At 42.5% G+C, this 65783-nt stretch overlaps 2 protein-coding genes across 11 annotated transcripts; both read right to left on the bottom strand.

Annotated features, from left to right (window-relative positions):
- Positions 1-11778: 11778 nt before the first annotated feature.
- Positions 11779-38341, bottom strand: LOC110506441 (CTD small phosphatase-like protein 2-B). Of its 5 annotated transcripts, none has more exons than XM_090222221.1 (14): positions 37734-38341; positions 34047-34120; positions 26900-27090; positions 23728-23866; positions 23424-23588; positions 22923-23156; positions 22711-22804; positions 17516-17627; positions 17196-17282; positions 16923-16985; positions 16727-16806; positions 16320-16446; positions 14829-14924; positions 11779-14569 (listed from the first exon to the last, which is right to left on the bottom strand). In XM_090222221.1, the coding sequence occupies exons 3-14, from the start codon at positions 27065-27067 to the stop codon at positions 14504-14506; spliced, it is 1431 nt and encodes a 476-aa protein (XP_090078347.1). In that variant the 5' UTR covers positions 27068-27090; positions 34047-34120; positions 37734-38341; the 3' UTR covers positions 11779-14503. The 5 variants fall into 5 exon arrangements, 4 of the variants coding, with proteins under 4 accessions (XP_090078347.1, XP_090078349.1, XP_021441723.1 ...); XM_090222223.1 differs by having other exon boundaries at positions 22923-23132; positions 37734-37944; XR_016492241.1 differs by lacking the exon at positions 34047-34120 and having other exon boundaries at positions 17442-17627; positions 37734-38013.
- Positions 38342-39339: 998 nt separating this feature from the next.
- Positions 39340-56258, bottom strand: LOC110506439 (protein GOLM2). 6 transcript variants are annotated; one of them, XM_021586043.3, is made up of 10 exons: positions 54731-56258; positions 45650-45704; positions 45210-45312; positions 44952-45042; positions 44596-44701; positions 44399-44482; positions 43997-44293; positions 42628-42774; positions 41627-41794; positions 39340-40775 (listed from the first exon to the last, which is right to left on the bottom strand). In XM_021586043.3, the coding sequence occupies exons 1-10, from the start codon at positions 55055-55057 to the stop codon at positions 40699-40701; spliced, it is 1455 nt and encodes a 484-aa protein (XP_021441718.1). In that variant the 5' UTR covers positions 55058-56258; the 3' UTR covers positions 39340-40698. The 6 variants fall into 6 exon arrangements, with proteins under 6 accessions (XP_021441718.1, XP_021441720.1, XP_021441719.1 ...); XM_021586045.3 differs by having other exon boundaries at positions 41708-41794; XM_021586044.3 differs by having other exon boundaries at positions 44399-44479; positions 54731-56235.
- Between the last annotated feature and the right edge of the window lie 9525 nt (positions 56259-65783).

The following is a 65783-nucleotide window of genomic DNA, read 5'->3' as shown; positions in this document are numbered from 1 at the left end:
GCTGTGTGTGTTCAGAACATAGAACAGCCTATTTAAACAGTCAGGGCAAGGGTTGTACAACAGGCCGACCTCTCCACTGACGGTTAATTATTTAACATCTAATCAAGACCGTGTCATACACACCTCTGCATGACAGAGATGAGACCTACATTTCGTAACATGCTGACACTCAGAAATCGTTTTCAAATCTCTACATTTCATTGGGTGAATAAAATCACTAAGTATTTAGGGATAGATGTTCCTATACTGATATGCATGAATTGTATCCCCTTGAAAACAACTTGCAGGTCACAGGTATTGCTGGAGCAGAGAGGGCATGAGTCAGCTCATAGACGTTACCTGCTGAGTGTTCCAGGCTCGTCTTCCTGCCAAGGTCCTGTTGGTCAACAGCCGACTAGCCCTGGTCAGCACACTGAGTAGAGGGGTGCTGGGGAGCAGGGGCTCCACCTTATCCAACCAGCCAGTCACCTCTGGTGAGCCCTGGACAAAGGTCATCACAACACAGACAGAGTATAGTGACTAAACACCAATTCAAAGATAAACACGTAGATATAAAGTGGATTTCAATGGTGACTAAATAGGCTTCTGACAAACACTATCGGTACACACAATATGTTGGTGGAATGTAAATACAGTGCCTTGCGAAAGTATTCGGCCCCCTTGAACTTTGCGATCTTTTGCCACATTTCAGGCTTCAAACATAAAGATATAAAACTGTATTTTTTTTGTGAAGAATCAACAACAAGTGGGACACAATCATGAAGTGGAACGACCTTTATTGGATATTTCAAACTTTTTTAACAAATCAAAAACTGAAAAATTGGGCGTGCAAAATTATTCAGCCCCCTTAAGTTAATACTTTGTAGCGCCACCTTTTGCTGCGATTACAGCTGTAAGTCGCTTGGGGTATGTCTCTATCAGTTTTGCACGTTGAGAGACTGACATTTTTTTCCCATTCCTCCTTGCAAAACAGCTTGAGCTCAGTGAGGTTGGATGGAGAGCATTTGTGAACAGCAGTTTTCAGTTCATTCCACAGATTCTCGATTGGATTCAGGTCTGGACTTTGACTTGGCCATTCTAACACCTGGATATGTTTATTATTGAACCATTCCATTGTAGATTTTGCTTTATGTTTTGGATCATTGTCTTGTTGGAAGACAAATCTCCGTCCCAGTCTCAGGTCTTTTGCAGACTCCATCAGGCTTTCTTCCAGAATGGTCCTGTATTTGGCTCCATCCATCTTCCCATCAATTTTAACCATCTTCCCTGTCCCTGCTGAAGAAAAGCAGGCCCAAACCATGATGCTACCACCACCATGTTTGACAGTGGGGATGGTGTGTTCAGCTGTGTTGCTTTTACGCCAAACATAACGTTTTGCATTGTTGCCAAAAAGTTCAATTTTGGTTTCATCTGACCAGAGCACCTTCTTCCACATGTTTGGTGTGTCTCCCAGGTGGCTTGTGGCAAACTTTAAACAACACTTCTTATGGATATCTTTAAGAAATGGCGGCCAGGTCTTGGTAGATTTGCAGTGGTCTGATACTCCTTCCATTTCAATATTATCGCTTGCACAGTGCTCCTTGGGATGTTTAAAGCTTGGGAAATCTTTTTGTATCCAAATCCGGCTTTAAACTTCTTCACGACAGTATCTCGGACCTGCCTGGTGTGTTCCTTGTTCTTCATGATGCTCTCTGCGCTTTTAACGGACCTCTGAGACTATCACAGTGCAGGTGCATTTATACGGAGACTTGATTACACACAGGTGGATTGTATTTATCATCATTAGTCATTTAGGTCAACATTGGATCATTCAGAGATCCTCACTGAACTTCTGGAGAGAGTTTGCTGCACTAAAAGTAAAGGGGCTGAATAATTTTGCACGCCCAATTTTTCAGTTTTTGATTTGTTAAAAAAGTTTGATATATCCAATAAATGTCGTTCCACTTCATGATTGTGTCCCACTTGTTGTTGATTCTTCACAAAAAAATACAGTTTTATTTCTTTATGTTTGAAGCCTGAAATGTGGCAAAAGGTCGCGAAGTTCAAGGGAGCCGAATACTTTCGCAAGGCACTGTACATGTTCACAAACCATTAAAAAAAAATTATCGGGCAAACAAAAAAGAGGGGTAATTTCAAACGTATGAGTGACCTCATTCATACATAGTTGGCACCTCCTCTCTAAGAAACAGCCCAATTCTGAGCCTGCCCAGTGTGTCAGTCTATACCTGGCTCGGGTCCTTATGGAGCATACAGCGCCAGCTGGCACAGGGACACAGCACCCCTATCTGACTGTCAGGCAGGGCAAGAAGCCTGGGTACACCTGGGCATGCCAGCTGTGGTCCCCCTCTACACTCCATCTTGCTCTCCTCCTTTCCATTTACTCTCCTTTGGTTATGGTCATGTATGCATACTGACAGAGCCTTGTAAACATACCGCCCACTGAGCCAAGAGTAGCAGCGTACTGCCGAAGCCATGTTACAGTGTACCCTGTCGGTTGTCTTAATTTAGTATGAGTGAGCATGTCGCTGTTTGTGAGGATGGGGGTCAGTGTTGGTGTGTCCCTCTAAGGCTGTACCCAGAGTTAGGTGGTGATGGTGTTGGCCTGTGGGGGGGTTGAGGCCGGGCATGTGCAGGGCGACGTCAGAAAGAGAGGACAGAAGGATGTCAGAGGGCAAGCTCCACAGAGTCTCAACCTCCACCCCACCCACCAGAGAGCCCAGCTTCTGCAGCTGCCCCAGCAGAGCCAGCTAGAAGGGACACAAGGAGGGAGAGAGCAGGAAAGAGCGAGAAGGGAAGGTTGGGGATATGAAAGCTTGTGTGTGTGTGTGTGGGGGGGGGGGTTATGGAGAAAGAGGGATAGTCTATTTCTAACTCATCATTCAAACACTTAATAATGCAAAAATCTGTTAAAGGAAACTAGATACAAAAGATCTGACAAATTGTCCTTGCTCTTTGTAACACTACACAGCTATTAGATACTTGGCTAATACAGGTAGAGTCATCTGGTGTATAATGAAGTAAGGAAACACACATCTTGACAGGGTTGTGTGGTTTGCCATGGTGATAGTGTGTGTCCTTGAGTCACCCCTGGCCAGACTGCTCTAGGCTTTAGGCCAGCTGGCTCAGAATGGACCATTACTATGCACAAAACCATTACATTGAAACAGAGACATTCTCAAACATCTAGCATACCATATCTGAGACAATACGCAACCCTGTTTACAATCCCTTTCTGAAACAGAAAGCCAAAAACAGAAATAATACTGTTGTTTAGAGACACTTTGTTCCCAATTACACTGGCCTAGGATGACATCACAAAAAGTAGATGGAACAAATCATTATGACTGGTCTTAACTCTTTTATTAATATCTGTATAATTGAAATGGAAACTACTTGGGAAAATGAAGCAAATCCCACTGGGCTCAAAACAAAAGCTTTATTTTCTGCTTCTGTTTCATCACCCTACCATTCCATTGACTAAGGCCCCTTATGGCGCATGGCAGGCAGCAGCCGTGAGGCACACGTTGAAAATGTGGGGTTAGTTGTGCTTCTGTAATCAAAGGGTCAAGGCACCTCCAGAACCCCCATCACCTCACCTGGGGTCAGACTGCTGCAGACTGGCTGCTTGTCAGCGACCACAAAGCCCCTACTAACCAACCCCCAAATCATCCCCACCCTCTGTTACTGAAGCCGGGCAGCACTGAGAAAACCCAATCAGGTATGAAAACCAAACAGAAGGTGCTCCATTAGACCTCTCTCTCTGATGAGAGGATGCTTGTGACGGCCGATGGTGATGATCTTCTATCTGTGCAGGAGTGAAGGGCACAGAGGCCAGGGCTGTCAGCACAGGGCTGAGCTGGGATTGGCTGAGCTTCTGCAGGAAGTCCACACCCAGCCAGGGCAAGAAGGGAGCCAGCTAAGACACTCGACCGGCGGAGAGAGAGCCAGGAGACTGAAGCTCACTCCCATTCAGGAAAAAGCTGGAGATCTGAAGAGGGATGGTCACAAGCACAACACACATATATACACAGGAATCACACAAAGTGCAAACACAAGACATTCAACCCATAGATTAGTCCACTTCACTCGTACCCATGTAAGTTTCACCCTCAACTTTGCGGTGAAAAATAAAGTAGTTCCATGGTAAGGAATAACAGTGTCTGTCTGACAGCTCCACGTACCATGTCCCTGGGGCTCCTGAGGCCCTGGACAACACATGTCCGAATGTTGTCCTGATTCACAGAGAAGGCCTCTGCGTTTCTGTACACCCGCAGGTCCTTTGGGTCTGACAGACACGTCAGGTTGCCAAGCCTAGGGAGACAAAGATGATAATTACTCAAGCATATCCAAAGATACTTTTGGATCCCAAACAGTTGGTTACTTCAGTGTCTACCAGAGTGTTGCGTTTCATAGGACTAGGGAAAGTATTTTTTTGAAAACACATACACTCAAATCAGATTGTTTGAAACCGAATCGTTCTGCAAGAGAGGATACATGACCAACCATCGATCAAATATTGTGACACTGACCTCCTGAATTGTTCTGCTGTTAGATTTCTGAACGTCCCTATGAGGCTCTCAGACACAAACTCCTGCTGTAGGTGGCTTAGGGTGTTCATCAGCAACGCATCCATTCCATCCAACAGCTAGGAGAGAAGAAACTCTGGTTTACCGTGCACAATAATGAAAACGCACTGTTTACCGTTTGAAATTAAGACAATGAAAACGTATGGGCCTAAACGCATACTGTTTTGCACTGTATACACGTAAAACATTTTGCACAGTGCTCAGAGAAATAGATCGTTTATAATAGTAATATCATTTTTTTCTCAAAATGTCACCTGATTTGTATTTCAACCAGCAACTATCAGGTACTTACCCTGATCAGGTTCACACATTTTTACAATGTACGTTTCATCAGCTGTTATACAATATGATAAAAACACAGGAATTTTAACTGCACTGGGCCTTTAAGGTCAACGACTTAATAAACTTAACCCAGTACCAGGACCAGTGGCGTACCGCAGTTTCGTGGAGCACTCAGCAAGGTCTGAGAAAGGTCTAAGCATTTCTTATGGGGGAAAATAGCTAACTTCCCACAATTCAACACCTTTTGCCATGGGGCAAATTAGATTTTGTTTTGCTGTTTTATAGCTAATATCATGCTATTTTTCATTTTTAAAGCTTCCTCCAATTATTGCGGGAGCTGCAGGAGGCTGTGGTATGCCAGTGACCAGGACATCTAAGCCAAAAACCTGGTTGCCTCTTCCACGAGTTTGAAATTTGGCCACAAGTGGATCTTTGAGCAAGACAACAACCCGAAGAAGCACACATCAAAATCCACAAAGAAATGGTTAATTAACCAAAAAAAAAATCGACATTTTGCCATGGCCATCTCAGTCTCCAGATGAACCCCATTGAAACCTGTGGTGTGAGTTTAAGAGGGCAGTCCATAAGCAAAAACAAAGGATATCAAGGATCTGGAAAGATTCTGTATTGAGGAATAAGATCCCTCCCAATGTGTTCTCCAATCTCATTAAAACATTATCCAAGGTTAGGGATTGAAAGGTACTGAGAAAATAAGTCTTGCTTATGAAACAAAATCTCTTTCTTTGTGCAATAGTATAAATAGCAATTCTGTATACAATACAGCTCAGTATTTGTATTATTTAATTTATACAGTCTTTTTTGCTCATCTTTATCATGGCTGACAATTATTTTGGATCTGACTTTACATGCAACGATCATATTCACATTTTCACACTCCAGACCTGAACCCAATAGAAAATCTTTGGAGGGAGCTGAAAGTCCGTATTGCCCAGCAACAGCCCCGAAACCTGAAGGATCTGGAGATGGTCTGTATGGAGGAGTGGGCCAAAATCCCTGCTGCAGTGTGTGAAAACCTGGTCAAGAACTACAGGAAACGTATGATCTCTGTAATTGCAAACAAAGGTGCCTGTACCAAATATTAAGTTCTGCTTTTCTGATGTATCAAATACTTATGTCATGCAATAAAATGCTAATTAATTACTTAATCATACAATGTGATTTTCTGGATTTTTGTTTTATATGCTGTCTCTCACAGTTGAAGTGTACCTATGATAAGAATTACAGACCTCTACATGCTTTGTAAGTAGGAAAACCTGCATAATCGGCAGTGTATCAAATACTCGTTCTTCCTACTGTATCTGTTTTACTGTTTATAAATTAAAGCACTATGTATCTAGTCCGACCATTTGAACGTGTCATAAGTATTTGGACAAAATCACTCATGGTCTAAGTGCCTGAGGCCAGGTGTCTACAAAGCTAACTTATGGAATTGTTTTAAGATGGTCTACCAAGGATCATTTAGCTATTTGATTTTTAGAACCCCTGTAAGTATCCCAGAAAATATTTTTAAGATTGAATTTGGCCTTACTGCTATTAGCCCATAAACACATTGAGTAACATTCATACACAGCAAAACAGAATTATTTTGACTATCAAAAGGAAGTATGTTTTGATGTGTCTGTCCTATATCTGAGAGAAATTACGATTTCTTTTTAAACTGGTACCGCGTTACCTTCAGACGAGTGTTGTGAGGGTTGTGGGCCTCGTAGAGCAAAACATGTGTTCGTGAGAGTCTCAACTTTCGTATATGGTGCCATATTTTTAGCACGCAATGACTACGTCAAGCTTTTGACTCCACACACTTGTTGGATGCGTTTTGGTTGTGTTTTGGATTATGTTGTGCCCAATAGAAATGAACGGTAAATGATCTGTGTCATTTTGGAGTCAGTTTTATTGTCAATATGAATATGTTTCTGAACACTTCTGCATTAAATGTGGATTCTACCATGATGCTACTCATTGGGTGATAGGAATATGGGACCAAACACTAAACTTTTGTCATCAAAATGGGGGGACTAGATACATTAAGTGCTTTTATTTCCAAACGGTAAAACAGATACGTTTGAAAATACAATCAAATAAAAAGGGGACATCCTGTACTATCACCTCATAAAAAGTTTGATCACAAGTTCAAAATGCTGGAGTATAGAGCAAAATTAAAAGTTTTAGCTTCACTGGCCAAATAAATACGTTGGGGAGTGTATTTGTTAGTACCTATATTACCAGTCACAAATGTAAAAAGACCTAATAAATTTCAGCCCTACTTCTGTCACCTTGATGAGGAAAAATCCATCACTGGTCACATGTCTTCCTGTCTGCGTCAAACTGGTCAGTACTATCTGTTATGGAAAAACAAAAAAATCTTCAAGCGTATCATTTGAATGGTTAAAGGTAAAAAATCAAGATGGACAACAGCAACACAGTATCAACAACAATAAACATGTGATTAGAGATTAGTGTTAGCTTGTCATTCAATCACATCAATGTCAGTTAATCTCATCCAGAGGAAGCGGTTTAATGTCCCCTATCAATGACAGGTGTGAAACTGTGTACACCATCTGTTGACACAACAATAGCCCTCATGGTAATTGATATAAACTCAGCAAAAAAAAATTAAACAGCCCTTTTTCAGGACCCTGTCTTTCAAAAATAATTCGTAAAAATCCAAATAACTTCACAGATCTTCATTGTAAAGGATTTAAACACTGTTTCCCATGCTTGTTCAATGAACCATAAACAATTCATGAACATGCACCTGTGGAACGGTCGTTAAGACACTAACAGCTTACAGGCAATTAAGGTCACAGTTACGAAAATTTAGGACACTAAAAAGAGGCCTTTCTACTGACTTTCTAAAAACACCAAAAGAAAGATGCCCAGGGTCCCTGCTCATCTGCGTGAATGTGCCTTAGGCATGCTGCAAGGAGGCATGAGGACTGCAGATGTGGCCAGGGCAATAAATTGCAATGTCCGTACTGTAAGACGCCCAAGACAGCGCTACAGGGACACTTGATCGTCCTCGCAGACCATGTGTAACAACACCTGCACAGGATCGGTACATCCAAACCCCAGAAATGTCCGGGAACTTGCAGCTGCCTTGGTGGGGTAGCATCTCACAGCAAGTATTGGCAAACCTGGTGTAGTCCATGAGGAGGAGATGCACAGGCCTTGTGACCTGAGGGAAATGTATAGATGACCACCATTCATTCAGGACTGTTCAATGTAACAGTTTACAATACACACAATGTTGGAATTCTTTATCTGCAGATAGTCTGCCCAGCCCACCTACCCCAAAGCACTGCAGCAGGACCCTCGTTGTCAAGGTTGGTCTCCCTCTCTACATAGAGCACCACAGACCCTAGCACATTGAAGCAGATGTTTTCAGTCACACGTAGGGACGTCATCTGGCTCTCCTCCAGGGCCACCAGCAGCACCACGGTTACACTGGTGGCCTGGTCCACCACAGAGGCCATGTGTGTGGTCAGGAGCCCCTCCAAGCGAGGCTGCAGGGCCTCCACCCCGCAGTGCAGCTGCAGAGCCTGCGTCTGACTGGAGCCTGGCTGACAGACTAGGCTGAAGTCTGCAATACAAGTCCAGCCTCCTCACAATGTCTCTGTCCAGTCAGCGCTGGGAGTCTGTGGAGGTGCTGTTGGTTTTGCCCTGGCGGTTTCCTTTGGTGTAGTTGGTGCAGAGCGTGCCCACCAACAGGCTGGAGTGCTCCTTGGTGAGCAGGGAGAGGAGGCCATTGTTGGTGCAGACAGATGATGCAAAGTTGACCTGGTCATAGTCCCTACACAGGGCCAGGAGAGCAGCGTCAGGAAGTGTCACTGCCCAGCTGTGGTACTGGCATTGTTCTACTGGCTTAAACCCTATCAGGCCTCCTCCTTTCCCCCCTCCACCCCCAGGGCCAGTGTGGTTAGCACAATACGCCAATAGCCATGTATTGTCCAGGTTGGCTAGCAGGTTCTGGAGCAAACCTTCTGAGTGAAGTTCAGAGTCCAGCTCAGCACAGAGAGCCAGGTCAGTGATGTCTACAATGATGGGCTTGTTCCAGTCAGATATTGGCACACCTGGGGCAGGATGTCCTTGGTCTCCTTGTCGAAACAGACGGACATGAGCCACTCGTCCAGGTGAGCTTCTCAAACAGGGGCATGTTGCAGCACACATTCTTATTAAAACCCATCTGGTCATGTTGCCAGCAGAGCTCCACCATTGACGGGTCCACCAGCACCTTGCTCCACTTATCATAGTTGCACCAGTCTGGGATGCTGAACACCACAGGCGGGTTGGTGGGTGGAGAGTTAAGGGAGACAGTGCAGTATTCTCCAACCCATACAGTAGCACTATTACGGAACAGTTAATTTTGAAAGGTGGCATTGGCACACCTCCAGTACAAATCCCTCGTCATCATTCTGGATGCACGTGGATATCATCTTCATGGTGATTTCCATCACGGTTTGCCAAGCACAAGTGATACAGCCTTTGTCAATTCTGCCTCCAAACCACAGTCCGTTCTCCCAGACAAAATTATCGTATCAAAGTTGTCAGATTGCAAGTAGCCTAACTTACTTACCAAGGATGCTAAGGGCAAAAAATATTTGCATTCTTAACAGCATTCTCAAAGTACATGGGGGAAAATAGCTTGAAAAGTCCACAAAAATGCTAACTATCCAGTGTATTCAGAAAAATATTCACATTTAGGTCTATTATCCAGGCTCACTACAAAGGCAATAGTTATGCCAATCATCCTTAGTTCTTTTACATTCCTGGAACCAAAATCAAAACACCAGTCTTTGTCTAAGCCATTTGGTCATCTCCCCTATATCTGTTCTTGCTTCCCTACTTCAGATTCCTTTTATGCTTTGCCAAGTAGAGGTCCACTTACAAAGCGCGCTAAAACAACATCTCTACCTGCCCCTTCGCCTCCATCACGGCTCCCGTGTCCACCTGCAAATCTATCCATGAGCTAAAAGTAGCTTGATTAGAAACAGCGGCAACATTTTTTATAAAAAAATAGGTATGAACAAAAGGGCTGTGAAATGCACATTACGGATTTAGCAAACAAACTTCTGCCGGTTATGAAATATTAATACGTCGTGTTCATTAACTCAGAGATCCTATTAAATTAGTATTCTAATTCCTAATTATGGATTAAACCCTCTCAGTGCATTGTCGAACGCGAGACTCTTCTCTTGAAAGGTCAAAAGCGCTGGAGACACCGGGCAGGATGGTGGTTGCCCAAGTCAATTAGTGTGGTTGAACAAAAATATAGAATTGGGGCTATGATACTGAACATTTAAAAATGACCTTTTCATGGATGATCATGCCAAGAAATGCTGTCGTCGTTTACAATAAACAAAGATTTAATAAACACACCAGAACGTATGAAATAGGCCTATATAAACCTTATCCAATAATACAAATGTTTAATAAGTCCCATTCTTATTTTTACCTGAAAATTACATACCCAAATCTAACTGCCTGTAGCTCAGGCCCTGAAGCAAGAATATGCATATTCTTGATAGCATTTGAAAATAAACACCGACGTTTATGGAACTATGAAATTAATGTAGGAGAACACCACATTAGATCCGGTAAAATAAACAATTTTAAAAAGTTTGTTATTATCATCATCATCTTTGAAACGCAAGGAAGGCCATACATTAAGATTGGAGCCTAGGTGTAATTTAGATTGTCCACAAGATGGCAGCAGTGTACCGCAAAGTTTGACTGATCTCACTACACAATATTTTGCAGCAAGTCTACCAGGAGTATGCCGAATTTGTCAATTTATACATTTAAGTACATAACTAAAAGAACATACAAAAATGATATGGTACTAAACATTTTAAGTTTACATACTTCCAGAAAGTCACAGATCAAGATGGGCGGGAGGGAGGGGGTGGAGCCAGAGACAGCAGTGGGGTCAAACTGTAAACCCAATTCCCAGCTCTGGGACCCTCAGGATGACACATTCAGTAATCTTGCTCTGATTTAAGTACATCATTTATCTTCAGAGGTGAATGTATCAAACCAGCTGCCATGTGTTTTGTTGTGCACTAGTCCAAAACAATGGCATGTTATTTTTTTGTAATAGCTACTGTAAATTGGACACTGCAGTTAGATTAACAATAATTTAAGCTTTCTGCCAATATAAAACAAGTCTATGTCCCTGAAAGTTGGCTGTTGTTTCCAACGTTTTCTAGTCACATTATCGCATATTGAGCATCAATCGTCCCGGTTTAGGGATACCGAGCCCGTAGAAGTTTTAAGTAGGCTATTTAGTCTGGTGTTTGATATAGGCTCAAATAGGATAAGGGACTATATGTTCAAGAGTGGCTCAGTTTCTCAGTGTTTTAATAGCTGGAAACCAGTAGGCCTGCCTACCCGCACCTGTCCACCCCCCCCAAAAAAATATCTTCCTTTCTCAGTAAAATGAATGGAGAATCTATAGCCCTCTAACTCAACACAAAGCCAGTTCCACTGCATTTTTTTCCATTGTTATCCCCTAATCTGGGACTGATTTAGACCAGGAACACCAGATGCAATTAATTATTAGGTAGAACAGAAAACCAGCAGGCTCCAGACCACATAGGGTAAGAGTTGAATACCCATATCTAGAGTAGGGTTTCCCCAAACTCAGTCCTGGGGCCCAACTGGGTGCACGTTTTGTTTTTGCCCTCGCGCCACACAGCTGATTTAAAGAACTCATCAAGCTTTGATGATTTTAATCAGCTGTGTAGTGCTAGGGCCAAAAGCAAAACATGCACCAAGTTGGGCCCCAGGACTGAGTTTGGGAAACCCTGGTCTAGAGATAATCAAGTAAAAATAAACTACCAAGAGTTACAATACCATGTTCAATAGGAAAGAAAAACAGCATGCTGGATGGTTTAACTTTAAAACTTTGTTCAATACTTCAATGCAATTTGGTATGTACATTTTACAACATGGTTAACAAAGATGTAATTTTAAGCATTTAAAAATACATTTTAAATACATCTTAAATGGAAATTGAAAAAAGTTCATTAACACAGTTGCTCTTTTCTGCAGAAAAAGTGCCAAGATTAAAATTTAATTCAGGACTTCCCCACAAAACAAGATTCTGTACATACATGCTAGGTTTCTAACAGTTCAGTGACACTGCCCTAACTAAAACATACACAGATATTTGTAAGAAAAACACTCCATCTGATGTGAAGTTAAATCTTAATGAATACATTTAAAAAGTAGAGGACATGCCTTTTGAAATAAAAAATACAAAAAGATTTTCCTTTAAGGATGTTCTTTTAACGCAAAGCTGCATGTATTGTACAATATCCATTGTACAATAAAACAGGTATAATTCACATAAAAATGAACTGGATGTACATGTCAAATAACCCATCCTTAAACAATTACAAAGTAAGCTCTCCCTTGATAGAAGTGCCAGGCCCCCCTTTAAGGAGCAGGTTCATTCTCCTAGGGGCCATATCAGGCTTATGGGGCCAACTCTCAACCAACCGCTAAAGTGGGTATGGATAGGGCTGCATATGTGAAAATGCTATAGAATAGGGTGTCCATTATTTATATATATTTTTAGAATGGTGAAAAATGTTTACTCAATGTGCACTGTTCAAAGCAGCAAAAATCTAAGAAATTGATAGATCCTTTGGATCATGGACTTTTGATTAGTTAATTCCCCCCCATTTTGGGATCAAGTGTGGGGAAAAAAATTACATTCATAGTCTGGAAATATTTAGCGTCAGTTCAGTTTTATAGGGCGATGATTTCCAGAAAGGCAATGAGAGAACAGGCTAAAAGGACTGGTATTCTACAGGGTTTTAACCCTCAGTCCGTCAGATGTTTGGCAAAATGACATGCATGATTAGCTGGGATAGGACGCACAGTTGGATTCACCTAACAACTTTGCTCACATGGCACAATTCAATTTAGAACAAAAACAGAGCAAACGGACCAGAATTTCCTTTCTGATTTGAGTGTTTTGATATTAGAGGCTTGATTGTCTCCGACTTATAAAACACTTCCAAAGAGAGAGAGAGAGAGAGAGAGAGAGAAAAGACGACATGGGTGATGTTTGATCATGTTAGGAAGGAGGTTTGTATGGCACCATATACATGACCAGCTAATGTACAAGTCCATAATATCAACAAAAGGGCCAAATGGACATGGTACGGTAACCGTTTTAGGTGTAATTTTTTCCTTACGGTTTGTCATCATTAAAGTGTCTATGATCTGGTTAGGCCACATGAAATAACAAGTACTAGGTACAATATCTGACAATGCATCATGGTATATTTCTCTACAACTCTCCCAAGTCTGGGCAGAAACATCCAGACATGCATAACGAAGGTTCTCCAATAACGCTGCTTCTTTCTACTGCATTTAAAAAGGCTTTAAAGCCATATAATAAAACTAATTCCTAAAACAAATAAAAAAACTACTAGGCAGGTTGGGTTTATACCACAGTGACGAGGATTGCTGTTTATATGCTGGTGGTGCTACACATTGGGCTGTTTCAGGACCCAGCCATCCATCCATCCATCCATCTGCCCCCAGTAACAGACAGGGGTGAAATCTACATTAGTTATAATTCAATACTAGACATATCCATAAAAATAAAACCTTGGTTCACTAAAAATACATTGAAATATATGAATGACAAATAAAAATATTACTATAAAAGAAAAATGTCAATAACACATCACTTGAGAAGCGGGGAACATTTAGTCAAATTAACTGTCTGTCTCTTGATGCAAATTTCTTGAAAGTGATACTAATTGATTGGTTATTGGCAAAGTGTCCTATTAAATCAAACAAAGCCAACTATTGTTTAAACAGAAGTACAAATTATCCAGGAAGCTGTGAATTTGTTCAATTTGATTTGAAATAGCATGGGGATATCCTACCATAACATCAATGTTATTTTCCAATCAACAGCCTTGGAGAACACCTACATAAAACATAGGCAGAAAATAGCAAATGCAACATTGTGAAATGGGGTGAAATAACACAGAGGTTACAACAAGTGTCTGCAAAACAAATAAATTCAGCTAGAGGAATGCATAATGAGATCCTATAGGCTACTGGTAAAAAGTTTGTAAAAACCCCAAGCTGGAAAGAAAAGATAAGCTATGTACCCACACACAAAACACACACACTTTACTGGCCATTCCTGTTCAAATTCGTCTGTTGCCAATGAGTGTCACTGTCAACAGTCCCATGAAAGCACCAAAGGGAGCAAGTATAATCCTCTTCTCTGTCAGCTAACACATTCAGTCCAGACAGACAGCACCTTGGCCCCTCCGAGAGGAAGCAGGGAGAAAGAAACTGCTCCTGAAAAAAAGCCAGTCAAAAGGAGGAGCCTTCTTGATCTTGCCCACAGTAATGTGATCTAAACGTGTGGCTTTGTAAATTATTTTTAACCAGATGTTGCTGCAGAAATTTGACTTTGCATTGTCGTTATCGATGGGGGGGGGGAACTATGTTGGGTAAAAAGAGAAAAAATTGAAACCTTAAACAGTAATGGCAATGTTGTAATCCAAAGAGGGCTTTTTACATGTCTGTGTTGGTTTATTCAATCATTCGTTATCGCTTCTGTCCATCTATTCCAGGGATCAGTCTGGGGGAAGAAGCTCGTGCAGACGAAACCGTTCTCGAACATGTGGCCTCACATCCTCATTCTGGAGCACAGGAGACAGACTATATTAATACCACAGTGATATGAACCTAAACCAATGATTTAAAGAGATGATTTCTCTGTAGTGGCGAGAACATTTCATTTTGTAAAAGACTTTGGTAGTGGGCTACTAAAAATGAATGTTGGGGGCATTGCAAAGCACATGTCAATGACAGCTCAAGCATGTATGACTTACAAATAAACAAATTATTACTATCCAAGCATTAGTAAAACACGTTAAAAAAAATGTAGTTTGTATGTACCAGCTCAACAAGCTTCTCCAAGAACGGGACAAGCTTCAGGAGTTCGTTGTCATTTTTGTCCATGAACCAGCTCTCAATGGGAATCCCATTGGAAAGCTGTAGGGATATAGGAAGGTATACTCTGTATTGGATTGTACAACAGCATATATCAATTGTCTGAATATCATTTAAAATGCAAAAATAGGCTTAATTACGCTGTGCTAGGTTGGGTTACAGATTAGAGGTCGACCGATTATGATTTTTCAATGCTGATACCGATTAAATCAGCCGATTTTATTTATTTATTTGTAATAATGACAATTACAACAATACTGAATGAACACTTAACGTAATATAATACATCAATAAAATCAATTTAGCCTCAAGTAAATAATAAAACATGTTCAATTTGGTTTAAATAATGCAAAAACAAAGTGTTGGAGAAGAACGTAAAAGTGCAATATGTGCTATGTAAAAAAGCTAACGTTTCAGTTCCTTACTCAGAACATATGAAAGCTGGTGGTTCCTTTTAACGTGAGTCTTCAATATTCCCAGGTAAGAAGTTTTAGGTTGTAGTTATTATAGGACTATTTCCCTCTATACCATTTGTATTTCATTAACCTTTGACTATTGGATTTTCTTATAGACACTTTAGTATTGCCAGTGTAACAGTATAGCTTCCGTCCCTCTCCTTGCTCCTCCCTGGGCTCGAACCAGCAACACAACGACAACAGCCACCATCGAAGCAGCGTTACCCATGCAGAGCAAGGGGAACAACTACTAGAAGGCTCAGAGCGAGTGACGTTTGAAACGCTATTAGCGCGTGCTAACTAGCCAGCCATTTCACTTCGGTCACACCAGCCTCATCTCGGGAGTTGATAGGCTTGAAGTCATAAACAGAGCAATGCTTGACGCACAACGAAGAGCTGCTGGCAAAACGCACGACAGTGCTGTTTGAATGAATGTTTACGCGCCTGCTTCTGCCTACCACCGCTCAGTCAGATACTTAGATACTTGTATGCTCAGTCACATTATATGCAACACAGGACACACTAGATAATATCTAGTAATATCAACCATGTGTAGTTAACTAGTGATTAATTGTTTTTTTATAAGATAAGATTAATGCTAGCTAGCAACTTACCTTGGCTTACTGCATTCGTGTAACAGGCAGTCTCCTTGTGGAGTGCAACGAGAGAGGCAGGTCGTTATTGCGTTGGACTAGTTAACTGTAAGGTAACAAGATTGGATCCCCCGAGCTGACAAGGTGAAAATCTGTCGTTCTGCCCCTGAACGAGGCAGTTAACCCACCGTTCCTAGGCCGTCATTGAAAGTAAGAATGTGTTCTTAACTGACTCGCCTAGTTAAATAAAAGGTATAAATTAAAAAATATAAAAAATAAAAATCGGCGCCCAAAAATACCGATTTCCAATTGTTATGAAAACTTGAAATCGGCCCTAATTAAATCAGTCAACCTCTATTACAGATGTCACTTGTTGCTGAAAGGCTCACCTGATATGCAAAGGCTTGTGGTGAATTGTCAATGATGACAGTCTTGGACAGGTCTCTTCCAAGGATGTTCAGGTCCTTGATGTAGTTCCCTTGTACGCAGACACAATGCTCACGAAATAACCTGTGTCTAGGGTTAGTGGAGAGGAAAATAAATCAATCGTTAAGTCTAAAGGTCTGTTTATGAATATTTCAGTCAAAACAACAATGTTGACAACTGAACATCACATGCAGGCAGCACGTGTCCATTGCCCAGCCCCAAAACCACAATCAGACACAGCAACTGCAATCACATGCAAACAGAACACTATACATGCATGTCAAAGCTAAAGCTTGGTATTTATTACAAAAACACAGCTGATACTTCCAATGCATCTAAATGAAGGGGTAGAAAGAAACATGTAACTTACCTAACCAACTGTTTCTTGGGATCCAAGATGTTGAGCAACTTGTCTGCATAAACCTTCTTTGAGGCAGTGAAGAGAATGATCTAACAAGGAGAAGACAACTGAATACGTTTCTCATTTCAGAGTAGCTTAAAGCAAGTAACTGCACTCTTTCCATATACTGTTACAATTAAATAGGAGAAAAGGAAGCCCAGTTTACCTCATAGATTTGAGTCATGCGCTCCAGGAACTCTCGAAAGAACGGCCTTAAACGCACATACACCTACAGACAAGCAAAGTATCAGTTATTTGTACAAAGTATTCAGAGGCCCTCGTTTCTCCTAGAAACTGATTCTGCGTCTCCGACTTTCACCTGTGGCTGTCTACAATGGCACAGCTTTAGCACCCTCTGGTGTAAAAGTAATATGCTTAATTATGTCCCATTTAAAACAGAAACGCCTCAATGTCAAATCTCAAGGACTCCTGTATATACCTGGTAAATGACATCTTGAAACAGGACCGGGAAGGTAAGTGCTGCATCGTCCAGCTCATTCAAGCTACAGTGCACCAATGTCTCATCCTGGTAGGAATCACAAAAATAGTTGTAAGTTGCAAACCACCATAACAATACCCGTTAAGTGGAAGTACCATTTACAGTAAAAATAAATAAATGTTTGACCCGAAAAATGTGGTCGGAGGCTCCATACGGATTGAAGTGCACCATGTTATCATCACTCACCAGGTCGAGGACCAGGGAGAACTCTGGTGTACTGCGGGTCTTTAGTGGGAGAGCACCATGTTATCATCACTCACCAGGTCGAGAACCAGGGAGAACTCTGGTGTACTGCGGGTCTTCAGTGGGAGGGCAGGCTTCCTGGTCAGCTGTTCCTCAGTCAGCGGAGGTACATGCTTGATGAAGAAATACCTGGACCAACCCAAATCAAACCGTTCAAAAAGGTAAATACAGGACTTGCAATGAAATCACACAACAAAAAAATTAAACGACACTGAACAAAAAATATAAACGCAACATGTAAAGTGTTGGTCCCATGTTTCATGAGCTGAAATAAAATATCCCAGAAAAGTTCCATGAGCACAAAAAGCTTAATACTCAAGTTGAGCACAAATTTGTTTACATCCCTGTTAGTGAGCATTTCTTTGCCAAGATAATCCATTCATCTGACAGGTGTGGCATATCAAGAAGCTGATTAAACAGCATGATCATTACACAGGTGCACCTTGTGCTGGGGACAAAAATAAACTCTAAAATGTGCAGTTGCCACAACAATGTCACAGTTGTCTCAAGTTAAGGAATCGTGCAGTTGGTATGCTGACTGCAGGTACAGTTGAAGTCGGAAGTTTACATACACCTTAGCCAAATACATTTACACAGTTTCACAATTCCTGACATTTAATCCTAGTAAAAATGTCCTATTTTAGGTCAGTTAGGATCACCACTTTATTTTAAGAATGCGAAAGGTCATAATAATAGTAGAGTGACTTATTTCAGCTTTCAATTTCTTTCATCACATTCCCAGTGGGTCAGAAGTTTACATACACTCAATTAGTATCTGGTAGCATTGCCTTTAAAATTGTTTAACTTGGGTCAAACATTTACGGTAGCCTTCCACAAGCTTCCCACAATAAGTTGGGTGAATTTTGGCCCATTCCTCCTGACAGAGCCGGTGTAATGGAGTCAGGTTTGTAGTCCTCCTTGATCGCAGACGCCTTTTCAGTTCTGCCCTCAAATTTCTATAGGATTGAGGTCAGGGCTTTGTAATGGCCACTCCAATACCGTGACTTTGTTTTCCTTCAGCCATCTTGCCACAACTTTGGAAGTATGCTTGGGGTTATTGTCCATTTGGAAGACCCATTTGCGACCAAGCTTTAACTTCCTGACTGATGTCTTGAGATGTTGCTTCAATATATCCACATCATTTTCCTACCTCATGATGCCATCTATTTTGTGAAGTGCACCAGTCCCTCCTGCAGAAAAGCACCACAACATGATGCTGCCACCCCCGTGCTTCACGGTTGGGATGGTGTTTTTCAGCTTGCAAGCCTCCCCTTTTTCCTCCAAACATAACGTCATTATGGCCAAACAGTTCTATTTTTGTTTCATCAGACCAGAGGACAATTCGCCAAAAAGTACAATCTTTGTCCCCATGTACAGTTGCAAACCGTAGTCTAGCTTTTTCATGGCGGTTTTGTAGCACTGGCATCTTCCTTGCTGAGCGGTCTTTCAGGTTGTCGATATAGGACTCGTTTTACTGTGGATATTGATACTTTTGTACCAGTTTCCTCCAGCATCTTCACAAGGTCCTTTGCTGTTGTCCTGGGATTGATTTGCACTTTTCGCACCAAAGTACGTTCACCTTTAGGAGACAGAACACGTCTCCTTCCTGAGCAGTATGACGGCTGCGCGGTCCCATGGTGTTTATACTGGTGTTTGTACAGATGAACGTGGTACCTTCAGGTGGAAATTGCTCCCAAGAATGAACCAGACTTGTGGAGGTCTACATTTCTTTTTCTGAGGTCTTGGATGATTTCTTTTGATTTTGCCATGTTGTCATGCAAAGAGGCACTGGGTTTGAAGGTAAGCTTTGAAATACATCCACAGGTACACCCCCAATTGACTAAAATGATGTCAATTAGCCTATCAGAAGCTTCCAAAGCCATGACATAATTTTCTGGAATTTTCCAAGCTGTTTAAGAACAAATTCTAATTTACAATGACAGCCAATCCAGGACAACTCTGGGGCAATTGTGCGCCGCCCACTGGGACTCCTGCGGCCGGATGTAATACAGCCTGCACATATGGTGCAGTCGGAAAGTATTCAGACCCTTTGACTTTTCCCACTTTGTTACATTACAGCCTTCTAAAATGGATTACATTATCACATTTACATAAGTATTCAGACACATTGCTCAGAACTTTGTTGAAGCACCGTCGGCCTTCTTGGGTGTGACGCTACAAGCTTCACACACACACCCGTACTTGGGGAGTTTCTCACATTCTTCTCTGCAGATCCTATCGAGGATTGGATGGTTGGATGGGGAGCGTCACTGCACAACTATTTTCAGGTCTCTCCAGAGATGTTTGATCGGGTTCAAGTCCGGGCTCTGGCTGGGCCACTCAAGGATATCCTGAAGTCACTTGTCCCGAAGCCACTCCTGTGTTGTCTTGGCTGTGTGCCTAGGGTCGTTGTCCTGTTGGAAGGTGAACCTTCGCCCCAGTCTGAGGTCCTGAGCAGGTTTTCATCAAAGAGCTCTGCACATTGCTCCGTTCACCTTTCCCTCAATCCTGACTAGTCTCCCAGTCTCTGCCGGTGAAAAACATCCCCACAGCATGATGTTGCCACCACCATGCTACAGCGTAGGGATGGTGCCAGGTTTCCCCCAGACGTGACACTTGGCAATCAGGCCAAAGAGCTTAATCTTGGTTTCATCAGAGCAGAGAACTTTGTTTCTAATGGTCTGAAAATCCTTTAGGTGCCGTTTGGCAAATTCCAAGCGGGCTTTCATGTGTCTTTTACTGAAGAGTGGCTTCTGTCTGGCCACTCTACCATAAAGGCCTGATTTCTGGAGTGCTGCAGAGATTGGAGAACCTTCCAGAAGGACAACCATCTCCACAGAGGAAGTCTGTCAGAGTGACCATGGGTTCTTGGTCACCTCCCTGACCAAGGCCCTTCACCGATTACTCAGTTTGGCAGGGCGGCCAGCTCTAGGAAGAGTCTTGGTGGTTCCAAACTTCTTCCATTTAAGAATGATGGAGGAATGATGTTCTTGGGGACCTTCAATGCTGTAGACATTTTTTGCTACCTTTCCCCAGGTCTATGTCTCAACACAATCTGGTCTCGGAGCTCTACGGACAATTCCTTCAACCTCATGGCTTGGGATTTGCTCAGACATACTGTGGGACCTTACAGACAGGTGTGGGCCTTTCCAAATCATGTCCAACCAATTGAATTTACCACCAGAGCTCTCCAATCAAGTTGTAGAGACAACAAGGATGTTAAATGGAAACAGGATGCAAGAGAGTGCAGGTCGACCGATTAATCGGAATTGGCGATTAATTTGGGCCGATTTCAAGTTAACTGCCTCGTTCAGGGGCAGAAAGACAGATTGGATCCCCCGAGCCGACAAGGTGACAATCTTGTTACCTTACAGTTAACTAGTCCAACGCAATAACGACCTGCCTCTCTCTCGTTGCACTCCACAAGGAGACGGACTGCCTGTTACGCAAATGCAGTAAGCCAAGGTAAGTTGTTAGCTAGCATTAAACTTATCTTATAAAAAACAATCATAATCACTAGTTAACTACACATGGTTGATGATATTACTAGATATTATCTAGCGTGTCCTGTGTTGCATATAATCTGACTGAGCATACAAGTATCTAAGTATCTGACTGAGCGGTGGTAGGCAGAAGCAGGCGGGTAAACATCATTCAAACAGCACTTTCGTGCGTTTTGCCAGCAGCTCTTCGTTGTGCGTCAAGCATTGCGCTGTTTATGACTTCAAACCTATCAACTCCCGAGATGAGGCTGGTGCGACCGAAGTGAAATGGCTGGCTAGTTAGCGCGCGCTAATAGCGTTTCAAACTTCACTCGCTCTGAGCCTTGGGGTGGTTGTTCCCCTTGCTCTGCATGGGTAACGCTGCTTTGATGTGGTGGCTGTTGTCGTTGTGTTGCTGGTTCAAACCCAGGGAGGAGCGAGGAGAGGGACGGAAGCTATACTGTTACACTGGCAATACTAAAGTGCCTATAAGAACAACCAATAGTCAAAGGTTAATGAAATGCAAATGGTATAGAGGGAAATAGTCCTATAAAAACTACAACCTAAAACTTCTTACCTGGGAATATTGAAGACTCATGTTAAAAGGAACCACCAGCTTTCATATGTTCTCATGTTCTGAGCAAGGAACTGAAACGTTAGCTCTCTTACACGGCACATATTGCACTTTTACGTTCTTCTCCAACACTTTGTTTTTGCATTATTTAAACCAAATTGAACATGTTTCATTATCTACTTGAGGCTAAATTGATTTTATTGATGTATTATATTAAGTTAAAATAAGTGTTAATTCAGTATTGTTGTAATTAATATTACAAATAAATTTTTTAAAATAAATAAATTATATATATATATATATATTTTTTTTTTTAATCGGCCGATTAATCGGTATCGGCGTTGAAAAACCATAATCGGTCGACCTCTACAAGAGAGCACAATTTTCAGTCTCATAGCAAAAGGTCTGAATACTTATATAAATAAGGTATGTTTTTTATTTGTAATACATTTGCAAAAATATCTGAACCTGTTTTCGCTTTGTCATTATGAGTTATTGTATGTAGATTAATGAGGAACTTTTTGTTACTTAATCCATTTTAGAATGCTGTAACGTAACAAAATGTGGAAAAAGGGAAGGGGTCTGATTGCATTCCGAATGCACTGTAGATACAGTGACAAGATCCTGAGGCCCATTGTCATGCCATTCAGCCGCTGCCATCACCTCATGTTTGAGCATAATTCACAACCCAGTTCTTCCATGGCCTGCATACTCACCAATTGAGCATGTTTGGGATGCTCTGGATTGACATGTATGACAGCATGTTCCAGTTCCCGCCAATATCCAGAAACTTCGCACAATCATTGAGGAGGAGTGGGACAACCGGCCACAATCAACAGCCTGATCAACTCTATGCAAAGTACATGCGTCTCGAGGCAAATAGTGGTCACACCCTAATAACTGTGACTAACAGTTGCATGTCTGTATTCCTAGTCATGTGAAATCCATAGATTAGGGCCTAATGAATTGATTTCAATTGACTGATTTCCTTATATGAACCGTAACGCTTCGAAATTGTTGCAGATTGAGTTCATATTTTTGTTCAGTACATTTTCCTTTTTTATATTCACAAGATCAAAATGAATTCTAAGTATTCATATTTTGGCCTTAACTAAGGCTGGAATATTTTGCATAGAGGGAGCAGATTTGTACTTACGGATCAAAGACCTCCCAGTCCTCCTCGTATGTCCCCTCTGCAGGGACTGTGGGCTGTGCATCCACATAGCCTCCTACTGGAGGGGCGTCTGGGGCTGAGTGGATAGGAAGGAGGAGACCAAGAGAAATGGGCAGGAGAGAGAAGTGAGCATGATCCTCGTCCATAATGACATGGACTCTACACCAAGAAGACATTTCTTTATCTCCAGCTACCTGTGAGAGGCGGCATGTCTGTGACGACCTCCTCTTCCTCGATGGGTACTCCTGGAGGGTGTGGGGGCCGCAGGGGGGGCAGCATGTTGCTGGAGTAAAGGGGCATAGTCGTACACACTTCCACGGTGGTGGTGCCAGTGCAGGTGGGGGTCTCCTCCACCGTCTCCATGTCCAGCTGCTTGACAATCTCCTCAGCCTCCAACGCCTGGTCTGGGGAGTCCGAACATGACGTGGCTGAAAATTACATTAGATTACTATATTTATACTACTTATTACCGTAGTTCTGCAGGGAAGTTAGACTTGACCACAATATAAAAAATACAATAACATAAATGAGCATCATACAAGGTTGAATGAAGACCGAGGTAATATAGTAGGCCATTTACCAGTGCAGGGAGTAGAGACAAACATGGAACAATGTAGGCCAATCTAACATATTTTAAGTCAAGTTTCTGCAGAGTGGTTGGCACTCTTCGACCTAGCATCATTTTTGTGTATTACCATTTTTATTTGCTGGTGAGAAGAAGTTGAAGACTGGAGAGAAGATGGTTCCCAGGAGAGTGGTTCTAGGCGGACTGGTCAAAGTCTCTGCCGCCTCTTCCAGCTTCCCATTGGGCTTCACAGGCTTACTACTCGTGTCATGGTTCGTGTCATGGTTTGTCGCTTCTGTGGTTTAGGGTGAGGAGCAGGTAAGAACAACATGACGTCGCTTTATCAAGGCATGCAAACTCCTGTAAAAAGGCTTGTTGGTGTGCAAGGTATGATTACTGAACAGAATAACTTTTCACTCTTTTTCCAAACTCACCCCCGTTGACTGAGTTTCTCCTGCTGACCCTGGAGATGGTCCTCCTGGGGGCATCGCCACCTTGTGGTGTGGAAGAGATCAGGTTGTCGTCTACGTCGCAGGTGAGCCGTGTCTTCTTTGCTGGGTTCTCCTGCTCTACCTGAAGTAGAAACACAACTCTCATATCAGAACTGATGGGAGGAGTATAACTTTAGAATAAAACCACATTTTAAAAAATCTTAAAGTATTCAACATTTAATTTTAATTTTACATCTACCCACTAGCAGATGGCCAAAGGAATTCTGACTCATATCTGATTGGATGTACAATGTACTTGTAGTATGCCAAGTGACAATGGTCCAAGACAAAGAACCCATATGCCTTCCCAGAGGGATTTTTTCTCTCCTGAAACATTGTTTCAGCCAACCCCCTAGCTACCTACTTGGGCTGCACGATTAATCAAATTCAGATAGAAATTGTGATATGGATATTGCACATCAATATCACAAGAGGCTGCGATTCTCTACGTTCTTTCACACTCTAGACTACGGTACCGTCGCCAATAAGATTTCCTAGACTCCATTCACTCTACATGCACAGAGGATGCTGACCAATCAGAAGCGGGCTCTCACTCTCTGTAAGTCATGCTGGCTAATCATAAGCATCCCACAGAGCACACAGTTAGACGCTGGTGAGGAGAGAAAGGGCTTTACCTCAGAAACATGAGTGCTGCTAATGCTAATGAGAACAGCGATTTGGTGCCAAAGGGGGCATCTTCAGTGGCCTGGCAGTATTCCAGCAACAGGCAAACCGTTGTCAACCAAATGCACGTGTTGTGCAAAAGTGCCTCAGTTGTAGCGACAACACAACAAATGCATTCAATCGTTCGAAGAACCATCCTCTACTTCACGACGATTGCATGGTGAAAAAACAAAAACGCCCGACAGCAACAAAGCCCCTCAGCCACAGCTAGTCACCTACGTTAAACAGGAACTGACGAGGGTAACACCCTACAAAAAAACATCCCGCAGGACACACAGAAATCACCCAGCCAAAGAAAGGATTCACATTTAGTCAGCAAAGCTTCCTATTAAAAAATGTTTTAACAATTAAAAGAGGATAAACAAGCTGGACGGGACACAAGATTCCATCTCTCAAGTCACCATCCCAACGCTGTATAGCAAAATTAAGGGATAAGTTGAAACAGAGCTCACATGATTATTACATGACTACAACATAGGCCCGTCTTTGGTCTATTACAACATAGGGATAGAAATCGCCAGGGACCTCACAATGTGATATCACTCTACTTTGGTGTTGATACGTATGTATTGCGATTCGACACCGATTTTTATTGCTATTCAATGTGCCAAACATATTGCTTACCATATGTATGCTGCAGAGGGATAAGAGCCACGAGAAAACGAGTTGAGCAGTCAAGGAAATAAGTGATGAAAAACTGAAATGATTTAAAAAGATGTCGAACGAGCTGGGAAGGGAAAATGCTGGAGTTTGTGCAAGTACAGCCAACTAGAGCAAAAATAATATTGTAAGAGTCAAAACAATTCGATATAGCGTTACAAATAACCCAATATGTAATTGTCCCCCCCATCACTAATAATAACAACCAAGCCCTACATTAGTTTGACAGGAGGCTACATTTTATTGATAAGGAGATTCAACTGAAAGGTCTGTGCTTGCAAACATCATAGGCTACTTCCCCAGAGATAACAAGAAAAAAAAACATAGCTCTGGGGTTAAGAGAAGCTTTAGCCGCTTGGGGCCTGAACGAGGAGCATTAAGTGTGCATAACGATCACGGTGTACACATGGTCAAGGCCATCGCGTTGAATGACTGGACCAGAATGCACCTTGTAAATTGGTAGGTTACATGTTTTTAAATGAACTTTGACTTATAATGATGTTTCAGCCTACTAATACATAAATACAATCATAAGCTTCCTATTCCATCTGCAGCCTGTGGCTGGCTGAATAAATAATGAACTTACCTTAAAATAATTCACTTGAAGAACTCCATGGTAAAATAGGAACTCATGTTATTCATTGGTTAAATGAACAACATGCTACACTTATAGCACACTATATTTCAAGGATCATCAACTAGATTCAGCCGCGGACAATTTTTTCTTCAGTGGATGGTCAGGGGGCAAGAACATAATTACAAATAACTTATAGGCTGCAAATTGACCACAATAAGCTCCAAAAATATATAATATGACTAAAACATAATTTCAACATGTTCACATTTGTATGCCTTCACATCTCTCCATGCGTGGGAATACTTGAGAAAATATTTCCTAAATTAAAACCTCTTGGAGCAGATTTCCTGGTGTTTTTACAGTCTATTATGTCCAACAATGGGGGCAATGGGGCTCAGAAAACAAATGAAACCACCTGCAAGCCAAATCTGACCCGCCAGTTGGGGAACCCTGCTATAGTTTGATGATCATGTTAAATTAGGTTTGTTAATATGTAGGTGTTGTAATCCTATCACCATATGTATAACAATGTAGGAAAATATTAGCTTAATTTGGTTTTGTATATTCATTTAGCACAGTATGTATTAACTAATGATCTCGTTTTAGAAATGATGTTTTCTACCCAGACACGTGTTTTAAACATGTCTGATGGAATTACCAAGTTTTCACCCATGTGTTAGAAAATCGCAATTTTAATATCCAAAAAATTACAATTATTATATCCAAAAAATTGCAATTATTATTTTTTCCCCCAATCATACAGCCCCACTACCTACTATCCTTCTACAATCTCTAGAGCCACCGCTAAAATTAGAACACTGCTGGAGTTCTACGACCAGCTGCATTCCACCATGCATTTCTAGGGAAACATGACACTGGGGGTACTGAAACAGACTTCTTACATCTGGACAGGGGCTAAATAAAGGTCTAGGGGGTGTGTGTGTGTGTGGGGTGCAAAAAGGTGCTGCTAACATAACACGTTGCTAAGATAAGTTAAACTAAGGACTGCATGTAACTTTAGTGATCAAACAGCTGTGAAATGTTTGAGGGGGGAATGTTACCATCCCGAGATGGCACCCTATTCACTATCTAGTGCCCTACTTTTGACCAAGACGCACAGGGCACTGGTCAAAAGTAGTGTACTATATAAGGAATAGGATGCCATTTCGGAGACATAACAGAGAGACGGCTCACCTTGACAGCATTTCCTCTGATTAATTTCTTAATGGTGGACAGCAGGCCTCTCCCGCCACCTGTCGGCGTGCACTCCTCCACTTCTGAATGCCTCCGCTTGGTTCGGGATGGGCGGGGCGCATGGGCAGGGCTCGACTGCTGAGATGCCTTCCGCATTCTCAGCCTCATTGTTTTAAGAGCCACATGTAAGACTGGAGGACAGATAGGGCAAAGGGGACAAATGGGGGGGAAGATTGGGTGGGAAGAGAGAGAAAGGGGGGGAAACCGTTAGTGTAAGACCTGATTTTCCCCCTCTTCATGGGTTCACAAAACATACAGCCTAACAGCTAAAAAGACGTGGACAAGCTGGTGATTTGAAAACCCTCAGTGAACAAAAAACACCAGCAGAAAATGTGCTGCTGCTGCTAACATCTGCTTGCATTCAAGACACCATTTCCTTTGCATCACAGTACCTCAGTGAGCCAAAGACCCATCACACGGCCCGACAACTGAGTACGGTACTCAAGACTATTTCAGTGAATGTGTTTATCTAACAACTGACGGGACAAATTGATCAAAAAGTATGAGGACATTAGAGATAAGATGGACCTATGATTTTCATTAACAAAAAAAACATGCACAAGGAAAGTGATTTACTGTAAGTAACCACAGCGCTCTTCTCTCAAGGAGCACAACCCCCCCCCGTACTTAGTCTTACATGCTGACCAAACCAGCTCTTTTCCTGCACATGTTTATTTATTTATTTAACCTTTATTTAACCAGGTAGGCAAGTTGAGAACAAGTTCTCATTTACAATTGCGACCTGGCCAAGATAAAGCAAAGCAGTTCGACAGATACAACGACACAGAGTTACACATGGAGTAAAACAAACATACAGTCAATAATACAGTATAAACAAGTATATATACAATGTGAGCAAATGAGGTGAGAAGGGAGGTAAAGGCAAAAAAGGCCATGGTGGCAAGGTAAATACAATATAGCAAGTAAAACACTGGACTGGTAGTTTTGCAATGGAAGAATGTGCAAAGTAGAAATAAAAATAATGGGGTGCAAAGGAGCTAAATAAATAAATAAAATACAGTTGGGAAAGAGGTAGTTGTTTGGGCTAAATTATAGGTGGGCTATGTACAGGTGCAGTAATCTGTGAGCTGCTCTGACAGTTGGTGCTTAAAGCTAGTGAGGGAGATAAGTGTTTCCAGTTTCAGAGATGTTTGTAGTTCGTTCCAGTCATTGGCAGCAGAGAACTGGAAAGAGAGGCGGCCAAAGAAATAATTGGTTTTGGGGGTGACTAGAGAGATATACCTGCTGGAGCGCGTGCTACAGGTGGGAGATGCTATGGTGACCAGCGAGCTGAGATAAGGGGGGACTTTACCTAGCAGGGTCTTGTAGATGACATGGAGCCAGTGGGTTTGGCGACGAGTATGAAGCGAGGGCCAGCCAACGAGAGCGTACAGGTCGCAATGGTGGGTAGTATATGGGGCTTTGGTGACAAAACGGATTGCACTGTGATAGACTGCATCCAATTTGTTGAGTAGGGTATTGGAGGCTATTTTGTAAATGACATCGCCAAAGTCGAGGATTGGTAGGATGGTCAGTTTTACAAGGGTATGTTTGGCAGCATGAGTGAAGGATGCTTTGTTGCGAAATAGGAAGCCAATTCTAGATTTAACTTTGGATTGGAGATGTTTGATATGGGTCTGGAAGGAGAGTTTACAGTCTAACCAGACACCTAAGTATTTGTAGTTGTCCACGTATTCTAAGTCAGAGCCGTCCAGAGTAGTGATGTTGGACAGGCGGGTAGGTGCAGGTAGCGATCGGTTGAAGAGCATGCATTTATGTTGATTTTGAACTATTCCCACCAGACAGGTTCAATATCAAAACCAACTACAGTGGGGAAAAAAACTTATTTAGTCAGCCACCAATTGTGCAAGTTCTCCCACTTAAAAATATGAGGCCTGTAATTTTCATCATAGGTACACTTCAACTATGATAGACAAAATGAGAAGGAAAAAAATCCAGAAAATCACATTGTAGGATTTTAAATGAATTTATTTGCAAATTATGGTGGAAAGTAAGTATTTGGTCAACTATAAACAAGCAAGATTTCTGGCTCTCACAGACCTGTAACTTCTTCTTTAAGAGGCTCCTCTGTCCTCCACTCGTTACCTGTATTAATGGCACCTGTTTGAACTTGTTATCAGTATAAAAGACACCTGTCCACAACCTCCAACAGTCACACTCCAAACTCCACTATGGCCAAGACCAAAGAGCTGTCAAAGGACACCAGAAACAAAATTGTAGACCTGCACCAGGCTGGGAAGACTGAATCGGCAATAGGTAAGCAGCTTGGTTTGAATAAATCAACTGTGGGAGCAATTATTAGGAAATGGAAGACATACAAGACCACTGATAATCTCCCTCGATCTGGGGCTCTACGCAAGATCTCACCCCGTGGGGTCAAAATGATCACAAGAACAGTGAGCAAAAATCCCAGAACCACACGGGGGGACCTAGTGAATGACCGGTAGAGAGCTGGGACCAAAGTAACAAAGCCTACCATCAGTAACACACTACGCCACCGGGGACTCAAATCCTGCAGTGCCAGACGTGTCCCCCTGCTTAAGCCAGTACATGTCCAGGCCTGTCTGAAGTTTACTAGAGAGCATTTGGATGATCCAGAAGAAGATTGGGAGAATGTCATATGGTCAGATGAAACCAAAATATAACTTTTTAGTAAAAACTCAACTCGTCATGTTTGGAGGACAAAGAATGCTGAGTTGCATCCAAAGAACACCATACCTACTGTGAAGCATGGGGGTGGAAACATCATGCTTTGGGGCTGTTTTTCTGCAAAGGGACCAGGACGACTGATCCGTGTAAAGGAAAGAATGAATGGGGCCATGTATCGTGACATTTTGAGTGAATACCTCCTTCCATCAGCAAGGGCATTGAAGATGAAACGTGGCTGGGTCTTTCAGCATGACAATGATCCCAAACACACCGCCCGGGCAACGAAGGAGTGGCTTCGTAAGAAGCATTTCAAGGTCCTGGAGTGGCCTAGCCAGTCTCCAGATCTCAACCCCATAGAAAATCTTTGGAGGGAGTTGAAAGTCCGTGTTGCCCAGCAACAGCCCCAAAACATCACTGCTCTAGAGGAGATCTGCATGGAGGAATGGGCCAAAATACCAGCAACAGTGTGTGAAAACCTTGTGAAGAATTACAGAAAACGTTAGACCTCTGTTATATACCCTTTGTTGGCAATGACAAAGTATTGAGATAAACTTTTGTTATTGACCAAATACTTATTTTCCACCAATTTGCAAATAAATTAATTTTAAAAAATCCTACAACGTGATTTTCTGGATTTTTTTTCTCATTTTGTCTTTCATAGTTGAAGTGTACCTATGATGAAAATTACAGGCCTCTCATCTTTTTAAGTGGGAGAACTTGCACATTTGGTGGCTGACTAAATACTTTTTTGCCCCACTGTATATTAAATTTGGGGACAGGTCGAAACATGCATGGACATTTAGCTAGCTTATCGTCCTGGGAGATAAACAGTGGGTTATTTTAGCTGAAATGTTCATGGTCTTTTTTTTGCTGGATCTTTGTAGAATTTCAACCATTGTGAGTAATAATCGTAGTTTCTCTTCTCCAACAATTTTTCCACAGATAAAAAGGGGAAACCACATTAATTTGTTTTCTTTGATTCATCGTTTATTTCTCTGTGGATTTTATATGGCAACTTTAAGGTGCATTACTACAACCGAGTGGCATGTGGACCTCATTCTTCTTTCAAATCACCCACATGGGTTAGAATGCTCCTAAACACCAACGAGGAGATGGGAAAGGCGGTACTTGCAGCACTTCACGCATCTAAAATTGAACCAGGTTCTATTTTCGCACTTGGCTACAGACACCCATTGACGCGCAAGCTCTTGTGGAAATTATAAAGTGCATTTTGCAAAGCAAGTTTTGGTCAGCATCCTACATTACATAACTGGCTGAAAATGTGTTCAGACATGTCCAGGACCTATCAGGCACCATGCCAGACAGTTGACACAGCCCTCTCTATCAGAAACCCACTGATTCACTACATCTGCATTACATTACCACAGGGCCTGGCCTAAACAGTGAACACACTTTCTCAACAGATCCTAATATAACTAAATCCATTTACTTCTCAGATAAACCTTGAGGAATGTGAACACAACATCCCTTCTTTCAGTCACTAATGTAAAGTTTCCATCCCTTGTCAAAACATGTGATGGACAATTTTTAATTTCACTACCCACATCAAATTAGCAGTTGATTACAGGCCAGGGTTTCGGGAAACGTATGTGCCTTCAACAATTTTACATAGACACAAGACAAATAGCCAGACTTATTTAATACAAGTCACAGGAAGGATTTCCAAATGAACACTAGTCTTCACCATGACGAAGCAACAGCTGTTATGTTGAACTAGCATAACAGGGATGTTATGTGGTACTATTGATGTAATATGACAGCATTAGTGTCCTTGTAATGACTGCAAGCCCCATGGGCACAGGGGTGCCAGTGTGAGCAATGCAATGCAGAGGTTAGCTACAAATCAGATTAAAAAAGGCTTCAAATCCAGAGACTAAAAATGTTTTTACGCCTAGATAATAATATAGCCAGTAAATAAGATTATTTAGGAATGAAGGAACGACCTAGCTCTCGGTTAGGCTAAGCCAGACAGAATCCAGCCGGCGCACTGATTTGGGGTGTCAATTCATTTTGGCCCGCTTTCCATACCGCCCATGATGCACTGCACTACAAGTCACAGGAAGCACTGCCAACACGATGCACACCAAACCGCAGTGCATTGCCACACACACACACAAAAATGCTGTATCATATCACTAAATGGCAGTGACCGAAAGTTTAAAGGTGTGGTAGGCCATGTCAAGTGTCAGTTCCAACTGATCATTGCGGTAGCCTACAGAAAACAATCTTTGTTGGCATTTATTTAAGCGTAAGAACGAATAACCAAAATGCCAAACATTTCAATAAAACACCATGCAAAGGAGAAATGTAGGCCTACGACAGCATTTGAGCAGTAGGCTAGGCTACAACTACCTAGTTATGTTTTTGTTATCTGGAGTTAAACCACATCTGCAAGCATAGCAGCAAAGGCTGGACAAATATTATTTAATATGTTAAAATGCTATAAAGCATCCTATGCACATAAGTGGTTTTTATAAAGAGCCCTATTTTTTGAGAGAAAAATATGTCCAGTTTGGGTCGCGGTTGTAGGCACGGTTTCTGTAAAAACAAACTATAAGCTCTGTTTTTTTTTCTTCCAATATGGCCCATGTGCTGATTGAGTTTGATACCCCTGGGCTAAACCATACAAAGAGCAAGCAAATCTTCCAATGCAGCAGAAACGTCATGCCTCAATTGTGCCAACAGAACTCAGCATGGATGCAAGAGCCAATGAAGACGAATCACACATACAGTTCCTCCAGTCATAGCATGCCTATTTTTTACCATCTCAAAGCATGACTCATTCACAGCTTCCAACAACCCAAGGCTGCAGCCGGTAGCACCAGAAACACTATACTGGGAGAAGAGGATTTCCTTATTTCTCTTTCCTTCTAAGAACAAAGGAAATCTATGGATATATAATACACACATCAAGTATGTGGATAAAGCTATATTTCAAAAAAGTATAGTAGACTATCCATTTTCACTGCCCCCAGATTTCTGAAATTACAACCAGCTGTTACACATGCTACAAAGAAAACAACCTCTATAGTAGCTAGATGCTAGCTACTCACACATACACACCATTATACTAGAGTGCTTTATAAAAACAAATGTAAAAAAATTATTTGAAGATGTGTGTAATTGCCTCATGCACTCAAAGCGGTGTGGCCGTGCAGTAAGTTGTTAAAGCTGTAAACGGGTATTACCTCATTTTATCCTGGCTCAGTTTACCCTAATGTAGGGTTATTCAACTCAATTATTACGGGGCCTAATTTGTAGCATATCTCAGATGACCAGCATCAAATTATGTCCCATTTTAAATTTCTTCATTCTTTTACCTGTCTACTTTTGTTATTTTTTTTATTATTCTTTTTTTTGTTGGTATATGTCAGATGACTAGTTTTTGCAGAGCAGTCTCTCTCCATACCGCATCAGTAGAGAATGGGTGCGTTAATGAAAAAGCACCACCTCTGTAGGGACTAACTTTACAACATTTTATGAGTTTGCTTTCAGTTCATCTAAAAACTCCAACATCACAGGAGTGATTTGTACTAATGGCTGAATATAGTTGCGCAGTGAAGGGAAAATGGAAGGTTTTGTTTGAGCTTAAATCAGGAGAAAATAACATTTTGAAAGTCTGTTTTACCAATCACGTCAATGGCTGTTTCATCCCTCCCCTGTAGTCCCAAATTAAGTCAATTCAATTGATTGAAGATGTCACAAAAACAAAACGTGATACGAGCTCAAGCATTTTCACTAGATATTTGTTGGCTTTCTTGTGGCGGCAATCACGGAGAAAAGCAACCATCTCCTCCCAAAGATCACAATGCTCTCGAGCGCATTACCCTTTCTTAGCCATCATTGCGTAAAAATAGATCATGATGCTCAGCAGACAACAAAACAAGCAATGTTGCAGGCTAGGATGTTGATCGGATAAAGTCAATGGTAGTTTAACTCACAGCCGAGTTAAGCACAAAACACGCTCTGGTGTAGTGATCTCATCTGTGGTGAAAGGCGGGCAGAAAGACCCTGTACCTCTGTTAGCAGCGCTGATTGGCTGTAACTGGTATGTTAGGTGATATTAATTGACAGCACTTAATGGGCAGGGCTACAGGAAAACATTTCTTCCACTGGAGAATATTGAACAAGGGCTCCTTTTGGTACTAAAAATCAAATTTTTGCTGGAAATGGTTTGCTTTTTTTATATGAATGTTCAGAAATGTATCAAAGGGCCATTCTAAGGGCCAGTTGAATAGCCCTGCCCTAGAGTATGACCAAATGAATAATTTTCCAAGGAATGCATGAAAAGTTCAGTTAAATTGTTTGCATCAAGACCAATCTTGAGTTGATCTGGTTTCCAAACTGAGTATTAATATTCAGTTTGGATTAACCACCAACACTCCATGTTACTCACCAATATGATGTGTTCAAAATGTGAGCTTGCGTAATGTAGTAACACATTGTCCACATCAAGGAAGGTACCACAACCTAAAATAATAAAATATGGCAACTTCAATATTTTAATTTAGTATGACACACAACTTAAATCGTGCATCTGAGTTTGTAACACTTATTTCTCAATGCCAGAAATGCATATAGATTTAGAACACCCCAAGAAAACATTCCCAAATTACAAACTGTTACACCAATTGTTATATTATAATGTTGATCACTAGACTTTGAGGTATCCAAATAAACTAACTTCAGAAAGAAAATACCTCCATGCCCCGCGGTCAGCGTCACACGATGAATGTAAAACTTTGTAAAAAAGTGGGATTAGTGAGGGAATAAACTGGGCATATACTCAATCTGCAGGTCACATTTCATCCCTGAGAACTTCCACAGCTATCAACAATGGAAGGAGTATTTCAGCAAGAAGTTGCTTCTCAAAGTGGATGGTGCACCTACCATCAATGTGGCTTTAAAGCATCTCAAAACAGGCAGCAGCACCAGCCGAGCATCATCATGAGCTTCAGTAAGCATGGAAGTCAAGCAGGTAAGTGAAAGAGCTATGCTAACGTTAGCTAGCTTTCACAGATTTAGCTTACATCATCTAAATAACACTGAAAACTAACATGCTTTAGTTTAGTTCACGCAAATATGTTGACACAAATACATATTTCAACATATAATTGATTAAATTACATTTCTTCTAAAAAGATTGTAATTGTGTCAATATTTTAGAAAATGTGTTTTCCATATTAAAGAGGAAGTGCCACAAACAGCTCACCATATACAGTAGACTACAGGTAATATGTTCCTCCACCGTGTACAGTAGGCTACAGGCAAAATGTTCCTCCATCATGTACAGTAGGCTAGACAATGTTCCTCCACCGTGTACAGTAGGCTACAGGCAATATGTTCCTCCACCGTGTACAGTAGGCTACAGGCAATGTTCCTCCACCGTGTACAGTAGGCTACAGACAATATGTTCCTCCACCGTGTACAGTAGGCTACAGGCAAAATGTTCCTCCATCATGTACAGTAGGCTAGACAATGTTCCTCCACCGTGTACAGTAGGCTACAGGCAACATGTTCCTCCACCGTGTACAGTAGGCTAGACAATGTTCCTCCACCGTGTACAGTAGGCTACAGGCAATATGTTCCTCCACCGTGTACAGTAGGCTACAGGCAATATGTTCCTCCACCGTGTACAGTAGGCTACAGGCAATATGTTCCTCCACCGTGTACAGTAGGCTACAGGCAATATGTTCCTCCACCGTGTACAGTAGGCTACAGGCAATATGTTCCTCCACCATATACAGTAGGCTACAGGCAATATGTTCCTCCACCGTGTACACTAGGCTACAGGCAATATGTTCCTCCACCGTGTACAGTAGGCTACAGGCAATATGTTCCTCCACCATATACAGTAGGCTACAGGCAATATGTTCCTCCACCGTGTACAGTAGGCTACAGGCAATATGTTCCTCCATCATGTACAGTAGGCGACAGGCAATATGTTCCTCCACCGTGTACAGTAGGCTACAGACAATATGTTCCTCCATCATGTACAGTAGGCTACAGACAATATGTTCCTCCACCGTGTACAGTAGGCGACAGGCAATATGTTCTTCCATCATGTACAGTAGACGACAGGCAATATGTTCCTCCACCGTGTACAGTAGGCTAGACAATGTTACTCCACCGTGTACAGTAGGCTACAGGCAATATGTTCCTCCACCGTGTACAGTAGGCTACAGGCAATATGTTCCTCCACCGTGTACAGTAGGCTACAGGCAATATGTTCCCCCATCGTGTACAGTAGGCTAGACAATGTTCCGCCATCATGTACAGTAGGCTAGACAATGTTACTCCACCGTGTACAGTAGGCTACAGGCAATATGTTCCTCCACCGTGTACAGTAGGCTACAGGCAATATGTTCCTCCACCATATACAGTAGGCTACAGGCAATATGTTCCTCCACCGTGTACACTAGGCTACAGGCAATATGTTCCTCCACCGGGTACAGTAGGCTAGACAATGTTCCTCCACTGTGTACAGTAGGCTACAGGCAATATGTTCCTCCACCGTGTACAGTAGACTACAGACAGACAATATGTTCCCCACCATGTACAGTAGGCTACAGGCAATATGTTCCTCCCCCAAGTGAATCATAGAAATTACAATCTTGTGTTCAGGGCTTTCCTTATATGCGGGGAGCATAAATTGTAAACAAAGATATTTTAGAGTTAAAACCCATGTATATTTAAGCAGTAAGGCACAAGGGGGTGTAGTAATGTCCAATATACCATAACCATGGGCTGTTCTTAAGCACGATGCAACACAGAAAGCCTGGATACAGCCCTAGTGGTATATTGGCCATATACCACGAGGTGCTTTATTGCTATTATTGCCCTGAATGCCGATTGGCTGAAAACTGTGGTTTTTCATACTGTATACCACGGGTACGACACTACATGTATTTTTACTGGTCTAATTGCTACCTGGACTTTAATTGGGGGCTCTAGAAAGAGTACCCATAGTGACTGCAGCAGCCCATACATTCGCCCTCACTAGTAATCGTTTGGTGGTGGCGGTGCATCGTTCCATAACAAGTGGAAGGTATGGTTAGATGAGGGGATGGTCGATCAACATGGGTGGCAAGTGGGAACACCACGCACACTTCATTGAAATAGCTAGTTAGCTAACTAGACAGTCTTCTGACAAGTTAATCGAATTGTCACTGTTCAAAATGTTACTGACTCCTTCGTATTATGGGTCAAAGCTGGTTACAATTCAAAAGAAAACATGTTAAGCTTTCGCATTTGTTCCACAGCTAACCTAACCAACTAACTTTTTCTATGTCCATGGACGGGCAGCCCTAAGCAGGCTTGTATACACAAAGTGGGCGGGAAATTAAAGCTTGCTACCGACCACTCTTGTCCAGGTAGAAGGCCGTAAAAGCAGGACGCCAATAGTAACTAACTAGCTAAACATCACGCCAGTTCGCTGCTAGCAAGTAACGAACATCGTTCGAAAGTAGCGCGCGATGTTAGTACACGTTAGCTAGCCGTGGCGGCTACCCCGCTAGCTAGCAAAAAACACAGCACCTAGATAACTAGCTACTGTACCTGCCATTTCTCACTGTCCACTTTCAACTGAGAAATGTTAGCGGTTTAGCTATGCAGTTAGCTGTTAGAACATCTAGCTAACGAAATTGAACTTAGGTTGTGAGAGGCTGGACAAGCAATATTTAGCCCCTTCTGCCCGAAGGCACATTTGACTAGCTAACTAACATTAGCTAAACTTAATTAGCTAGCACTACTACTATCTAAACTTTGCTAGCTGATTAGTTAGCTACCTAGCTTGGCAACATGGATCTAGTCAATTAGCTGTTTTAGGCAATAGTTAGCCAAGACTGTTGTAAATGTAGAAGAAATCAAACCAACATTTACAAAAAAAATCTGTAATTTTCCGCTGCGAAATGGTTACATGTTATCAAACCAGGAGGCCGAGATTGTTGCAAGACATAGGGTCAAATTGGCTGGCTAGCTACTGTAGATAGTTTTTGTCCATGCCTTGGGGGCGAGAAATGAAAATATTTATTTGTACGTCATTCACACATGCTGAAAGACGCTTGAAATAATCCCTACTTACTTTACAGTACTCCACCTTATCTAGAAAGCGAGTTGACTGATCAAGCACTGCTGGCTGCCACGGTGCGGACAGCAGCTGCTTCTTCTTCTTTTTCTTCTTATTTCCTCTCTGCTTTGCTGTTTTTATGAACGGTCTAGTAGCTGATACTGCGAAGTGCTCCCAGACGCCATTTCCCGCCTCCTCACCCACACTCTCTCGATGGCAGATACCCGGATGACAGAGGACCGCTTGAGCCAGAGGCGTCAATGAGGTGGTTTGTTTATCTGGCCCGGGTTATCCCGGTGAGAGGAATTTGTTCGGGTGAAGTGATTGCATTCATTGTGGAACCGGACTGCTTCCGGGCGTGAGCCAGGTGCCCCGCTCTGGCGGACAGCGAGTCGGCTCAAAACAATAGTAACGTAATTAAGCACGAGTTCTAAGTCGAGTTTTGTGTTTTCACATTCAACAGTGATTGCTTTGGATAAAAACCCTTTACCTGCCTTCCCAATAAAAACTAGAAAAGAGATGTATGTTTCTGGACGATGCACCATGCTGACATGACCAAACGGCGCAGATTACTGTTTGATTTGAGAAGGGCGCTCCACCCTCCGGCTTTCGCCCTATGATGTGCCGGGCCATTGCCCGGTTCAACCCGGGCCAGCGTAATATAACTCCGTTTCCTTTGCTTGTGCACATGAACTCACACCCCTTTTATTTGAAAAACAGTAGTCCAGAGATACTCTGACAGTACATACCGTTACCTGGTCCTGAATCCCCCGAGCACCCATGCGTGTGGTTCTTTTCGAGGTCTCTTCCCTCCCGGGTATTTTCTTGCAATTGCTTGATCTTTTGGGGTCTTCTATGCAGACTAATAACGCTTACGAATGTTGAAAAAAAGAGCGAGTAAAATACTAGCAATGTTACGGTGGCTTTATGGGCATTTGAACTAAATCAAGATAATCTGGTGATATGGATTTTATTACAATAGAGAGGCTTCTGGTAACACTAACATAGTATACACTCAATAAACAAAACATTAAGCACACCTTCTCTTTCCATAACAGACTGACCAGGTGAAAGCTATGATCCCGTATTGATTTCACTTGTTAAATCCACTTCAATCACGGCAGACGAATGGGAGGAGACAAGGTTTAATAATCCTTCTTTGACCTGAGACATGGATTGTGTATGCGTGCCATTCAGTGGGTGAATGGGCAAGGCAAAAACATTTAAGTGACTTTGAACAGGATATGCCAGGCGCAACAGTTTGTGTCAAGAACGGCAACGCTGGTGTTTTTTTTCAGACTCAATAGTTTCCAGTGTGTATCAAGAATAGTCCACCACACCCAAAGGACATCCAACCAACTTGACACAACTGTGGGAAACATTGGAGTCAACATGGGCCAGGATCCCTGCCAGAATCACATGCAGTTTTCCCATTGCCAGTCAGTCACATTCTCAGGTAAAGTACAGTTCACATGCACGTTCCCAAGAGGTTACAGAGAACAAAATCATGGCTCAAAAGGCATTCAGGGGCAAACAGAAACAATCCTTTAATTACTTGCATCAATGACCACTTAAGAATGGTTTATTCTTCAGTATGAAATGATAAATGAATTACCCAAGATCAGTGATATCAACAGCTTTTAATAATCCCCAGATCAGTAACACAGAATTTGAGAGAAAGCTTAGCTCAGAAAAGACTCCACAGTTTATCCATTAGCATCTAAATTGCACAGTTAGCTCGGAACAGACCGACTCCACAGTTTATCCATTAGCATCTAAATTGCACAGTTGTAACAATAAACTACCCAAAATATCTTAATTATGATGATCTTGAAAAACCAAACATCAGCAGCGTACATTCAATATGCCGACCTTCCATATGAAAATCACCAACTTTTAAAACACAAAACGGATTTTCTGCTTATTATTCAAAAGGAAGAATAGTCCCAAGTCCTACAGTTAAAATAAACAGTTCAAATATGTACATCTATGCCTACTGTAGTCCATTCATAATAGCAGGACAGATGTGCATTTAGTCTTCCACAGGATTCCTAATTCTAAACTGGTTTAAGTATTGCCTCCAGCTTCAAGACGTTCTTCAGGTTGATTAATAAAAATCACATGCATTAATAGCAACAGCATAATTGTAAGACAGAATGAGCACTTTGGAGACTTATGTCTGTGACAGAAATAAGGTGAACAAATAGGTTTAAGAAGCCATGAGAAGTCCTTGGCATAAGCGCTGCGTTGGTTGGCGCAGCTGTGTTCGAAGTGTGGGCGTCCATACAAGAGTCCAACAATACGAGAGAATGTGCCAAAGAAACCGTCAAATTCATTGACAGTTTGGAGCAATAGTTCAAGTTCTCTCTTTATCAAGCAACAGCTGTCCCAAATCAAAGGGAAACACATTCCCTTTTAGGTAAAAGACAAGTCAAATTTAAAGTTGATAATTTCAAGCAATATGCCATGCCTGCAAGTCTAGGTGACCGGGTCAGCAACAGAGTCATCCAAGACAGTGAGGTTCTGGCCCAAACGGTCTCTCCCAGACCACTTCATTCTATTCTTGCAGCTGACAGTTCATTCAAATTAGTAAACAAAACAAAAGTATCCATAATCTGTCATGAAAAAAAACTAAATGTACACTGTATCTCTTGTACATTATATCATTGTAATCGCTAAGGAATTCTAATACCAAATAACTTATAAAACAAATATAGTTGCAATTCAACAGCTGCACAGAATGATATCATGAATTGTTTTATAGATTCAATGATACATGGTTTTAGGTCAAACTGATTCATGGAATAATCTGTAATCGTGTCTTCAGAATAGTCCATCGCCATAAGAGATGCACCTAAAACGACTTCATGATTTCAACCAGTCCTAAGAATGACATCTGTAGCACCATTGAAACAATGCGGAGGAATAAACGCTTTTGTTTGAATGTTCTGTCCCAGATCCTAGAGCAAGTGGACAAGGTTTACAGAATGTCGATGGCTTGACGTCTCTTCCCATAGTCCACTGCCCGGTCTCCCTGCATGTCTCGATCTTCATCATCTGAAAGGAGATTGACAACAGAACAAAATCAGGGAGTAGTCATCTAGCTCATCCCTAAATTACATTTGCTAGATGGGATTTCCTTTTTAAATCTAAAAGATTATCATTAGGAATGCTCCATGGAAGAGCAACATACTGTACATATTAGTCTGGTCCCATATTGGCCATAGAATTCCTAACACTACTTTTATCACAATAGCCTATTCAATGGCATTTTCAATAGCAGGGACAACAATAGCTGTTATAAATGTCAAGATCAAGTGGTTAAGTGACTAAGGAATAAGGACCTACATGGAAATCTGTTCCATTAAAAGGGTAACACAAAACACTTCACAACTTAACCTGTCATGGAGAAATGAATGACAGCTGTACAATAATGATAACACAAGAACGCACATGCATTTAAAACTTCCAAGTACTACCCAAACACAGCATCTATCACTCTACTGCAGGTGTACACAGACATGACCAGTGGGCATAAACAGGTAGTGGAGCACAGATAGTGGAGAAGCGCACAGCTGGATGAGGCATGCAGACATTGGAGTCACAAAGAACCATAAGTCACTGAGGGGGAGAAGTGCCCCCCACCACATGTAGAGGTAGGGCTTTATTGTGGTATACAATGATGGGAGGCTTGCCCTCCAGGCTAATTGACCCACTGAACAGTCCTCAGGCTTAGACCCTGAGGGGCAGTTGGTTATGGATGTTCCTGAGACAGGAATGGTGGGTAACTCAGGGTGCTGTGAGCTCTGGCCGAGCTGGTGGTACTCAGTCTAATGCAGGGACAGCGGGAGTGGAGGAGGGAGAAAATGGTGATACAGCTGGACTTGAAGACCCCTGGCCTGGCTCACCTTGGACGTCTTCCTCCCCACCATCACCATCCTCTTCCTCATTGTAGGCCAGCTCGGCCTGCTTGTCCGCCTCGTACTCACCCACGTTCCCATCGTCCCCATTGTAGTCCGCCAGCTTAGAGCCGTGCTGCGGATCTACAGGGGACTCGTTCTCATCAAAGAAACGGCCTGTAGAGGCAGAGAAGGGCCCCATCAGGAAGGGAGGGAAGCAAAGAGATTGTGACAGAGTCACAAGAGAAAGGTTGAAGAGAGTATGATGAAACTAAGAAACGGAGGGAATCAGATGGACTGAAGGAGGTAGTGATGAGTTGGAATGTAAAAGGTATGGGAGGGAGGCATAGTGTATATGTTTAAGGGGATTTTGGGGGGGACAAAAGTCATTGGCAATGAAGTGATATGTGTAAAGAAACTTGGGAGGAAAACATGACGAGTGTGTGTGTGTATGTGTGGTGCAGTGTGTGAAGATGAAGCAAGGAGAGGGGTAGCTGGCAGGGCAGCTGGTTGGGGTATTGTTTGGAGAGTAGGCAGCGAAGGGAGGGAGGGAGCAGAGCTGAAGCCAGGCAGGCAGCAGGAAGGAACACCCTGAGACCCTTGAAGTCAGGCAGCCTCTCCCACTGTGTGCACTCTGACATCTGGCCATCTCTTTCAGTCTGTGGCGACAGCACCTCTAATATGTATGACTTCATGAGCAGTGTTGAAGGTTTGTTAAAACCCTGATAGCTAGGGAAGGCAACCACTTATAGTAGACCTAACGCAGCCTTGAGAAAGAAAACTATAGGTAGGACTCGGACTGTAGAGTGCGTTCAAAAATAGCTTACGTATTTGTAAAGGTTGTTGTAACCTTGACACATCTGCAAGTGAGAGAAGCTCTTCTTACTGGGACGCTGCAGCTAAAGGTCAGAGGAAAGACACAACCACAGTCTCCATGTGTCACATCTCCTGTGTACTGAGAGGTTCTCAGTCTCCCCCTCCCATCCCCACCAGCCTTTGGAGGCACTCACTCTGTCTGTGACGCAGGGGCTCAGCAGGCTTGAGGTCTCTGGCATGCAGAGGTTCTATAGGGTTGGGCACCTGGGCGGGGTTAGGAGGCAGAGGCAGTCCTGCCCCTTTCCTCTGTACACCATCTGCTTTCATCACATTGGCAGGAGCTTAAAGGAGACATCGAAACAGAGGTAGCATCAATAATGACTTTTATTCCCCTGTTAGAAATATTTCACCTGAAATTTGGTCATCCCTTTTGGGCTTTTCATTTCTAATGTACAATAGGAGAGAGGTTTAGGGTGCACTCTCTCCTGTAGTATGGAACGTGCTCCTTCACAGAGAGCTAGCCTACAGTCTGAAGGATCACGTTTCAATCTCCGGGAGAAAAGGATGAATCACCTTTAAAAAGACAGAGTTTGCCAAACAGAGAGCAGAGCACTGTGCCAACGATACGTTTCCCTCCATTTTCTACACAAACAATCCATGAAAAAAAATCTGAACTGAAAACAGGAAGCCAGCATGGCTCACGTTTTATAGCAGCTAGTGTGTAGAGTTGGAGAGGCCAAGAGCAGCAGGGCCTCTGCTGTACAGCCATTAAGAGCCCAGTCAGATCAGTATTTCTCCTGTCTCATCCGGTGTGAACTTAAATATATATTTATTCTCTCTCTCTCCCCCTAACCTCCCCTACCTGGCCTGATGACTCCTTGCTGTCCCCAGTCCACCTGGTCATGCTGCTGCTCCAGTTTCAACTGTTCTGCCTGTGGCTATGGAACCCTGACCTGTTCACCGGATGTGCTACCTTGTCCCGGACCTGCTGTTTTAGACCCTCTCTCTACCACACCTGCTGTCTCTAACTCTGAATGATCGGCTATGAAAAGCCAACTGACATTTATTTACTCTTGAGGTGCTGACCTATTGCACCCTCTACAACCACTTTGATTATTATTATATGACCCTGCTTGTCATCTATGAACATTTGAACATCTTGGCCATGTTCTGTTATAATCTCTACCCAGCACAGCCAGAAGAGGACTGGCCACCCCTCATAGCCTGGTTCCTCTCTAGGTTTCTTCCTAGGTTTTGGCCTTTCTAGGGAGTTTTTCCTAGCCACCATCCTTCTACACCTGCATTGCTTGCTGTTTGGGGTTTTAGGCTGGGTTTCTGTACAGCACTTTGTGACATCGGCTGATGTAAAAAGGGCTTTATAAATACATTTGATTGAGTACCCAGGCTATGGCCTCAGGTCTCAAACTCAATGACAGACACACAATAACAAGTCACCACTAAAGCATTACTGCTCTAAGTAAGTGGCTTTGTCCCTGGGCAGCAAAACTAATCAAGTGAACTGAAAATGCAAATATGGAGTGTGTGGACTGTGAGTTGACATACCTCTAAGCGGTCTGTGCTGCTCTCCGAACTCATCTGCCTGGATGGCTGCCTTGTTGTCCTCATCAAAGAGGATGGGTCTGTCTGCCACCGCCTGGGGGGGCTGCTGCTGGAGGGCCCCCGCTCGTCCCTCCTTCCCCAACCCTAGGACCTTGTCCTGGATCTGGAGCACAGGCAGGTCCAGAGAGAGGTCTCGACCAGCCCCCTCACCTGCCCCTGCTCCCATACCGGCCCCCACCTCTCTTAACCCAGTATCAGGTATCTCTATGTGGTTCTGGGTGATGGCTGGCTTCTTCAGGGCTGGAGAGAATGAGAGGGGAGGACAGTTCCAGTTGAAATTTGACACCAATCTTACTGACAGAATCGTTATCAAAAGTAGAATAACCAGAGAGAATAAATACTCACCAAATTGCACATCATCTATTTTTCCCACTTCACTGTCCTCAATACCAGGCATGCCAGCATCACTGCCAGGCTTGCCCAAACCTTCTATCCCAGGAGGGAGAGAGAGAATAATGGATGGGGTGGAGGGAGAGAGGGTGGGTTAGCTCTGAAACTTTACAGAGGCAGAACGTGCCAATATGAGCTGGTTGTAATGTTACCTTTGAGGTCAGTGTCTCGGTGTGTGGCCACAGTTGGGTGCTCTCTTGCGGTCTCCACCTCAGTCCCTCCTTCTGCAGCTCCGACCTTCCTGCTATCCAGCACACTCTGCAGAGGGAGGGAGGGACAGAGAAAAAGACAGAGGGGAGAGATGAATATAATCACCTTTACTATTGCTGGGTAAGTAAAAAAAAAAGTCACAATGACTAAGTGCAGAGCTGCTGACATCCCCAGCAAAGGATAATCCACGGAGTGTATGATCTATGAACACCAGCAGGGGGTGGTAGACAACTTACATTACAGGGGAAGGAAAGGAAAGGCAGGGACACCATGACTAGGTGCTCTGACAGAGCCTCACCTTTCTCAGCTTCACCGCCTCCTCTTCCAGGGTCTTTTTAGCTTCTTCATACTCGTCCATTAGTTGTGTGATTTGACGCCCACACTGCAAGCTATCATACACACAAACAAAATTCACAGAGAGAAAAGCAACGAAGCTAGTGTCAGAATTCACACCAATGGCTATATTGGTGCGATAGTCATCATAACCTGAACTTTGCTGTGACTTTGAGAGCCTAGAGCAAAAACATGAAAGATGTGTTGAGTTCATTCTCTGTACCTCTCATACTCCAGCTTCCTCTCCAGGTTGGTGCTGTTCTTCTTCACCTCCCTCAGCTGGATCTCCTGCCTCATAAACTCCTGTTTCAGCTCCTTCAGCTGCTCTACACCCAGCCAAATAACACACATTATGACCTTAGGGTTGATACTCTATGAACGAATGCATTTTCAACCATGTAGTGATATTAGGCTACAGCGTTAGTGTTGAACAATCGTTCAATAAAGAAAGAAACTAGAATTGACAACATTGCAAATCTGTATGCATTAGAGTCCACTTGGCACACGGGGGACTTGAGATAAGATGTTTTAACAGCATTAAGCAAACTGCTGTTACTGCTCCAGGCTCCATCTATGGTAATACAAGCCCATACTGCTTTCTGCTAGCCTAGCCACAAGACTCCAACAGAAATGTGCCCTCTGCTGGCCAGTGTCTGCTCTTACCTTTCAGCCTCACAATCTCTGACATCTGTGCTGTGACATCACCCTGCACCTTCATCTGGAAAGGAGAGAAAAGAACATCAGTCTGAGGAAAGGTCACCAGAACGCTTTGTTACCAGAACCCTGTATGTTCATTGTTACGTTCCCCAGTTTCTGTGTTGTTGTGGGTTTGTAAGTGTGGGCATTTCAGGAAATGGCTTCCTGGATTCCTGAAGCAGCTGACTGGTTGGCCCCAACGCTGATTGGATTCAGAGAAAATAGCTTATTTTTTATGTCCTGTGTTGGTTGTGGCGGGCAGTAAAAGTTTTGTTGATATTATTTTGTAGCCGCTCCTTCAGGAGGTATGTGTATGCCAATAGCGCGTCGAAATTTCACTTAAAGTATTCTTTCATTTGTTCCCGGGGGGGGGTCATCTTGGGAGTGTTTAGGCGAGAGGCCTGCGGGCATACATAACCCGTTGTATTTAATCTGACTAGGCACACTAGGTAAGACCTGGGCGGACCACCCCCTGTATTTTGGTTAGTGCGCCAGGTGGTGCTTAAGGTTAGGTGGGAAGGCAGGTAAGGTAGGAGAGGGGACTAACTTACTTTGGTTCCGTCCAACCCCATTTCCCCACATTACCGTGTTAAGGAATAATACATTCCCTGTAAACAGTATTTCTCTCTGCCTCTGTCGTTCTTCCCTGCACCTACGATCACATACAATTTTCACTACACGGGGAGTTGAGATGTAGCAGTGTGCTGCATTCCCTCCTCCAAGAGGCGTACGTAACACTCTTAAGGCCAAACACAACCGGTTGAACAGGACATCTAAAGGATTACATGGCTGAACTAGCCTAACTGGAAAGATATCCTTTTTATACTAATGTTCCGATGCAATAGTATTTCAAATGTCAGCTCGGCAACAGTAGAGATATCTAGCTGCATAAAGGTTCTGTTGAGTGAAAAGTCTGCTTGCAAAAGACTCCCATCTCATTCATTGCGTCTGACCAGCCGAGTGACTGGAGGACCATCTGCAGCCAGATATCGAGTCAGATTAGATGGATGAGAGATCCTAGGGGACAGCCAGGCTGAGGCAGTCAGAACAGACCCCAGCCTTCATAATGAAGCCTGATAGAGACCTAAGCTCACTGTAATAGGAACATTTAGAGTGATTGTATAAATATGTTAAACATTCTCTTTCTGTAATAGACTATTTGCATTGCACCCCCTCCCCTCTTTTACACTGCTGCTACTCTATCTATGCATAGTAACTACCTACATTGACATATTACCTCGACTAACCGGACATCGACTCTGTACCGGTACCCCCCCGTATATAGTCTCGCTATTGTTATTTTACTGCTTCTCTTTAACTACTTGTATTTCTTATTTGTATTTTTTAAGCTGCATTGTCGGTTAGGTGCTGGTAAGGAAGCATTTCACTGTTGTGTTCAGCGCATGTGACTAACACAATTTGATTTGAAATGGTTTCTAGTGTTTCGTGACACTTGGGTTGATGCCCTAAACTGGATGCTGTATGTTATGGATCAAAGTCATATCTGTTGATAGCGTTTGATGCCAGACTGGAGGGCACTGATTACGATTGTATTCTGTAGCAGCTGACCAAGTCCATGCCTTTTGTTTTGACTTCCTAATAGCTTCTCGGGTTTACAGAACAATTGGGTCCTGTTTAGGATAAGGGCTGTCTCAGAGAAGGCCCGTTACACATTTTCTCTGCTTCTGTGTTCGAGGTGTCTCCCTGTTGCAACTTGTAATAAACTGGATTGATTTTCGATTGACTTTCTGTGACTGCTCTTTTGTGCATCGGGAAATTCATAATACACCCCCAGACCGCTTCGAGTGAAACCACCTTAGTCAGAACAATGCTCTATTGGCCCATTTCACATTATGACACACTGACTGGCTAAGGGGTTATTCAATTTATTTTCATACATGTACAAAAAGACAATTCAATCTTAAGGGTTTTTGTTGCCTCAACCAGAGGAGAGCAGCTGTGGCTTTGAGGTAGATTTAGGGAACAGCGGGAGGGGTGCAGGCGTTTGATCTCAGGAGACTGAGGGGAGGAGGTGAATGTGAAATGCAGCTAGGAGAGAAACAGGAAGGAAGGCCATCCCTGGGGCACTATTTGTGCATACTTACAGGGACAGAGAACATGAAGTGTCTACATGTCTGGTATCTGCATCCATATGCCCACGTTTGACAAATATTAGCCTACGTGACCACGCACACCTGAGCTGTATACAGTTCTTTGTATTGAACATAATAGAACTGTAAAAAGAGGTGAGGGTGTGGCAACATTATGCTACACCAAATAAGAGTAGGTATCTGCGTTCTGTGTTCAACATAAAAAGCATGCTGTATCTGGATTTATTATAAAGGCATTGTGAGCTTAATTTATGCATACATCCTGTGTTCAGTTTCATGTCTAATTTTGCAATGGTATTTTCAAAAGGAGACTAAATCCTCATTTGTCCAGTTCTTTCCTTTGTCCCATCTTTCCCCTCCCCCTACCTTGACCACAATAAAAGACGGCTCAGCTCCCAGTGTTGCCCAGTGACCTGAAGAGGGAGCCATCATCGCAGCGCTCCTCATTGACAGTACTTGTCGCAGAGGGGGCTGCTGCACATGCACAGCCTAATACTTGTTATCCTCCACCGTGCAAAGTAAATGCATTCACTATATAGAACAATAATACTTTTTAGATGTGGCATATCACATTTGCAATAACCATCTTTTTGAATATACCAAAGTATATCTAATTGAAAGCTGTCCAAAAATCCAGCACAGGCCATATAGGTCCAGTCAGGTCAGTGGCTGAGAGGCCGCAGACGAAGTGAGAATTTGTCAGACGAGAGACAGTTCTGTCCTCCTGAGCCCGACTGATCCAGACAGGCCCCTCTCTGCCCTCCACCCAATTATGCCATCTCTTATCTGGGGTCTGACTAAGTCTCTACAGCCCAGCCAAACATAACCACTCAGAATGAGCAAAACTGTCACCAGTGTAAGGACAGTAGATCCCAGCTGCTAGAAACACTGGCAAAGGACCATCAAACCTAGGAGCTTCATAGACCTACTGTATTCTACACCCTCAATGCATGAAATGAACATCAAAAGACAAAAACATCAAACCCAGCCCGGAGAAACCAAATCGATTTGAGCATGGTGCAGACACCAAGGGGATGCCTGGCTGGGATTACCCTTTCCAGGTAGCAAGTAACCACGTGTGCAATCCAATACTAGTCTCTCCCAAAGCAGATTCTCTCTGATAGCTCCATTGACCCAGTCACTAAACATGTTATAGCGGTGTGGCATAGTGGCTGAAGGAACTGTTATATATAGGCTAAGGAGGGAATAGTATCCAGTATCCACCCCTATATGACTGTCCCAGAAACAAACTCCTCCACCACAAATGAGATTCACGTCCCCATCAGTTGTCACTAGCCATCAATCAAATCACAGGGGTGGATTCTCCAGGGAGATTCAAGAGCTTGAATCAAATCCACACAGAGAGGGAGGGAGGGAAAGAGGGGCTCAGAACTTTAATGAGGCAGAATGCACAGAAGAGGAGTGTCAGTAATTACAGCATCAATGTCAGCCATTGTGGAGATAAAAGCTTCATGCTGTCACCTTCCTTGAAGAGAAAGACACTGAGTGGTTCACAGTCTCTCCACCAAATCTGCTGTGTGGAAAATAACAGTACTCTTTCTAGGCACCCACAAAGCACACTGCAGATGTGGAGACCGAAACATTAAAGCAAAACACCTCAAAGACATTTATATTGTGTTGCTTCTCTATCCTTCAGCAGTACGAACATGAGAGGAGTATTGGCCTAACAAGGCTATGCTAATACAGCTTGATTACTACTACCACCACCACCACCACCGTAACTCAAATCCCATTCCTGATATGGTGTGTGATTGACAGTTGCTAACACACTGTCCTAGTAGTAGAGTTGACAGAGGGGTGGAACACCTGCACAGGAGGAACAGAGAAGTACAGGATGCTGGTTAGGGTTGGGCGATATTACGATATCATGATGACGTCGTCGATCGATGATGCTATGACAGACAGTTTATTAGTCACATGCACAGGGTCGCAGATGTAACCGCAGGGTAAAGTGACATTATTATGCTCGGAGCTATGAATGAGACAATATCTGCCTATTTCATTAAATGTTAGTGTCTTCAGAAAGTATTCACACCACTTGACTTTTTCCACATTTTGTTGTGTTACAGCCTGATTTTTAAATGGATTATATTTCGATTTTGTGTCACTGGCCTACACACAATATCAGTGGTTTTATGTTGACTTGTATTAATTAAAAATGAAAAGCTGAAATGTCTGGAGTCAAGAGTTCAACCCCTTTGTTATGGCAAGCCTAAGTAAATTCAGGAGTAAAAAACAAGTCACATAACTGGCATGGACACTTGTGTGGAATAATAATGTTTAATGGGATTTTGAAATAACTACCTTGTGTCTGTACCCCACACATACAAATAATTGTAAGGTCCCTCAACCGAGTAGTGCATTTCAAACAAGGACACCCGTTGGTAGATGGGTGAAAATATCCTTTTGAGCATGGTGAAGTGATTAATTACACTTTGGATGGTGCATCAATACACCCAGTCACTACAAAGATACAGGCGTCCTTCCTAACTCAGTTGCCGAAGAGGAAGGAAACCGCTCAGAGATTTCACCATGAGGCCAATGGTGACTTTAAAACAGTTCGAATTTAATGGCTGTGATAGGAGAAACTGAAGATGGCTCAACATTGTAGTTACTCCACAATACTAACCTAAATGACAGGTTGAAAAGAAGGAAGACTGTACAGAAAACAAATATTCCAGAACAGTAAGGCACTAAAGTAAAATTGCATAAAAATGTGCCAATTTATTTTTACTTTATGTAAGGAATGCAAAGTGTTATGTTTGGGGCAAATCCAACAACATCACTGAGTGCCACTTCATATTTTCAAGCATGGTGGTGGCTGCATCATGTTATGGGTATGTTTGTCATCGGCAATGACTAGAGAGTTTGAGGATCAAAAGAAACTGAATAGACTTAAAAATGGCTGTCTAGCAATGATCAACAACCAACTTGACAGAGCTTGAAGAATAAATTGTGCAAATATACTACGATCCAGGTGTGCAAAGCTCTAAGAGACGTACCCAGAAAGACTCACAGTTGTAATCACTGCCAAAGGTGATCTTAACATAACTCAGGGGGTTGAATACTTATCAAGTCAAGGTAAGTATTAATTAATGTTATAATTTTTATTCCACTGAGTATTTTTGTGTAGATGGTAAACAAACAAAAAAAGACAATTAAATCCATTTTAATCCCACTTTATTACAACAAAATGTGGAAAAAGTCAAGGGGAGTGAATACTTTCTGAAAAACACTATGGGCAAAGCACCCCATTGTGGCATCATGACTTCACATTTACTGTAAACAATGTCACTTTTCACACAAATCAGCTACTTTGACCACTTTACCAATACATTTGATAAAATGTTATAGGGTATGACAGCTTTGTCTAATTCTCTGCTACTCAAATCTGGAACATAAATATCTTGTAGAGATTAAACAATACAGCTGTTTTAGTATCTGCATCAGCAACTTTTTTGTGTGCGCATATATATATATATATATATAGTGGGGCAAAAAAGTACTTAGTCAGCCACCACTTGTGCAAGTTGTTTGTAGGTGACCAAATACTTATTTTCCAACATAATTTGTAACTAAATTAATTAAATCCTACAATGTGATTTTCTGGATTTCTTTTTCTCATTTTGTCTGTCATAGTTGAAGTGTACCTATGATGAAAATTACAGGCCTCTCATCTTTTTAAGTGGGAGAACTTGCACAATTTTTTTTTTGCCCCACTGTGTGTGTGTGTGTGTGTGTGTGTGTGTGTGTGTGTGTGTGTGTGTGTGTGTGTATGTATGTATGTATGTATGTATGTATGTATGTGTATATATATATAAAATAAACTAAATGTGGCTGAGACAACTTTTCCTAACAAGTTAGACACAATGTTAGAGGATATGACATCTTGGTCTTCCTCTGCTATTCAAATCTGGAATCAGAACAAAAATACACTGCTCAAAAAAGTAAAAGGGAACACTAAGATAACATCCTAGATCTGAATGAATGAAATATTCTTATTAAATACTTTTTTCTTTACATAGTTGAATGTGCTGACAACAAAAATCACACAAATTATCAATGGAAATCAAATTGATCAACCCATGGAGGTCTGGATTTGAAGTCACACTCAAAATTAAAGTGGAAAACCACACTACAGGCTGATCCAACTTTGATGTAATGTCCTTAAAACAAGTCAAAATGAGGCTCAGTAGTGCGTGTGGCCTCCATGTGCCTGTATGACCTCCCTACAACGCCTGGGCATGCTCCTGATGAGATGGCGGATGGTCTCCTGAGGGATCTCCTCCCAGACCTGGACTAAAGCATCCGCCAACTCCTGGACAGTCTGTGGTGCAACGTGGTGTTGGTGGATGGAGCGATGGTTTCACAGAAGTGTGATTGACTTGGAGTTACATTGTGTTGTTTAAGTGTTCCCTTTATTTTTTGAGCAGTGTATTTATTAACATATCAAGATAAATATATAAAAAATAGTCAGGCAACATATAAGATGTGAATAAGCAACATTTCATTCTGAAGTCAGAGTGCATTTTCTCTCTCTTCAGCACAAATAACGACCGCCATTAATTTCAAGAAATGTTGCATAATTGTTTTACGTGGTTGCGTCACATTTGTGCATTCTTTCCGTTGAAGCTTGCGTCAATGCATGCTTAAAAATATGTACAAACGGAGTACGCATCCGAAAAGTTCTCCGTTTCACATACATTGATTTGGACTCCTACTCTGACCCTCTCGTGCTCGGAGCATGGAGGTATGCGTTTTGAGAAACTCCCAATGAGCAAATGTGACTTTTGACAAATCAGCTACCTTGACCACTTTTCCCAACAACGCAACATAGATCAAAAGTTAAAGGGTATGACACCCTGGTCTACTTCTCCGATATTCAAATCTGAAACCAAAACAGCAATAACTACAAACAATCACAAAATAAGCCAGTATAGTGTAGAGAACCATTGTACCATCTAAACCACTGTGAAATACATTTTCCAGAACCAAAAACATTGGATTTTCAGCTGTTGTACAAAACCCAAAGTAAAAGATGCAAAATAACTTAACTTAAGAATGGGAACCATAGCAATAGTGCACATAGAACCGATCTACCACTTCTTAAAAACTTGTTTTAATGACAAATCTATAACTCATTTCTATGTGAATTTGGTCAGGGTCACCCAAAAGGTTACATATTGCAGCTTTACATTTATTTTAAACTTCAACAATGCTTCCTTGTTTTTTGTACTCTTATTATTACAGTTTGCATATACACTGTGGTATTGTAGTAAGACAGCAGAAAAAAAGTGCAGTAGGCTAGTCAGTATAGTTATTTGTGATGAAATATGGGATCTAACTGCCTCACAATCCAAAGTAATAAGGTTGATAGTTTAGTCTATCAAAGCAAGACCAATTATTTTACTAAATCTAACTTTGAATATATATTTAACTGCGTTGGCTTAAGTAAAACATTTAAAACCTCTTCCACAAAAATACTTGTAAAGAGTTAAAGCAAGTCCCGACAATTTCTCTAGTTCATTTTTCTATTATTTTAGTGGGAAATAAAGCAATTATTAATCAATTCTGAAGACTGTAGACTGCTTTTATCCAGCCCATGATCTAGGTCTATAACCTAGCACACTATGGTAAGACAGCCCGTTCCTCATCAGACAGTCACTGCTGCTCCATCATGTGTTCGCCACACAGACAGACACAAACAAACCTGCTCTGCCCTTCCACCAGAAAGGAATATTAGAAAATATTTGCCATTGCCTGCACTTAGCCTTTGTCCAGGCTTTTAACATTATATTTCATCATGATTCATCCAGTTGCATTCAATTTCACGACAGAGCCCAACTGTCGTTTAAAGAAATAATAATATGGGGGAGGGCGCAATAGAGGCATGTTTTATGGGTACATAATCACAATTGGACTAAGGATGACACCGACCAAACCCTAACACTGGTAACATCAGAAAATTAGATCCTGATACGGGACAAAGAGTTGATTAACGCTGGGGAAAATCTGGGATTGGCCTTACACTACGACATCCCTCATGTTGAACAGAGGATTTGCACTGTTGGACACCATTAACATTCAGGAAATGAGTTGTAATTAAAATATACAATCCGGTTTGGGCATGGCTAGCCCACACAATCCGAAGAGCAAACATCCGTGTGGGTATGGCAGAATGCTAATGAAAGGTAGGCCCTCCCCCTCAGCTGTTCCACGCCTCCTATGCAATCTGGTGAGGCACGTAAGCATACATTGAGGCTGTTGGGACAGGCTGACAGGCTAATTGAGGCTGACGGTAGTAAGGGTAAAAAGAGGCTGGTCCCCAGCACTGGGCACACAGATGGGCCCTTGCAGAGGGGACCCAGCTGGGACTCATAACCCCCATGTCTGCAGGGAGGGAGACTACCTCATGTAAAATGACTAATATAAGTGCACAAATACACACCAATAAACAATGTGCAAACTGCAATGCCAGGTTAGCAGGCACTTTTGTGATGGGGGAAAAATGAGTTAAGCTGTTACATGATATGGCTTTTGAAATCACCTTTGAGATTCAAAGATTGATGGGTATCACAGCTGAAGTAGATAAACTAAAATACTGTTTATGAATTTAACCTACATTTAAAATTACATCAAGACTCATTCCATGAACTAGGAAGTCAAAAAAAAGCGTCACTTAGGTACACGTCAACCCACTTTCAACTGCTCAGTCTTTACCAATGTTGGTAGGTGTCACTAGGTTGACATCATTGGTTTTGCCCTCCACTGTAATACAACAATAGGATGCAGGTGCAAGGCTGCTTTCCACCTGTCAAACCTATGCACAGTTAGTTAATAAGCCTGAGATCTGCAGGAACTATGAATCATAGGTACTACGGATGGATGAAGTGATCTAGTATCGAGTCCTACCCACCTTTTCATCCGTACACTTTTTGATGAGAGCTTCGCGAGCTTGCAGCTTGCCCTCCAGCATGCTGTTATCTCCGTCCTTCTGATCGATATGTTTCCTGTGCGTGTCTACCTGCACCATCAGCTCCGAGTTGCGCTTCTCCAGTCGACTGCGCGCCGCGTCGGTCCGCTTCACCTGTGTCTGCACCTCCGCCAACTCGTCCAATAGGTGCCCTTGCTTGTTGGACACAGTCCAGTAGTTGAAAGACAGTATGGCAATGATCACCATCAGCGCGATCAGGATGAAGGAAGGGAGACGGCCTCCTCGTCGGTTTGCGCCAAAGCCAACCATTTCAGAATGTATTCGATAATTGATCTAGAAAACTAAAAAAGCCGATGCTTCCCCTGGTTAACAAATTGGGTAGGTGACATGCCGTTCAATTACGGCAAAAATACAGCCACTGAGAAAGTCTATAAAGAAAGCATTTTTAGTAAACCCCAAACGAGTTTCTTGCATTAGTTAGCTTCGGGGAATAGTTATTCACGCGTCTTCCCTCTTCCGCACAGTTGTCGCCTGTCTTGTTTGCATTCATCCAACGACGCTGTCAGTGGATGAAATGCATCTGCAGCGACGTGGCCTAAATGCAACAGCAAACGTGGACAAACACTAGCCAAGCATGCAAGTGACAAATTATTTAGCTATCTAACGAGTCCAGTGTCATTATCTGAGCGATTCTGGTGGGCCCTGAATCGTTTCAAGATAGATAGAAAAAGTGTATTTATCCACCGAATCGTAAACCTACAATAGTTAGCTAACGCGTTAGCAACCTGACTGCGCTAACACAGATGAACCAAACTGGTTTGGCTAGTTGCTTACACTGAAAGTGCTAGTCAGACACACTACAAAGCAACTATCGCCATCCTAATGATACATCTTGATTATGGATCTTAATTATGTATATATAAAATACTGTATTCAAACGTTAATCTAGCGATATCCAATGCAATTCAACGTAGTTGCTACGCGTTAACTGCTAATCCTAGGCGCTACTACGCCAGATAACGTATTGGTACCCTATATATATAGGCTTTCTTTGTCGCCAGCTACTAGACCCATTGAAATAAGGTTACGTGGTAAACGCTTATTTTACCGACAGATAACCATTTCCATTATTAGCTGGTTAGTTTGCTGTCAGATTCCCAATCCGATCAGTTTTGTTTTACCCCTGTCCCCTAAAGATAGTCCCCAGTCTTGAGCCCGTCTTGTCTGTTGATATGGTTACTTTAGCTACTTCCACCTTGGCTTGGCTGGCATATCCTCTGTTGGTGCCTCTTGACTCGTGGATGCGAAACGCAAGCGACGTTGGATACAGTGATTAGCTATGTCGTTATAAAGGTTAGACAGTTAACGTTACATTGACAACTGCCTAACTAATGTAGACACACAATACAGGCTAGTTCGTCAAACCACCAATTTCTGAAGTGTAGCCAAGGCATGCAAGGTGCGTGGTTAGGTTAAAGTGACAGTACAATTATCCAATCATGACATACGTCTTGCAATAAAGAACACATTCTATTGGGTAGTTCTTGCACGTTTGGAAGCACATTGGATGAGAGAAAAATGACATGGACGGGGTTTTACAGATCATGAAGGGGTGTTGGATTCTGATTTCTAACGCGCTGAAGTTCCGTGTTCGTAGGCAATGCAGAACACAGTGGACAGAAATATGATATGATTCAGGATCATCTAGTTAAATGTATCAAAACTGCTGGTGTCTGACTCTGGTGGAAACGTGTGTGTGTGAAGGGACGGTTTTCCAGTCATAAGCGAAATAAGTGGTCACTTAAGGGGCCCCAACCAATTATATATATATATATATGTATATGTATATATATATATATATATATATATATATATATATACACTTTCAGTTTATGTGACAAAACAAGCTATGTCTAGTGTAGAGAATCATTGTACCCTCTAAACCGCTGTGCAATATCTTTTCAGTTACCAAAAATACTGTATTTTCAGCTGTTTGAAGGTGTTGTACAAAACCGGAAGGAAACGATGCAAATACCAAACTTAAGCACTGGACAAATAGAAAGAGCGCACATAGAACAGATCTACCGCTTCTTAGACTTGCTTTCAATGTGAATGACAAGCTATGTCTAGTGTAGAGAATCATTGCTTTCAATGTGAATCCACATTTCTATGTGGATTTGGTCACCACCCAAAAAGTTACATATTGCAGCTTTAAGAATAGTAGATTGCACCAGGTGCAATTTCGAAATGTGGTTGTGCATTAGCAGTTTTTCTCTTATAATATCAGTCACTGACTGTCACTCAATTATCCAGCTAACAATTTCTTATTGGTATTTAGTCTAGCCAGCTATCTAAATTTGTAGTAATCATGGCCAAACACCAAACACCAACCATACACATGCCCAGGGGCCCTGACCTCAGGGGGGGCCCCATTGATTGTGTTAGTCACTGTCACTCAGATATCATATAAACATGGCATAAGTCATTACAAAATGGGTAGAATTGCAGGAAATTAACTGTAAAACTGCAATGTTTTTCCCTGCCCCATGGCAAAATGTGTAAAGGTGCAATGCAGTGTTTTTATCTATATCAAATTATTTCTGGGTAACAATTAAGTACCTTACTGTGATTGTTTTAAATTAAAATTATTTAAAAAATAACAAAAATAGCTTCTTAGCAAAGAAAAATTTCTCAAGGAACCATTTTGATAGGACTGTCTGGGAGTGGTCTGAGTGGGGAGTGAAAAACAGATAATGAACTGTTATTGGCAGAGAGGTTTGGAACTCTCTTTCTTATTGGTATATTTAAGAAATAAGGCACGAGTGGTCGTAGCATATGGCCAATATACCACGGCTAAGAGATGTTCTTTGCAAGACTCAACGTAGATGATGAAAAAAGATGGCCCCGGAAAACAAGGCTAAAGTTTTACGTATTCCTAACCAATTGTGGTTTTTTTTTTGTTTCTTTGCATTGTTTGTAACTTTTTTTTAAACTTATTTTGTACATAATGTTGCTGTTACCGTCTCTTATGACCGAAAACAACTTCTGGACATCAGAACTGCAATTACCCACCACGGACTGGCACAATCCTTTTTTCCTTTAACGAGTCCGACGAGCCTGACGTGAATGATATACTGCTTCCCCGGGAACAGACCCAGATCCCCATCATTTACGTGAAGAGAAGGTAGAGAAAAAGGGGCCAGAGGGCAGGCTGCCTTCTGAGAATTCGTAGGCGATCAAATAAACCCCCACTTCCTTCCATTCTGCTAGCAAAAGTGCAATCTTTGGAAAATAAAATCGATGACCTACGCGGAAGATTAAACTATTAACGGGACATTCAAAATGGTAAAATCTTATGCTTAACGGAGTCATGGCTGAACGTCGACATTATCAACATACAGCTGGCTGGTTATACGCTGTATCGGCAGGACAGAACAGCGGCGTCTGGTAAGACAAGGGGCGGTGGACTATTTATTTTTGTAAATAACAGCTGGTGCACGATATCTAAGGAAGTCTCAAGGTTTTGCTCACCTGAGGTAGAGTATGTCATGATAAGCTGTAGACCACACTATCTACCTAGAGAGTTTTCATCTGTATTTTTCGTAGCTGTCTACATACCACAGACGGATGCTGGCACTAAGACCGCACTGAATGAGCTGTATTCCGCCATAAGCAAACAGGAAAACTCTCACCCAGAGGTGGCACTCCTAGTAGCCAGGGACTTTAATGCAGGGAAACTTAAATCCGTCTTACCAAATTTCTATCAGCATGTTAAATGTGCACCCAGAGGGAAAAAAACTCTGGACCACCTTTACTCCACACACAGAGACGCATACAAAGCTCTCCCTGGCCCGCCATTTGGCAAATCTGACCATAATTCTATCCTCCTGATTCCTGCTAACAAACAAAAATTAAAGCAGGAAGCACCAGTGACACGATCAATAAAAAAAGTGGTCAGATGAAGCAAGAGGACAGGACTGTTTTGGTAGCACAGACTGGGATATGTTCTGGGATTCCTCCGATGGCATTGAGGAGTACACCACATCAGTCATTGGCTTCGTCAATAAGTGCATCGATGACGTCGTCCCCACAGTGACCGTACGTACATACCCCAACCAGAAGTCATGGATTACAGGCAACATCCACACTGAGCTAAAGGCTAGAGCTGCCGCTTTCAAGGAGCGGGACTCTAACCCGGAAGCTTATAAGAAATCCTTCCATGCCCTCCGACGAACCATCAAACAGGCAAAGCGGCAATACAGGACTAAGATCGAATCGTACTACACCAGCTCTGATGCTCGTCGGATGTGGCAGGGCTTGCAAACCATTACAGACTACAAAGGGAAGCACAGCCGAGAGTTGCCCAGTGACATGAGCCTACCAGGCGAGTCAATCTATTTCTACACTAGCTTCGAGGCAAATAACACTGAAACATGCATGAGAGCATCAGCTGTTCCGGAAGACTGCGTGATCACGCTCTCCGCAGCTGATGTGAGTAAGACCTTTAAACAGGTCAACATTCACAAGGCCGCAGGGCCAGACGGATACCAGGATGTGTACTGCGAGCATGCACTGACCAACTGGCAAGTGTCTTCACTGACATTTTCAACCTCTCCCTGTCAGAGTCTGTAATATCAACATGTTTTAAGCAGACCACCATAGTCCCTGTGCCCAAGAACACTAAGCTAACCTGCCTAAATGACTAGCGACCCGTAGCATGTCCACATCACCAAAAAACTAACATGGTCCAAGCACACCAAGACAGTCGTGAAGAGGGCAAAACAAAACCTATTCCCCCTCAGGAGACTGAAAAGATTTGGCATAGGTCCTCAGATCCTCAAAAGGTTCTACAGCTGCACCGTCGAGAGCATCCTGACTGGTTGCATCACTGCCGACCACAAGGCACTACAGAGGGTAGTGCGTACGGCCCAGTACATCACTGGGGCCAAGCTTCCTGCCATACAGGACCTCTACACCAGGCAGTGTCAGAGGAAGGCCCTAAATATTGTCAAAGACTCTAGCCACCCTAGTCATAGACTGTTCTCTCTGCTACCGCACGGCAAGTGGTACCTGGAGCGCCAAGTCTAGGTCCTAGAGGCTTCTAAACAACTTCTACCCCCAAGCCTGAAAATCTAATCAAATGGCTACCCAGACTAATTGCATTGCCTACCTTTTACACCGCTGCTACTCTCTGCTGTTATCATCTATGCATAGTCACTTTAATAACTCTAGCTACATGTACATACTACCTCAACTAACTGGTGCCCCGCACATAGACTCTGTACCAGTACCCCCCTGTATATTGTCTGTTACTGTCCTGTTATTTTACTGCTGCTCTTTAATTACTTGTTACTTTTATTTGCTATTGTTTCTCGTATTTTTTTTTAACTGCATTGTTGATTAGGGGCTTGTAAGTAAGCATTTCACTGTAAGCCTAGTGGTTAGAGCGTTGGACTAGTAACCGGAAGGTTGCAAGTTCAAATCCCAGAGCTGACAAGGTACAAAACTGTCGTTCTGCCCCTGAACAGGCAGTTAACCCACTGTTCCTAGGCCGTCATTGAAAATAAGAATTTGTTCTTAACTGACTTTCCTAGTTAAATAAAGGTAAAAAAAAATTTAAAAAAAAAAGGCTACACCTGGTGTATTCGGTGCATGTGACTAATATCATTTGATTTGATTTGAGTGCCTGGATACAGCCCTTAGCCGTGGTATATTGGCCATATCCCACAAACCACCGAGGTGCCTTATTGCTGTTATAAACTGGCTACCAACATAATTAGAGCAGTACAAATAAATGTTTTGTCATACCCGTGGTATACGGTCTGATATTCCACGGCTGTCAGCCAATCTGCATTCAGGCCTCGAACCGCCCAGTTTATAATAACTAATTTAGCACATGGGGATTTCACCATGGAAGGCCAAAACTGTATCACACCAAATATGGCTGACATTGTTGGTGGTCTTTTCAAAGGGCTCTTACACTAAAATGGTGTTATCATCCATTTCACAATTTCACAGTATTATTCCAACCTCATAATGTAGAAACACAGGACACTCACCTTTAAATCTGCAACGTTTTCTCTACGCCTTATGGCAAAATGTGTGGAATTGCAGTAAATTAACTTAAAAAATAAAAAAAAACCTCCACCGTCAAGACAGGGGCCACTAAAACGTTTTGCCGAGAGGTGGGCCCCTAAAAGGCTAGAGCCATCTGTGTGTGTGTGTGTGTGTGTGTGTGTAAAATTTCTCATTGTATCTACAACCTCAAAGAATAAGAACCAATCAAGAATCAGAACAGACATTACACTGAAGGTGTCAGGGTGGCAATTGACAGAAAATAAGAAATTTGATAGATTTAGATGGTGTTCAGCTTTTTTCTTAACTCTCAAGGAGATTTAGTTTATACTCCTACAAATGTTATATTTATTGCTATTGATGTGTGGAAATGGTACAAAATGCACCAATGCTGTTTGGAACACAACAACCAATGTCATACCTGAGGGGTATACTACAAAGCAGGATCAATGAGTTAGCCAGCTAACTTTGATTAACAATCAGAAATAACTCCACCTACCGATTTTCTGGTTCATTAAGAAAGCTAAACTTAGATATGTGGTTTTGGCCGTTGAGTCAATTACACCATGTTATTTCAGAATATTTGGGCAAGTTATCTGGCTAACTCATTAAGCGTTGTAGTATACCCCTCTGGTTAGTGGTTTGGCTCAATATCCTAATTTTGAAATGAAACAACCCTGTCACATTAATGTAAGATACACTAACCAGGTTTCCATCCATTATCTGTATACAATGACGAGATGCTCATATCTCCACACTTACTGTAAATCCAAAATAAGCCCATAGAAACGCATTGGGTTTATTTTGGACAGATTTTGTTGAGTGAAACCTCTCGCTTTGTCTCTTGCTCTCGTCTCCATCCAATCATTTCATGCAGATGGAACGTATAAAATAAGTCACGAGAGGCCTTATGGAAACAGCATATCTATCACTGTAGCTAAATTTCCATCCAATTGGCAACAGACTTTGCGTTATATAGCCTACTCTGGTCTTGGTACGGGCGCTCTAGACAACAGCTTGCAGATAGCCTACTCTGGTCTTGGTACGGGCGCTCTAGACAACAGCTTGCAGATAGCCTACTCTGGTCTTGGTACGGGCGCTCTAGACAACAGCTTGCAGATAGCCTACTCTGGTCTTGGTACGGGCGCTCTAGACAACAGCTTGCAGATAGCCTACTCTGGTCTTGGTACTGGCGCTCTAGACAACAGCTTGCAGATAGCTTACTCTGGTCTTGGTACGGGCGCTCTAGACAACAGCTTGCAGATAGCCTACTCTGGTCTTGGTACGGGCGCTCTAGACAACAGCTTGCAGATAGCCTACTCTGGTCTTGGTACGGGCGCTCTAGACAACAGCTTGCAGATAGCCTACTCTGGTCTTGGTACGGGCGCTCTAGACAACAGCTTGCAGATAGCCTACTCTGGTCTTGGTACGGGCGCTCTAGACAACAGCTTGCAGATAGCCTACTCTGGTCTTGGTACGGGCGCTCTAGACAACAGCTTGCAGATAGCCTACGCTGGTCTTGGTACGGGCGCTCTAGACAACAGCTTGCAGATAGCCTACGCTGGTCTTGGTACTGGCGCTCTAGACAACAGCTTGCAGATAGCCTACTCTGGTCTTGGTACGGGCGCTCTAGACAACAGCTTGCAGATAGCCTACAGTGCAGGTGTAGTCTACATATTTATATATTGTGCAGGTGTAGTCTACATATTTACTATATATATTGTCAATATTTATTGGAAAGGAGCATCAAGAGCACTTTCGCCACCCTGTGAAGTTCATCATAGCATGTCATCTGTAGCTTAATAAACGGCATATTTTCTCAAGTTGTGGTGTGAGGACACAACATACGCATATCATCATGTGACTCCAAGTTTACTGGTTATTACTGTGGCTTGCAAAAGTATTCACCCCCTTGGCGTTTTCTATTTTGTTGCCTTACACCTGGAATTTAAATAGATTTTTGGGGGGTTTGTATCTGTTGATTTACACAACATGCCTGCCACTTTGAAGATGCAAAATATTTTTTGTTAAACAAACAATAAAATAAGACAAATACAGAAAACTTGAGCGTGCATAACTATTCACCCCCCCCCCCCCACCCCCAAAAAAGTCAATACCACCTTTTGCAGCAATTACAGCTGCAAGTCTCTTGGGGTATGTCTCTATAAGCTTGGCACATCTAGCAATATTTAAGTCATACCACAGATTCTCAATTGGATTGAGGTCTGGGCTTTGACTAGGCCATTCCAATACATTTAAATGTTTCCCCTGAAACTACTCAAGTATTGCTGTAGCAGTATGCTTAGGGTCATTGTCCTGCTGGAAGATAAACCTCCGTCCCAGTCTCAAATCCCTGGAAGACTGAAACAGGCTGGAGCGAGTGGGGTTGAGACAGGGTGAGCAGGTCCAGAGGGGAATCCAAGGGGGTAGTTGAGTGAGGAATCCAGGACAGAGGAGCAGGATGAGACATGGGACAGGAGGCAGGGACCAGAGTCAGAGCAGGCAGAACTGTAGCGGAGAGGAAAACAGCATCAGGCAAGGAAACCATGTACAACAGGATAGCATGCTCTGAATATTAACAAACGGCTAGCCCATAGACTGACTGAGCAGCAATTACAATCCAGCAGCATGGAAGTGGCAGGACTGAGTATTTGTAGAGGTCTTAATTATGGAACAGGTTGCAGCTGGATCTGCTCTGACTCCAGCACACCTGTCTCCGCCCACACAATCACACACAGAGAGAGCGAGGGAGAGGAAGAGAGTACTGGGGGAGTGGCGGCAGGTCAAGGAGACATAGGATGAGCAGTAGGGGGCGTTGCAGGAGCAGATGTGACACTTTATTTAACTAATTATGTGACTTCTGAAGGTAATTGTCACATCTCCTCCACTCTTCTTGACCTGCAGTTACTCCCCCTGTACACTCTCTCTGCTCCTTGTCCCTCTCTGTGTGATTGTGTGGTTGGAGACAGGTATGCTGGAGTCAGAGCAGATCCCTACCAGCTGTAACCCGTTCCATAATAAAGACCTCTACAAATACTCAGTCCTGCCACTTCCACTCTGCTGGATTGTAATCTCTGCTCAGTCAGCTCATGAGTCTAGCCATTTATGATTATTCAAAATCCTGGTACTCTGCTGTGCCTGTTTCCCTGCCTGACACTGTTTATCCTCTCATTGCAGTTACCGCTCTGTCTCTGACTCCTGTTCCACATCTCACCACCCAACTACCTTGCTCTCGATGTTACTCGCCACCACTACCTTGGATTCCCCTCAGGACCTGTTTACCCTGTTCTACTCAGCTAACTCCAACCTCAGTCTCCACATCTGTTTTTTCTGCAACTCATCCGAGCTTCCCAGGATCTGCACTCCATATCTCCCTGTGTAACAATAAATATTTTGGTTCATTCATCCCTGTTTCCTCATCTGAGTCTGCTCTTGGGTTCCCCTGTGTTACGTAACAGTAATTGGTTGCACCAGATCTTATTTAGGGGCTTCATAGCAAAGCATGTGAATAGATATTGACGCACCACTTTTACGTTTGTACATTTTTTTATTATTTTTTGAAACAAGTTCTTTTTTTCATTTCACTTCACCAATTTGGACAATTTTGTGTATGTCCAATGCATGAAATCCAAATAAATATACATTTTAATGACAGATTGGAATGCAACAAAATAGGAAAGACGCCAAGGGGGTGAATACTTTTGCAAGGCACTGTATATGATTTTTGTTGTCAATTGGCAGTCAAGCATCTATAATCATGTCACCAGAATAAGACCCTCGATATTTATTGGAAAAGAGCATCAAGCTCATCACCTTGTACTTTCACCATCCTGTGAAGTTCATCATTTATTAAATCTGTAGCCTAATAAACTGTATGGTTTCCCGAGTCTTAGTGGGAGGACCACACACTATATGCATATCATCACGACCCCAAGTTATTATTATAACAATATTTGCATAAAGGCCTTTCCACCTCATAATTAATTTTATCTACACAAAAAGATCCCACCATGTTGAATGAACAAATGATCTGTTTGCATTTATAAAAGTGTACCAAAACATCCTTTCCATCACAGCTGTCAGGATTTGTTTTATGTGCTATGACTTTACTCTCATAAAAACTGTGGATGGGTCCATTTGTATTTCCAATTGAGTTTCAGCAGCTAAATGCTTCCATAGTATGTAAATGTGGTTAAAGAGCGACTGCCTTTAAAAAGCAACAAATCCCTTTGAAAACGGCCTATGTGGCATCGATATGAGCCAGGAAGTTATTCTAGTGTCAAAATCAGGGGTGCAACATTCCCTGGGGACGGGGGACATGCCATTGTCGTCCCCCGCTCCCCCAAAACGAGGCATCGGTGTGCTTTAGGAAAATGGATATGCCTCCGGGCAGTCGGGTAGGCTGTTTGGAGTGTTTGTCCAACTGGATCAAATAAAAAAATATGTCCCCCCCCACTTCTAAAACCAAAGTTGAGCCTCTGGTGAAAATGGACTACAACAAATTGTAAACAGGATAATTTTGGTCATAAGTCAGTCTCGTCTAAAACGGAGATTGGAACATCCATGTATCACGACCATTTTGAATCCCACCGTACCTTCTCCGCTATGCAATCTGGTTTCAGAGCTGGTCATGGGTGCACCTCAGCCACACTCAAGGTCCTAAACGGTATCATAACCGCCATCGATAAGAGTCATTACTGTGCAGCCGTATTCATCGACCTGGCTAAGGCTTTCAACTCTGTCAATCACAACATTCTTATTGGCAGACTCAACAGCTTTGGTTTCTCAAATGATTGCCTCACCCGGTTCATCAACTACTTCTCTGATAGAGATCAGTGTGTCAAATCGGAGGGCCTGTTGTCCGGACCTCTGGTAGTCTCTATGGTCGTGCCACAAGGTTCAATTCTCGGGCTGATTCTCTTCTCTGTATACATCAATGATGTCGCTCTTGCTGCTGGTG

This window comes from Oncorhynchus mykiss, chromosome 26 (assembly GCF_057628025.1).
Source record: "Oncorhynchus mykiss isolate SJ-2025 chromosome 26, ASM5762802v1, whole genome shotgun sequence".
Lineage (NCBI taxonomy): Eukaryota > Metazoa > Chordata > Actinopteri > Salmoniformes > Salmonidae > Oncorhynchus > Oncorhynchus mykiss.
This window is presented reverse-complemented; position numbering and strand designations above follow the sequence as displayed.

Coding starts and splice junctions, on each gene's coding strand:
- LOC110506441 (XM_090222221.1), bottom strand. CDS start 27,067: ATGAGGCTGAGAATGCGGAAGGCATCTCAGCAGTCGAGCCCTGCCCAT. Junction 23,157..23,423: donor CTCACCAGCAAATAAAAATG/GTAATACACAAA, acceptor TGTAATTTTCAG/CCACGTCATGTTCGGACTCC. Junction 14,570..14,828: donor TGGAGAAGCTTGTTGAGCTG/GTACATACAAAC, acceptor CCTGTGCTCCAG/AATGAGGATGTGAGGCCACA.
- LOC110506439 (XM_021586043.3), bottom strand. CDS start 55,057: ATGGTTGGCTTTGGCGCAAACCGACGAGGAGGCCGTCTCCCTTCCTTC. Junction 42,775..43,996: donor GCAGCACAGACCGCTTAGAG/GTATGTCAACTC, acceptor GTCTCCTTTAAG/CTCCTGCCAATGTGATGAAA. Junction 41,795..42,627: donor GCCCCTGCGTCACAGACAGA/GTGAGTGCCTCC, acceptor CTGCCTCTACAG/GCCGTTTCTTTGATGAGAAC.